This window comes from Eumetopias jubatus, unplaced genomic scaffold (assembly GCF_037043125.1).
Source record: "Eumetopias jubatus isolate StellerSeaLion01/CBP00866 unplaced genomic scaffold, mEumJub1_p1.0 scaffold_9, whole genome shotgun sequence".
NCBI lineage: Eukaryota > Metazoa > Chordata > Mammalia > Carnivora > Otariidae > Eumetopias > Eumetopias jubatus.
The window spans coordinates 97,193,247-97,264,381 of record NW_028274815.1 but is presented as its reverse complement, the minus strand read 5'-3'; the positions used below and the strand labels follow the sequence as shown (position 1 = coordinate 97,264,381).

The 71,135-nt window shown below is 42.9% G+C and overlaps 2 protein-coding genes across 7 annotated transcripts; both read left to right on the top strand.

Moving 5' to 3' along the window:
- Positions 1-32,745: 32,745 nt before the first annotated feature.
- PET117 (PET117 cytochrome c oxidase chaperone) lies at positions 32,746-36,164 on the top strand. 3 transcript variants are annotated; one of them, XR_015768982.1, is made up of 3 exons: positions 32,968-33,511; positions 34,540-34,682; positions 36,014-36,101. XR_015768982.1 is itself a non-coding variant. In XM_028112956.2 (2 exons), the coding sequence occupies exons 1-2, from the start codon at positions 32,856-32,858 to the stop codon at positions 36,161-36,163; spliced, it is 246 nt and encodes an 81-aa protein (XP_027968757.1). In that variant the 5' UTR covers positions 32,746-32,855; the 3' UTR covers position 36,164. The 3 variants fall into 3 exon arrangements, 1 of the variants encoding a protein (XP_027968757.1); XM_028112956.2 differs by lacking the exons at positions 32,968-33,511; positions 34,540-34,682 and adding an exon at positions 32,746-32,951 and having other exon boundaries at positions 36,014-36,164; XR_015768981.1 differs by lacking the exon at positions 34,540-34,682.
- A 300-nt stretch (positions 36,165-36,464) lies between these two features.
- KAT14 (lysine acetyltransferase 14) lies at positions 36,465-70,579 on the top strand. Of its 4 annotated transcripts, XM_088026695.1 has the most exons (11): positions 38,604-38,683; positions 40,232-40,415; positions 40,566-40,622; positions 42,750-42,871; positions 48,856-49,037; positions 50,950-51,366; positions 51,503-52,071; positions 63,287-63,423; positions 64,504-64,679; positions 66,226-66,416; positions 69,581-70,579. In XM_088026695.1, the coding sequence occupies exons 3-11, from the start codon at positions 40,608-40,610 to the stop codon at positions 69,752-69,754; spliced, it is 1,983 nt and encodes a 660-aa protein (XP_087882821.1). In that variant the 5' UTR covers positions 38,604-38,683; positions 40,232-40,415; positions 40,566-40,607; the 3' UTR covers positions 69,755-70,579. The 4 variants fall into 4 exon arrangements, with proteins under 4 accessions (XP_027968754.1, XP_087882821.1, XP_027968756.1 ...); XM_028112953.2 differs by lacking the exons at positions 40,232-40,415; positions 40,566-40,622 and adding an exon at positions 36,465-36,723 and having other exon boundaries at positions 38,565-38,683; XM_028112955.1 differs by lacking the exon at positions 40,566-40,622.
- The last annotated feature ends 556 nt before the right edge of the window (positions 70,580-71,135 follow it).

Here is a 71,135-nt window from a genome sequence, read left to right as displayed (position 1 = left end):
GATCCTGGGATCGAGCCCCACATCGGGCTCCTTGCTCAGCGGGGAGCCTGCTTCTCCCTCTCGCACTCCCCCTGCTTGTGTTCTCTTTCTCACTGTCTCTCTCTCTGTCAAATAAATAAATAAAATCTTTAAAAAATAATAACAATGTGTCAATATTGATTAATTATAACAAATGGACCATACATTTAAGATGGTAATAATAAGGAAAATGGGTGTGTGGTGTATGGGAAGTCTCTGTACTATCTCTGTAATTTTCATGTTAGCCAAAAATTGCTCTAAAAAATAAAGATTATTTTTGGGGCCCCTGGGTGGCTCAGTCAGTTAAGCCTCCGGCTCTTGATTTTAGTTCAGGTCCTGATCTCAAGCTGTGAGATTGAGCCTCATATCATGTTCTGAGCTTAGCAGGGAGTCTTTCTGAGATTCTCTTCTCCCTCTGCCCCTTCCCCACTCATGTGCATGCACACTCGCGCTCTCTCTCTCAAATAAATAAATCTTTAAAAATAAAGATTATTTTTTAAAAATAAGAATTAAAATTTAAGCCCCCATTTTAAAGATAAATACTGTTTGCTTCCAATTCAATTATAAACTCCTTACAAAAAGACACACCTAAAATAAAAATTTTTTAAGTTTAAAATACCTCTTAGAAATGACTTAGAGCTAAACAATTTACCAGTGAGATACTTCAAGTGTCCAAGTTATAAGGATCAACTAATTCCCATGTCATACAAATTACTGTATTAAAAAAAAGAAAGAAAAAGAAAAAGAGATGTTTTTCTAATGCCCCCCATTCCCAAAAAGATCAGAAGAGCCAGACACCATGAATGAAGTAAACAGATCATAGTAAAATATTTTTTAAAAATAGGAAAAAAAAAACCCCACCATAGTTAGTTAAGAAATCAAGATGGGGTGCCTGGGTGGCTCAGTCGTTAAGCGTCTGCCTTTGGCTCAGGTCAAGATCCCAGGGTCCTGGGATTGAGCCCCACGTCGGGCTCCCTGCTCAGCGGGAAGCCTGCTTCTCCTTCTCCCACTCCCCCTGCTTGTGTTCCCTCTCTCACAGTGTGTCTCTCTGTCAAATAAATAAATAAAATCTTTTTAAAAAATCAAGATAAGGAAGCAGAAGTCCTTTTTAAAGTCACCAAAGGAACTAATGGAAGGATTTAAAAATAAGAGAATAAAAGGAGAAGGGGGGGAAAGGAGGAAATGTAAAGATGCTCAATTGTAATATTCATGTTGGGGAAATGATAGTCGTCACCCATTTTGATACATCAACCAGTTGAAGGGTTAGGATTGTGGCCAACATCTGCAGGGGACTTCTGGGGGCCCAGCATTCATCCACTCCAGTTCCAGGAGCAACTCTGAGTTGTGTTGGGATGTCCACACTTCCCAATCCTGGTCCATGTGCTTTAGGTGGAGAGGTCTCAAACTCAGCTCCTCTGTTCCTGTCAACTGAGTCAACTATGCCATTTTGAGATCTTTAGCTTGTGGCCCAGAGCACTGTGCCTGCCTGCAAACTTTTTCTTCCTTTTACAGGGCAGTACCTGTGAAATAGGCTCTGCTTGATACTAAGGGGAGCTCTGAGTGCTCTCTTATTTCTATGGTATGGACTTGATATTCTCTTTCGTTTTTCAGAAGGAAGAATGTGTCTTGCTCAGGGGGTCCAGAGAAGGACCCAACACCTGCTTTGGGTAAGGATCCCTAGCACGGGATGGGGGAAGGTTGGAGGATATTCGTTGTCCTGGCATCCTGTGGCAGACACTGCTGGTACGTCACACACATCCCCTTGGCATTCACTGCTACACGTTGGGGGCCACTTGCTGCAAACACCTCCAAATTCTCTTGCCTGAGGACTTTTTGGGGGGGGGAGCTGGGGTGCATAGAGCAAGCTTAGCTGGTGTGCAGGGCAACCTGAAGTTCCGCAGAATTAATGGGCTAGAAGAAGCCCTATATCCATGGTAGATGAGTTGGATAACTACTCCAGTTTCCTTGCCCCTCTGTTGGGATAACGTTGAGGCAGGCTCTACACTGTATCCCAGAGTTCCTCAGTGGGATTGGACTTCAGCCGCCCACAGAAGAAACTTGCTTGATAGCACATCCTTTCTTTATTGGCTCTCTTCTCTTTCTTTTCCTGCTTCCCTACTCCCCTGGGATCATCTTCTAAACAAACTACTTGCATCTGAATACTCAGCTCAGGGTCAGATTCTGGGAGAACACAAACTAAGATGCCCCACTGTCTCAGGAATAGCACCTGGGTTTTGATTTCCTTAAAATTACCCCACCCCCTCATTTTCTCTTTCTCTCTCTCTCTCTCCCTCAGTTTCCCTAGTGGCCCCACTCCGGCTCCCGCTTAGGACAGATGGATCAGACTTAGCCAACCAACATTGATCTTTCACTAGTCACAGAGGGTAGCATGTTACCCATTCAGAACCAATGAGATGCAATGAGACTTTCATTTCACTGACTTTGAGCCTGGGAGAATTCTCAAGTTCAATTTAATGTGTCAGTTTGACTGGGTTAGGGGTGCCCAGAGGGCTGGTAAAACATTATTTCTGGGTGTGGCTGTGAGGGGGTTTCTGGAAGAGATTAGGATTTGATTCAGTAGACTGAGAAATCTGCCCTCATCACTGTGGGCAGCATCATCCAATCCATGGAGGGGTGGGCACTGAATAGAACAGAGAGAGGAGGTGCTTGCCTACCTTGGCTAGGTGGCATTAGTACCTGCATGCACAGACACATGATAGGATTGTTCTCTGCGTACATAGCAGGGAAAACTGGTACAGGCTGCTCTGGTCCCTGAGGGGCACCAGGGAGGGCAGCCTAGGGGAAGGAGGGATGCTAGTATGTTCAGCCAGAGCTCTTCCTTCCAGACTCTCTGAACCCAGAATAAAACAAGCCACCAGCAGCTCCCAATGAATACTGCAATTAAACCCAGGTAAATTAAAGGCAGCAGATTTCTACTTTCCTTCCAGGAATATCTGAGCCCAAACAGACAGATCAGGATTTACATGAAAGCAGTCTGTCCCCTGAAGGTGACCCCAGGGAAACCAAAAGACTTGCCCTACTCCAAAAACACCCATCCACTGATATTGGGACACAATACTGTCCCCCCACCACCAAATATTGTCCCACGTCAAAATGCAGATGCCCCTAGGAGAGGCCGTTCTATGAGCTGTTATCGGATTTTAATTTATTATAGAATTTCACAGATTTTGTAAGACAGCATGAAGAAAGTAAGGTGAGGAACTTGGAGGGAAGGGTGCCTAGTGTAGACTTTGGACTGACTACAGGGAAGATGGAGACTCAGGGAACATTCTCTTTCTCAAATTAAAAAAACAGGGCGCCTGGGTGGCTCAGTTGGTTAAGCAACTGCCTTTGGCTCAGGTCATGATCCTGGAGTCCCGGGATCGAGTACCGCATTGGGCTCCCTGCTCAGCAGGAAGCTTGCTTCTCCCTCTGACCCTCCCCCGTCTCATGTGCTCTCTCTCTCTCTCTCATTCTCTCTTTCAAATAAATAAATAAATCTTTAAAAAAAAAATTAAAAAACAAACCACTGCGCCCTGCGTTTACCTCATGTTCTAAGCATTTACCTGATTCTCTAAGATCCACCTTAAGTCTAATCAAGTCACGCCCACTCATTTACAGAGGCCGGCCGTGAATGCTTGGGCACTACAATGGCACGCTGAATCCTTGTGAGACTCCATGATCTGTGGAACCTAAAATATTTGCTCTCTGGCCTTTCACAGAGAAAATTTGCTGAGCCCTCCAAGCCGGTGGTTCTCAAACTCGAGTGTGTGTCAGAATCCCCTAGAGGGTTTGCCAGCAAACACACGGGCAAGCCACATGCCAGAGTCCCTGAGCCGGTCCACCTGGGGGAGGGCCCAAGAATTTGCATTTCTTTTTTTTTAAATTTCATTGTTATGTTAATCACCATACATTACATCATTAGTTTTTGAATTTGCATTTCTAACAAGCTCCCAGAGCTCCTGCTGCAGCTGGGTTCTGTGGCCCACCTTTGAGAACCAGTGCTCTTACCTCACTACCTCGACACTTAAGATAATGCCATTTCTTGCAGTGCTCCATTCTACAGTTACGGCTGCGGAGGCCTGGACTCCACGGCCGTCCTGAATGCGGCCCGCCAGGTACTCCCACAGCTGCAGCCCACTGGCCCCAAGTCCCGGCGGCTTGTGGGTCAGCGACGACAGTTGCACTAGGTATAACACCTGGGAAAGGGCGGAGGCTTAGCTGTGGTAACAAGGAGACCCGAAAATATAGAAGCTTCAATAAGAAAGAGGTCTGCTTCGACCACGTCAACATTCTAGCGGATCCAGGATGACAGGGTGATTCTGAGTCACGTGGTCGTTCAGAGACCTGCTTTCTTTCCCTTGTGTGGCCCGGCCATCCCCTAGGATGTTGTCCTTCTCTGTTTGGTCAAGGAGAGGTCCTTGCCATCTCCAAGAGATGACCAGAAGTTTGCTCATACCATCCACTTCTGCCTACCTACCACTGACCCAATACAGGAGGCTGGGCAATGCTCCCCTTGTCAGGCAGCCCTGTCTAGGGAGATGGAGGAGAGATTGGAGAGAAGGACAAGCAGGCTGCCCCAGAGCACTGCCCTATTCTCTAGTGACTTAAGAAAGCAAAGGCTTAGAGCTCGCTCATGCTCTGCATCCATGCCCAGCACCTAGAGGCATGATCCAGGTTGATGCTGTCCTCACTTCTGGATCCAGGTTGAAGAAGTGCTACATTTTTCAAATTTTGCTTTTTTAACAATAATTTTTGTTATGATTTTATTTTTAAGCAATCTTGCCACTCAACATGGGTCTCAAACTCACAACCTGGAGATCAAGAGTCTCATGCTCCACACACTGAGCCAGCTAGGCGCCCCCCCCAAAATAATATTTTGAAAAATGCACAAATCAAAAAAAAACTGTACTGAGGGCGCCTGGGTGGCTCAGACGGTAGAGCACTGAACTCTTCATTTTGGCTCAGGGTCGTGGGCTAGAGCAGAGCATAGGGCTCTGCACTCACTGGGGAATCTGCTTGGGATTCTCTTTCTTTCTCTCCCCTGCTCCTCCCCCCACTTGCACTCTCTCACTCTCTCTCTCTAAAATAAATAAATAAATCTTAAAAAAAAAAAGTGCACTGGAAGCCCCCTCATGCTCCATCAAGTTACCATCCCCCTGTCAAGAGTAACCACTGTCATGCCTAAAGCACAGATTAGTTTTTCCTGTGTTTGAACTTCATATACCAAGTGTTGCTGGAGATACGGAGAAGCCAGACCCTCATACACGGAATATCATACTGTATGGACTCTTCCATATCCAATGCCTTCACTTAACATTCTGTTTCTGAGATTTATCCAGTTATTGCATGTGGCAAACAAGCAATAGATGTTTATTGCATGGGTGTTGGGTTGGTTTGTTTGTTTGTTTTTGTACTGCTGGGTAATATTCCATCAATGAATGTCTTGTTTATCCATTCTACCATTGATGGACATTGTATTCCAGTATTTGACTATTACTAATAGTGCTCCTATGCACATTTTAATGCATGTCTCTTGGTGGACATGTATTGCATTTCTTTTGTATATTTACCTTGAATGGCATTGCTGGGTCGTAGGGACAGGGCAGGTGTATGATCAGTCTTGGTCCTCACTGCCCGAGATTTCTCCAAATGCTTGGACCACTTCACACACCCATGAGCAGTGTGTGGGAATTCTGGTTGCTCCACATCCCCACCAACACTTACAACTTCAAGCAGTGAGTCTGATCCAGTTGGACTTGGCTGGAAAGTACATAGACAGACCATCTTTCACTTTCAAAAGCCACAGGATGCTAGGAGAGACACACGTGCAATGTATGCCGAGTATGACACCTCATCCAGTGTTCTCATTCTCGGCACCAGGGAGCTCAAATTGGCAGCCCAACACACTTTACAGCCCAGGTATGAGATCTGGAGATTTCATATAAAAATATGGCTTTTTGCTTCTGGGATAAAAGTGGGAGATCCAGCAATACAAGGTCCGTGCTCCCTCATGACTGGAATTGCCTGCAGTTGAAAGCTGGTGGCTCCTGACCTAAAATTCCCACCTTTCCCTACACCTGCCATGATTGACCCATTTCATTCACTTACATTAGCTTCCCGACCACGGTATATAACTGAGTTTCAGCACATGCAGTGAACTCCCCAGCTTCCCTCTTAGCTCTGATCAAGGCATCCAACGACAGCAACCAGGGCATGCTGTACCTTTCAGAGGATATGAGGAATGTGTCAGAAATATCTTCTCTGCACCCAAATATCTCACTATTACAACTTTTACTTTGCCCTAACAATGTTCTAGGGGTGCCTGGGTGGCTCAGTGAGTTAAGTGACTGACTCCTGGTTTTGGCTCAGGGTCCTGAGATGGAGCCCTGTGTCAGGATCTGCGCTCAATGTGGAGTCTGCTTGTCTCTCTCCCTCTGCTTCTTCCCTTGCTCTCTCTCTCTCTCTCATAAATAAAGAATCTTAAAATAAAAAAGTTCTCTTCCTGCAAGCATATCTTAAATAGAATAAAAATTACTGGGAATAATGAAACTGTAAATTGTCCTTTTGATGGTGAATACTTCCGGTTTCAGGTGTCTTTTGCTGTGTAATCAACCATCCCAAAACTTAGTAGCTCAAGGGGCACCTGGGTGGTGCAGTCAGTTAAGTATCCGACTCTTGGTTTTGGCTTAGGGTCCTGAACTCAGGGTCGTGATCTCAAGGTCATGAGATCGAGCCCTGTGTCAGCCTCTGAGCAGAGCATGGAGTCTACTTGAGATTCTCTCTCTCTCTCCCTCTGCCTCTCCCGCTCATCCTCTCTCTCAAATAAATAAATAAATCTTTAAAAAAAAACCCAAAACCAAAAAAACCTTAAAGGGTCACCTGGGTGGCTCAGTCGGTTAAGTATCTGCCTTCATCTCAGGTCATGATCCCAGGGTCCTGGGATCGAGTCCCACATGGGGCTCCCTGCTCGGCAGGGAGTCTGCTTCTCCCTCTGCCTTTCCCCTTGGCTTGTGCTCTCTCTCTCGCTCTCTCTCACTCTCTCTCTCAAATAAATAAATAAAATCTTTAAAAAAAAAAAAAGGAGGGGTGCCTGGGTTGCTCAGTCGTTAAGCATGTGCCTTCGGCTCAGGTCATGATCCCAGGGTCCTGGGATCGAGCCCGGAATCGGGCTCCTTGCTCAGCCGGAAGCCTGCTTCTCCCTCTCCCAATCCCCCTGCTTGTGTTCCCTCTCTTGCTGTCTCTCTTTCTGTCAAATAAATAAATAAAATCTTTAAAAAAAAAGGGGGGGAAATACATTCCCCCCCCCAAAAAATAATAGCTCACAACAGCATTTCATTTGAACATGATTTCAGGGGTCAGTACTTGATCAGAGCACAGCAGGAACAGCTCATCTCTGTTCTGTGATATCTGGGACCTCAGCTGGAATAGTTCAAATAGCTGAGGTCTCGCTGGAACCATCCAACTGGGGTTACATGTCTAGGCTTCAGTCCTTGCTGTTGGCTGGGTTCCTCTGTTCTCCCCTGCATGTCCTCTCCAGGAGGTTATTTTGGGCTCCTTTATAGCTTGGGTAGTCTCAGGATAGTTGGACTTCTTACAGGGGGCTGGCTTCCCCTAGGGGGCAAAACAGAAGCTGACAGACCTTCTTAAAGCTTAGGTCTGAGATGGCATCATGGCTGCCATGTTCTACTGGTCAAAGCAAGTCACAAGATCAGCCCAGATTCAAGAGGAGCTGCAGAAGTAGACCCTGCCCCTCAGTGGGGAAAAATGCCAAGAATTAGTGGCCATCTTTAATCTACCACACCTCCCTTACCTGCCTCTCTTTCTCTGCCCTCCATCAGTCCTCTCTGCCACTCTGCTTTCCACACACATGTATGGGAATTCCAGTCACCATGCTAGTTATAGGAGTACAGAGATAATACATGGGCCTTGACCTCAAGAAGCTTACAATCTAATGAGAGAAACCACAAACTGATAATTACGATGGAGTGAAAAATGCAATGATATGTGTACATATATGGTCTTTATTTTTTTTTTTGGTCTTTATTTTTTTTAATTTTATTTATTTAAGTAATCTCTATACTCAACATGGGCTTTGAACTCACAACCCTGAAATCAAGAGTTGTATGCTCTCCTGACTGAGCCAGCCAGGGACCCCCGTATATAATCTTTAAAAGAGAGGCCAGTATATTATTCATATTTGTAACCCAGCTAATTAAGGAGCTTGGACCAGAACCTCTATAAACACTGATTGAACCAAAGAATTAATGAATGTCATTAACACCTGAGCAACAAACAAGTTTATTTGATCACTTTCTATGAAGAGAAATAACTAGAGGGATGTCTTGAAAAGCTTAATGAAATTAACTGCCCAGTTATTAATTTGCCAATGGATAAAAATCTCAGGATTTAAAATTTTCTATTGTTTGGCATAAAATATTAATTTATGTGTGCAGAATTGTTGAAGCACCCCAGCACCCGGAAAATTCTCAGGAGGTACTGTTTGGAAAAGACCGGAGTGAGCATTCCAAGATAACTGGGACACACTGCGGGGGAAGCAAGTAGAAAGAAGGACCGACACAGGCAGAAGGGTCCTGAAGAGCAAGTGCGATGGTCAAGGGTAATTTCGCTTAGCTCAGAGTTCTGCCTGCAAGCCTACAACTTAACTGGCACTTGTCACATTGAGGCTAACACTGCTTGAGAAAACAAACAAACGTTTGTTTGTTTAAGCTACTGCTTATTAGTTTTTTTTGGTCGGTCTTGGTCAAATGTCGAGTTTGTTTTTTGTTTTTAACTCAACATATACACAGAAAGTGGAGCCTTTGGGCGGGGAGGATAGAAACATGGATGCTGCAAAGCTGTCTTGGAGTAGGTTCCCTCGAAGGAGAGCTGAAAATGGGGGTTCTTGTCTGGGTGCTTCATCGGGGGGTGCTCACAGGAAAACCTTGTAAGGAAGTAAGGAGAACAGGACCCGGCAGGTGGAAAAGCCAAACATGGATGTAGTTTCAGGTAAAGCTGGCCTCCGCTTGATCCCACAGGGAGCTCTGAAGTATAAATGGAAACACTGTGAATCTGTCTGCCTTGAGGCAAGGGAACTGGGTTTTTGCACCCCATTAAAGCCAGCCATTGGCTGGGACCACCCTGTGTTCGGGGCTGGGGGTTTAAAATCCATGCAGCAGCTCTAATGGCCCAAGGGCAAGTGCTGGATAAAGTCGCAGGTGTGAGCCCTTAGCAACAGCACCTGCAGCAGCTATGGGATGGTAAAAGGGACCCCAGGGGATCCGAGCAAGGCACCAACAGCATCTGCTACAGAAGATGACTAATTCTTCCCGTGAATTATGACAAACCTTAAAATCTAATACATACACACCTATGAGAATGGCTAAAAGGTTACATACACGCTGACCAGAATGTTTCCCAAATGCTGGTGAAGACAGAGAACAACGGAAACTCTCTTACAGTGCTGGTTCAGTCGCTTTGGGAAAACACTTGGCCGTACTTAAACAAACAAACAAACTGTGATCAAGCAATTCTTCTCCTACAGATGTACCCAACAGAAGTGAGCACTTATGCCCATCAAAAGGCATGTAATCATGTCAACAATACAAAGGAATGTTGATGGATAGCAAAGGAATTATCCAAGTGAAAGAAGTCAGCTTCCAACAGTTACATACCATATAATTCCATCTATATGACATTCTCAAAAAGATAAAACTATAGTGATGGAGAATAGGTTGGTTGTTGTCTGGCACTAGGGATGAGGGGGAACAGGGAGTTATCTGGGGTGATGGGACTGTATCTTGATTGTTTAGCAATGGTATAAATCTTTACACATGTTAAAATTTATAAAATGTCACTCTCCCCCCAAAATAAATAAATAAATTGACTTTTTTTTTAAAAGATACATAGAAGAGTGTTCATAGCACTTTATTTATGACAGCCTAAGCTGTCCCAGGTGTCCATTCAGGGGAATAGATATGTAAATCATGCTATGTTCACATGACAAAATACTACCAAGAGCTGAAAAAGAATAAACTACTGGTACATGCAATAGTGTGGATGGATCTCCCGTAATATTAACAGACACGAAAGAGAACACATTGTATGATCCCATTTATATAATGCTCACAAACAGGCAAAATCAATCTAGGATGACGTAGGTCGGGAACGTCCCTGGAAGGAGATACATGAGAGTAGTCTAGGGTGCTAACACTATGTTCCCTCTTGACTGGGTGGTGGCTTCATGAAATTTTTCACTTGTAAAAGATCATTAAGCTGTATAGTTAAGATTTGTACTTTTACTTGTATACATGCTTTTAATTGATTAAAAGGTTTAGATTTTAATCTGATTTGTCCATGTCTAGGTGGTGTTATACAAAGTGCTAAACTTCCCTATTGGCTGTTGGTCCTTCGAGGGCAGTCAACTTTTTTTTTTTAAGATTTTATTAATTTATTTGTCAGAGAGAGTACAAGCAGGGGGAGTGGGAGAGGGAGAAGCAGGCTCCCTGCTGAGCAAGGAGCCCGATGTGGGACTCAATCCCAGGACCCTGGGATCATGACCTGAGCCGAAGGCAGACACTTAACCGACTGAGCCACCCAGGCATCCCTTTTGTTTTCTTTTTAAGTAAACTTTACACCCAACATGGGGCTTGAACTCATGACCCCAAGATCTAACAGTTACATGATCTACCTGCTGAGCCAGCCAGACACTCCTGAGAGTGGGCTTCTTATCGCCACTTAACAAACATGGACAGGCATTTTGCTAGGCTCCAGGGACACAGCAGGGTGAAAATGCTGTTGATAGCAAAGGGGAGAATGCTGATATTTGGAATCCCCCAAATTCAGGATAACATTTTGCTCCTGCTTGGTGAAAACACAACTGCATGAGAAAAACAAATGACCATTTTCCTCAAGAGGAAAAAGATTTTTTAAAAGTACCTATAATACCACAATGGGGGTGGGAGGGGATTAGACCATACTTACTGCAGACCACTTCTAAAGGAAAAACTTGCCATGGACTGTAATAAAGCATGGATCAGAATTCATACCAGAATGATCAGAGGAGCAGGGGGTTTGTGTGCCATTAACTTCTAGTAGAGCTTTCTGGAAACATATTGTTCTTTCTCTTTGTCCCCATGTTAGTTTGATTTATGCTTTCTTTGTCTTATGCCTTCATGTTCCTCATGGAAAGTTCCCAAATAAAAATGTAAGAAAAGTACTAACCCTCAATTCCTTTGTTTGAGGAGGTTATTTACATATGTTAGGTTTGAATGATGTTCTGATATAATTTTTACATGTATTTTTGCCAAGCTCCCAAATGCTTCCAAATACAGCCTAACCTTAAAATGCAAAAAATCATTCCAAACAGAAAGAACCCAGGACAACTATATTTTTTTAACTTTTTTAAAAAAGATTTTATTTATTTATTTGACAGAGAGAGAGGGACCACAAGTAGGCAGAGTGGCAGACAGAGGGAGAGGGAGAAGCAGGCTCCCCACTGAGCAGAGAGCCTGATACAGGGCTTGATCCCAGGTTAAGCAGACACTTAACCAACTGAGCCATCCAGGCGCCCGTTGACAACTATATTTTTAAATGGTTTAAAAAGCACAACATTGATGAAATCAATTACTATTAGAAAAGGATAGATGTTGCATGCATTTCCCTAATACTAATTCATTTGTTCCACAAAGATCTGTTCATCATCTTTTTAAATTTCGTTTCCTTTTCTCACCCTGTGGGAAGCACTATAATAACTGATACACTGTCAAAGACGAATAAGACCCAGCTTTTGCCTCCAGGAATTTAAAATGTGACAGCAGTGAAGAAATCTACAGGTGTGGCAAATTAAGTAGTAATAATAGTACAAGAATTATGCAAACTACACAGGAGTATATAAGAATTTTTTTAAGACACCTACAAGAACATCAAAAACAGAAGTGACACCAGTAGATATAAGATGATTAAAAGTGATTGCAATGGCTGTATTTTATTACCTTTTTGGTTAAAAGGAGGGAAAATATTTGTATTTGCTTGCATATATTTACTCTGGAAAGATACATGAAAAACTAAGACATGGGTTATCGGGTCAGGAAGAGAACTGAGCAAATGGGAAGAAAAGCTTTCACTGAGGGTCCTCTTGGGAATCTTGTGAAATGAACAAATGTGTTTTAAAATGTACACAGAATTTGGGGTTTTTTTTGGTTTTTTAATTTTATTTTTATCATTATTATTTTTTACACAGTATTTGTTTTAATCAGTTATGGTAGGACACACAGACGTGGAAATGACTTTCACAGAGGAAGAAATTTGCACTCGTAGTCCCCTAGAAACGGGAAGTACAGCATGCAGGGGAAGCACTCAGGGAAGCATCAGAGCTGGTCAAGAGGCAGAGGGAGACAAGAGGAAAAGGTGGGCAAGCATCTTTACTGTGGTTTCTAAGGAATGGGTGAGGTAGGGTGAGCAGGCTTGATATTGGCTAGTTTGATCATTTCGGTGGGCTCTGGGGCATAGGGGCTGTCCTTACTTTCCTGTTATCTGGCTGTAGTGTAAAAGCCTGACAAAAAGGTGGTTGGGGTATGGACTCCGGATTGGTGGTTTGCATGTGAAAGGCGCACTTGCTGGTAACTCTTTCACTATCTCTAGGAATGGCTAGCCCTGGGTTCAGCAAGATGTCACATCATCGGGAAATATAGATAAAAAATATGTTTCCCACAATATGTGAAATGATTAAATATTAATGTGAATGTATTTGCTCCTTCTTGTGAGAGCTTCTGATATACAGCTCCACCTTCTCTGATACCCAAGATGGCCCCCAGTCTTCAATATTACATGGTGGTGCATGGTCACGGCTGATTGGTCCAGAGTAAGCGCAAGATGGACCAATGAGATTCCTTCTTCTGAAATCTGATACTTCAAACATAGGCAGGCAAAAAAAATTCTGGAGCTGAGTTTTTTCAAGGACGGTAACAATTATTTTCCATACCTGACTGCCAATATGATAGCCACTAGCCACATGTGCCTATTAAGTACCTAAAATATACTGTAAGTGCATCAGATTTTGAAGACGTAGTACAAAAACAAAATGCAAAATATCGCATTAATACATTTTTATATTATTACATGTTCATCGCTTGTCGGCCTTTTGGCTAAGATCAAGTGTAGTATATTATTACATGTTCAAAGGATGATATTGTGGATATATTGGGTCAAATAAAATATACAAAAATTAATTTCATCTGTTTTTTTTAAATACATATAACACTAGAAAATGGAAAATGACATCTGTGTCTCATGATCTATCTCCTGGACAGCACTACTCTGGATAAAGAGAAATCTGTGAACATTCAGTGAAATTTTTCTTTTTATTTATCCAGTGAAAAATTTCTTTCATCTTTCCTTTCCCTGTCTTGGTCATTCAACTCTTCAATTATTTGAAGAACTCATATGCTTCATATATGTATGTGTATAAACTAGCTGGAGTTCATTTCTATTTCTTGCCACAAAATTAAATCATACGATGTTGTGAGTGTTCAGAAAAAGATTAACCCAATCAAAGAGGGGTGACCATAAATTAAACCAAGCAAACCCTATTAGGACACAGAGAATAGAAGTGACAACATGCAGACAAGAGATGTCAGCACAGTTTTGAAAGACGGAAAGTTGATGGAGAAGCAAGAAACATCAGAACACTGGAAAAGACCACAAATTAAAAGTACAAGAGATTGCTGAAGGCAGTGGTGTACTAGTTATCTATTACTGAGTAACAAATTATCCCTAAAGCTCAGTGGCTTAAAACAAATAGAATAATTTATTATTGGTCATGGTTCCCATGGGTCAGGAATTCACAAAGCACACTGTGAAGACAGCTGGTCTGTGCTCTAGTGTCTGGGACTCAGTCAAAAGACTCAAAGGTGGGTGCTGGAGTCACCTGAGAGTTCATTCACAGGCAGTTAATGCTGGCTGTTGGCTGGGACCTGAGCTAGTTGGGCAGAACCCACAAGTGGCCTCTCCGTGTGGCCTGGGCTTCTTCAGTCTGGGTTCCATGGCAAGCATCCCATGAAAGAAGAAAAGTCCAGGAAAAAGTCCAAGCCACAGAGCATTACTTTTGCTGCATTCTGTTGTTGGTCAAGGCAGTTACAAAGATCCATCTAGATTCAAGAGTAGGGAACATAGAGCCCCACCTCTCAATGGAGGTGTGTCAATATTGGTTTGTAAAAAGTATTTATGGAGTGGGATATATATTGGTGTGGCCATTTGGGGAAACATAATTTACCATAAGAATAAGAGATGGGACATATTACATGGATATCTATATAAGGAAGATGCAGTTAGAATCATAAGGCCTCTCCCATGTCCCATGCTATCCACCATCTTGCTTTGCCCAGCCCCAGGAATGAAGAACCTGAACCACTCGGGGACACCAGGCACATATGAGGCCTTACTGAAAACAGCAGAACTGAACAAAAGTCTACCTACTAATGGGGGATTTCTGGCATCTTTCTCCTGCTGGACTCCTAGGATGTTGACTGCCAGACCTATTATCTCCCAGTCAGGACATTAGAAGATTCTTTTTTGGAGAAATTCTCAACATAAGAGAAAAGACCTGTAGATATAAACATTCAGGGTTCCCCAATGAAATGAAGAATGAGATACCTTAAAAAAAAATGAGTCCTTGTAATTGAAAAAAAAAATGATGAAACAGAATCAACATTTCTTCTTTCTGATGTGAAATATCCCAAATCAATAAGGAGACCAAGAAACAGAAATACAAACTCATTGTCAGGAAAGTTTAGACTGCTCTGAAACCTTAAGCCAAAAGATGGGGTTAGAACAAAGTGCAGGAAAGATATGGAAAAAGGATATTTGCAACTGCAGAGATAGAAAATAATCAGCCTAGAACACTTTTCCAAAATAAGTGTTGCACCCTGAGACTCTAAAACCAACAACCTCCTGTCGCAACAGCAGGAAAGAGTTCTATAGGCTGTTGGTGGCATCTTCCCTGGACCCTTCAGGTAGAAGTCTTGAGACACACTCCTCAGGCCTTTTATTGCCATCATTGGCATCAAGAGGGAACCTAGCGTCCTCAGCTCTCCTTTCCTCCAGGGACGAGGATCAGGAGAGATCCCCAGACCCCCATTCCTATCTATGCCCAACACTCATCCTTGCTTTACAACGTGCCTTGTACATCATTATGCCATTTACTCCTGTTGGAGAAGCCCTGGAGGCGCAGCTTCCCCTCATCACCTGCACTCCCGTCCCAGAAAAGCTCTGCACATTCTTTGTTCTGTCCTTTTTCCCACCACTGCCTACTCATTAAACCTCTCTTCTACTGCGCAACAAAATCCCCTGTATCCTTAACTTCTCTCAACAGTTCCCCCCTTCCTGCTCTAGCGGAAGTCTGACTTTCCCCTGAGGACATTTTATCCCTTTTGTCCCTCTCAAGGGCGGCTGTTTTTTTCTTCCACACTGGGCAAGAGGTGAGGTAGTGTCCTCTCCTTGCTCCTCCTTGCTGCTTCCAGATCATTCTTCCTCTTTCCCCTGCAAATCTCAGCTTTAAATATCCTCTATCACCTTGTATCACCCACTACACCACTATGGCTATACCTATTTCCCTGGGGATATCCCCCACCCCTTATTTCTTGGCAATCTTAGCCCTTGGCTCAAAATCACTCTGTCTATAACTTTCAATTCTGGGTGACTTCAATATACCTGTAGGTGACTTTCCAACCTCTGGCCTTTCACTTTCCTGAACTTCTTCTACAACTTTGGCCTTCATCTTAACTCAGCCACTCATTTCCATGGTCACACAGTAGACCAGCGCTACTTAGTGTGGGATATGGGCAAGTGCTAGTGGACAAACTCTTGTTACTAGTCCTCATGAGGTAAGCACAGAAATTCTAGAGGAAGCATTTAGATACTTTCATAGCAATTTGACATTGCTGTGACATCCAACCATGTGATCAGTGCTTTTTGGGTCAGTGTATTTTTTAAAATGTCTTAAAAAAGAAAAAACTCCATTTGTTCCAGGTGTGTGTGTGTGTGTGTGTGTGTGTGTGTGTGTGTGTGTGTAGTGGGGGTTGTGATGGATTGCATGAGGGAGAAAAAAGAAAAACACATGCTCTATCACTGCAGCCGGCTAGCTGGCTTGAGATGCCCTGCCTAGACCTTGTCACTACCAATAACTACTTCTGTGATATAATCTCACTCTTTTTAAAAAATATTTTACTTATGTATTTGAGAGAGAGAGAGAGAGAGAGAGCAGGAGGAGGAGGGGCAGAGGGAGAGGGAGTGAGAGTCCCAAGCAGACATCCAGTTGAGCAGGGAGCCGGCTGCAGGGCTCGATCCTAGGACCCTGAGATCATGACCTGAGCTGAAGTCAGAGGCTTAACTGACTGAGCCAGCCAGGTGCCCATTTGTTTGTATCTTTTTAAGTGTGATGACATAATCTCTCTTCTCATGCCTTCCACTTCTGACTTCCATCCCTTAAGGTATCTCCAACAATCGTTTGACCCACCAGAACCCCTAATCCATTAATCTGGTCACTTGTTCACTACCCCTCTTGCCTTTTGTTCCATCCCCACCCAGCTTACTTTTTCCATGACCAGTAATTATCATCACACCCTCCCCTTGCTTATCCCTCTTTCACTTCAGCATACTCACTTGGCAAAACCTCAAGACTGATTAAATCCACCTCTCCACTTGTTCTGGCTTCATGCCCGTGGAGCTGAACAAGCTGGGGAAAAACGCTTTCTTTTTTTTTTTTTTTTTTGAAAAACACTTCCAATGCACATCAACAGCTTCAGCTGGATCCCTGATACTGCCCAGGATTCATATTATACTTCCCTTGTCCATTCACTCCCCTATTCTCCTAGATGGCTATTGCACAGATTCTCCTTTGTCCTCAAACAGCTGTCACCTCCTTCTCTGTCTTTACTCTCAACTGTTGGCCTTGCTTCCTATTGCAAGGATCTTAGAATCTTAGCATGTAGCTTCTACATCTCCCACTGCCCCATCTACCCACCTTTACCATTGGCACCTGCATACTCTGTCACCATAGATGTTGCAATCATTATTCATGCTCTTATCTAAAGCCAATCCCTCCCCTTGAACATTAGATCCCATCTTCTCTTGTTCATTCAAAGAAATCACTCCAGTGATTCCCCTTCCTTCCCCATACCATCAATGTTTCCCTTTCTACTGGATCATTCTCATCTGGACACAAGTATGCTGTTGTTGCTCACATCTTAAAAAATAACACAAAACAAAAAAATTATCTTAATTTTACTTTAATGATCATCTAACACTCTATGTCTTTACTTTGCAGCCAAACTCTTCCTAAGGGTTGTCTGTGTTACTATCTTTAGTTTTTTTCTGCATTCTCTCTTAAATCCTCTCCACTCTGGCTTCCATGTTCACAGAGAAAACCCCTGAAGCAGTTCTTTTCATGATCACCAGTAACCTTCACATGGAGAAATCCAGTCTTGGTCCTCCTCTTCCTTAAACCATTAGCATTTGACACAGTTGATCACTCTTCTACTTCACCGGATCTTAGGACATCTGGTCTCTTGGTTTTCTTTCTACTCACTGGCCATTCTCTCTCAGTCAATTTTGCTGGTTCTTCACCTTCAACTACCTCATGCTAGAGTGTCCAAAGACTCTTTCCCTGGTCTCCTCTATTTACATTTATTCCCTTGGTGATGTCATCCAATCATATAACCTCAAATTCCAGGTATATAAAAACCCCAAATTTATATATCCATATAGACTTCAATCTCAAATTCTAGACTTTGTGTATTCAAATGCTTACTCAACATCTCTGTTTAGATGCCTAGTACACACCTCACACTTATGCACAAACTGAACCTTTGATCTTTGCCCACAAGGTCCTGTATCCACAGCCTTTCCCATGGTGAGCTCATTCTTCCAATTGCTCAAACCAAAAACTCTGGAGTCATCCTGGGTGGTCTCCTTCTCTTAAACCCAACACCCAACCCATCAGCAAATCTGGTTGATTCCATCTTCAAAGCACATCTAGAATTTACCTACTTCTCATCATCCCCACTGTTTCCATCCAGGAGCAAGCCACCACCATTTCTTGTCAGGATTATCAAAACAGACTTATGACTGGTCTTTTGCTTCTATCCTTACCCTCTACCATCTGTTATCTACCCAGCTGCCAGAGTGATGCTTTTCAGTAGTAAATCTGATTGTGCCGATTCTCTTCTGAGAACCCTGCAATGGCACCATATAGCCAAAATCCTTCCTGTGTTGTACAGGACACTAAATGATTTGGCCCCACCATTACCTTTCTGATCCCTTCTCTTATCATTCTCAACCCTGACCATTCCACTCTAGCCCACACTGCCCTTGTTGTTATGCTGCAAACATGTTAGGAATGGCCCCTCTTCAGAGCCTCTGGACCTGCTATTCCCTCTGTCTGGAACACTCTTCTCCCAGAGGCCCACACAATTCCTGTCAGCTTCTGCCCTTCTTTGCTCAATATCACATTGTCAGTGGAGGCCAACACTGATCATCATATTTGTAATTGTAATCAGACTTCTCCTCACTGGCACTCCTAGTCTTCCCACACTGCTCGGCTTTGCTTATCACTTTCCAACATACAATTCAAGCTCTCAATGTATATTTGCATCATCTGTTTTCTCCACAAGAATTCCTTAAGGTTAGATATTTATCAGATTTGTTTATATACATATATCCCAAGTACCTAAAACAGTACCTGACAATTAGTAGTCACCAAATAAATATTTGTTGAATGAATTTAGGCTCATAGGTACAGGAAACAAATTGATGACAGGAGGGTGGGTGGGCAACAAAATAGGTGAAAGGGATTAAGAGGGACAGACTTTTAGTTATAAAATAAATGTCATGGAGATATAATGTACAGCATAGGAAATATAGTCAATAATATTGTAATAACTTTGTAAGGTGACAGATGGAAACTAGACTTATGGGGATCATTTCATAGTGTATAAAAATATCAGTATACATCTGAAAAAGGATATTGTATGTCAATTATACTTCAATAAAAAATATTTGTTGAGGGGCGCCTGGGTGGCTCAGTCATCGGGTGTCTGCCTTCGGCTCAGGTCATGATCCCGGGATCCCGGGATCAAGCCCTGCATCGGGCTCCCTGCTCTGCAGGAAGCTTGCTTCTCCTTCTCCCACTCTCCCTGCTTATGTTCCCTCTCTCGCTGTGTATCTCTCTGTCAAATAAATAAATAAAATCTTTAAAAAAATATATTTGTTGAATGAAGGAGTGAATGAATGAAGAGTGAAGCCAAGGCTGAGTAAGAAGTCACAAGAGAATTCTTATTTGCAGACTCAATCTATCAGTGAGGCTGGGGAGGATGAGGGGATGAAGAGATATTCCTGATTGTGAGCAGAATTGGTTTTGGTTGGTTGAGGAGAAGTAAAGACTAAAACAATTCACTAACCATGAACCTTATGTCATGAGTAGAATTCTTTTTTCCCCCATGAGTAGAATTCTTGATGTCTTATCTTATGTCCTGACCCTTCTTCCATACATTTCTCCTGCAAATAGCACCAGAGAGAACTCACTTCCTTCAAAGATTAAATGATGATAATAATAATTATAGAAGAAGAAGAAGAAATGTTAAAGGATATATACAGATACCCACAAGAAAACAAAGGAGAGGGGTGCCTGGGTGCCTCAGTCCATTGAGCATCTGACTCTTGCTTTCAGTTCAAGTCATGATCTCATGGGTTGTAAGATTGAGCCCTATGGCAGGCTCCTCAGCGGGAAGTCTGCTTGAAAGTTTCTCTGCCTCTGCCCCTCCCCCTGCTCATGCTTGTGCTCTGTCCCTCTCTCTCAAAATAAATAAATAAATCTTTAAAAAAAAGGAGAAAAATAACAGAAAAAAATGGTAGATGAAGAACTCTCGCCAGAAAAATGTCACCTAGGAGTAGACAAAAATTTGACCATACATATTGCCATGACTTACAACACTCAACAAAGGAAGCTCAAGAACACAAATTAGAGCTCCACAAGATTAAATAAGCTATAATGAGACAACAAAAGGAAACGAAGCGAGTGACATGGGTAAAATGGTGGACTAGAAAGCCCTACCTCAGGAATTTCGCTTCTTACTCAGGAACTCATTTACCCACAGAAACATTGAGAAAACAACAAAAAGCTGTCTGAATAAACATGGTAGGAGCTCTAGAAACCAACAAAAGGTTTTCAGCAACCAAGCAAACACTCAATCAAGAAAAAACCACTTTCTCAATGGTAAGAAAGTTTTGTGGTAAAGGTAAGTACATGAATAAACATAAAATCCATATCATATGATAATATTTCATATTTTATTATATTAAACTTCAACATTTTACACTTTTATAATTGCAATACTGTTGTTTTTTTTAAAGATTTTATTTATTTGACAGAGAGAGACACAGTGAGAAAGGGAACACAAGCAAGGGGAGTTGGAGAGGGAGAGGGAGAAGCAGGCTTCCCACCGAGCAGGGAGCCTGATGCAGGGCTCGATCCCAGGACCCCAGGATCATGACCTGAGCTGAAGGCAGATGCTTAATAACTGAGCCACCCAGGCACCCCTATTGCAATACTGTTTGTAATTCCACTTTTTAGTTGCTGCAGGATTTAAAAGACAAATGCACAAAAATAATTATGTTAGTATGTACAAAATTACATAAAGATGTAGTTTGTGACATCAAGACATAAGAACATAAAGAAGAGGGATAGAGCTTTATAGGAGTAGAATTTTTGTGTGTAATTGAGTTAAGTGGTATCAATTCAAATTAGACAGTAATAACTGTAAGAATTTATATGTAATCCCCAGGGTACCACAAAAAAAATCTATAGAATATACATCAAAGTAAATGAGAAGGATATAAAAATATGTCATTGCCAAAAAATCAGCTAAACACAAAAGAAGGTAGTAATGGAAGAAATGAAGGACAAAAAAGTTACAAGACCTACAGAAAATGAATAGCAAAATGGCAGAAGTAAGTCCTTCTTTATCAGTAATTACTTTACTTTTTTAAAAGATTTTATTTGGGGGCGCTTGGGTGGCTCAGTTGGTTGGGCGACTGCCTTCGGCTCAGATCGTGATCCTGGAGTCCCGGGATCGAGTCCCACGTCGGGCTCCCTGCTCAGCGGGGAGTCTTCTTCTCCCTCTGACCCTCCCCCCTCTCATGCTCTCTCTCTCTCTCATTCTCTCTCAAATAAATAAATAAATAAAATCTAAAAAAAGATTTTATTTTTATTAAAGATTTTATTTATTTATTTTGAGGGAGAGAATGAGAGAGAGAGAGAGCACATGAGAGGGGGGAGGGTCGGAGGGAGAAGCAGACTCCCCACCGCGCAGGGAGCCCGATGCAGGACTCGATCCTGGGACTCCAGGATCATGACCTGAGCCGAAGGCAGTCGCTTAACCAACTGAGCCACCCAGGCGTCCCAAAAGATTTTATTTTTAAGTAATCCCCACACCCAACATGAGGCTCGAGCTTACAACGCCAAGATCAAAAGTCACATGTTCTACCGACTAAGCCAGACAGGTGTCCCCTATCAGTAATTACTTTAAATGAAACAGATTAAACTCTCCAATCAAAAGGCATAGATTGGCAGAATGAATTAAAAAACATGATCAAACTATATGCTGTCTACAACAGACTCACTTTAGATTTAAAGATGCAGAATAATTTGAAAGTGAAACAATGGGAAAAAACATTCCATGCAAACAGCAACCAAAAGAGAGCAGAGGTGCCTACATTAATATCAAACAAGACAGATTTTAAGTAAAAAACTGTTATAAGAGATAAAGAAGCACAAAATATATTGATAAAAAAGGTCAATTCACCAAGAAGATGTAACAGTTATAAACATATGTACAACAAACCTTAGAACATCAAAATATAAGAAGGCAACATTGGCAGAATTGCAGGGAGAAATAGACATTTCTATAATAATAGTAGAAGACTTCCACATACTACTTCCAACAATGATAGACAATCAATAAGGAACTAGAGGACTTTAACAACACCATTAACCAGACATACACAGAACACTCCTCCCAACAGAAGTATATACATTTTTCTCAACTGATTTCCTGAACATTTTCCAGAAAGACCATATGTTAGGCTAAAAAACAAGTCTTAATGAATTTTAAAGGATTAAAATCAAATTATATTTCTGATCGTGATGGAATGAAGCAAGAAATCAATGACAGAAGGAAAACTGGAAAAGTCACAAATACGTGTAAATTAATCAGCATGCTTTTACACTAAATTCCACACCAGAAACTAATATTACATTGTATGTTAATTAACTGGAATTTAAATAAAAACTTGAAAAAAGAAAAAATAAACAGCATGCTTTTATTTTTTTTAAAGATTTTATTTATTTATTTGAGAGAAACAGAGAGCGCATGAGCAGAGGGGAGGGGCAGGAGAGGAGGGAGAAGCAGACTCCCTGCCCCCCAGGGAGCCTGATGCAGGGCTCCATCCCAGGACCCTGAGATCATGACCTGAGCCAAAGGCAGATGCTTAACTGACTGAACCACCCAAGCACCCAACAGCATGCTTTTAAATAAAAAATGGGTCAAAGGAGAAATCACAAGGGAAATTAGAAAATACCTTGAGACAAATGAAAACAAAGACACAACATACCAAAATGTATGGGATTCAGTGAAAACAGTGCTAAGAGGGAAATTTATAGCAGTAAATGCATGTGATGTATTACACTGAAAAAGAAGACATATCTCAGATCAATAACCTAACCTTACACTGAAAAGGAGAGCAAACCAAACCCAAATCCAGCAGAAAGAAAGAAATAATAGAGATTAAAGCAGAGATAGAAATGAAATAGAGGATAGAAAAAACAATAGAAAAAAAGCAACAGAAAAAAATCAATAAAACTAAAAGTTAATTCTTCAAAAAGATCAATGAAATAAGCTTTTTTTTATTTTTTAAAAGATTTTATTTTAAGTAATCTCCATACCCAACGTGGGGCTTGCACTTACAACCCTGGGATAAGAATTGCTTGCTCCACCAACTGAGCCAGGCAGGTGGCCCTAGACAAACTTTTAGTTCAATTGACTGGGGAAAAAAAGATATAAAAGACTCAAATCATCAAAATCAGAAATGAAAGTGTGGACATTATTATAAATTTTGTGGAAATAAAAATATGAAAGTTTATATGCCAATGGACAGGATAACCTAGATGAAATGGACAAATTTCTAGAAACAATCTAACAAAACTAAATCATGAAGAAATAGAAAATCCAAATATACCTACATTGTTGAGATTGAGTAAGTAACCAAAAACCTCCCAACAAAGTAATGTTCTGGGTCAGATGACTTCACTGGTGAATCCTACCAGCTATTTAAAGAATGAACACCAATCCTTCCCCAATTCTTTAAAAAACTGAAGAAGAGGGAATACTATGCTATGAGACCCTGGTACGAAAAACAGACAAATACGCTATAAGAAAAGAAATTTACACACCAATATCCCTGATGAATTTTGATGGGAAAATTCCCAATAAAATACTAGCAAACTGAGTACAAATGATAACTGGCCCTGCAAATAAAAATTTGGATTTGTTAAAAAAAATACCAGCAAACCAAATTCAGCAGCATATTAAAAAAGATTATCTGTCTTGACCAAGTAAGATTTATTCCTGGAATGCAAGCCTGGGTCAACATACAAAAATCAATCAGTGTAATACATCACATTAACAGAATGAAAGAGAAACCCACATAATCATCTTGGCTGATAAAAAGCATTTGACAAAATTCAACACCTAACTTTTTAAGAAAAAAAACTCCCCACACTTAATAAACTAGGAATGGAAGGATGCTTCTTCAATATGATAAAGGCCATATATGAAAAACCAATAGCTAACATCATCCCCAATGGTGAAAGCCTGAAAGTTTTTCCCCTAAGATCCAGGACAACGCAAGGATGCCCACTTTTACCACTTCTGCACAACATAGTACTGAAGTCCTAGCCGGGGCAACCAGGCAAGAAAAAGAAAAGGCACCTACATTGGAAAGGAAGAAGTGAAATTATCTCTATTTACAGGTAATACACTTTTATATGCAGACACCCCTGAAGAGTCTATACACAATAAAACAGAGCTAATAAATACAGTAAAGCTGTGGGATGCAAGATCAATGTACACAAATCACCTGCGTTTTTTTAAGGATTTTATTTATTTATTTATTTGTCAGAGAGAGAGAGCACAGCAGGGGGAGTGGCAGGCAGAGGGAGAAGTAGGCTCCCCACTGAGCAGGGAACCCCACGTGGGACTCGATCCCAGGACCCTGGGATCATGACCTGAGCTGAAGGCAGACGCTTAATGACTGAGCCAGCCAGGCCCCCCTCACCTGCAATTTTTTAAAGATTTATTTATTTTAAAGAGAGAGAGAAAGAAAGAGCACAAGGGAGGGAGAGGGGCAGAGGGAGAGGAAGGCACAGAATCTCAATCAGACTCCCCACTGAGCATGGACCCCCCCCCCCGGGGCTTGCTCTCAGGACCCCAAGATCATGACCTGAGCCGAAATCGAGAGTCAGGCGCTTAACGGACTGAGTCACGTCAGCACCCCCAGCTGCATTTCTATACATGAACAATGAACAGTCCCTGAAAGGAATTAAGAAAACAATTCTGTTTAAAACAACATCAAAAATAATTAAATACTTAGGAATGAATTTAACAAAGGAGGAGAAAGACTTGTACGCTGGAAACTCAAAATATTACCCCCCAAATTAAAGAAAGATATAAATAAATGGAAAAACATTTCCTGATGAATTGAAAGACTTAGCACTGGGCAATATTCCCCTAAGTGATCTACAGACCCTGTGCAATCCCTATCAAAATCCAAGTGGTATTCCTTGCAGAACTAGAAACACCAATCTTAACATTCATATGCAATCTCAAGTGACCCCAAATTGCCAAAGCAATCTTGAAAAATATCAAAGTTGGAGGACTCAGATTTGATTTCAAAACTTATTATAAACCTGCAGTAATCAAAATAGTGTTGTTCTGCCTGGCATAAGGACAGACATACAGACCAATGGGATAGAACAGAGAGCCCAGAAGTAACCCCTCACGTATATGGCCAATAATTTTTAACAAGGGTGTCAAGTTCACAGCAAATGATGCTGGACTATCTTGTAGTGCCAGAGAGTAAGCAAGTATGAGAAAAAAAAAAAAAAAGACCCATTGGTGGGGATGTGTCAAAGGGTACAGGAGCCTGCTGAAAGAGCTCTCAGTGGCCAAAACGGCCACAATTTGAGCCACAAGATAAAGAAATGCTGTGTTATAAACCAAAGTATAAAATAAGTATGTGTAAGTCCACATTGATATAAATGATTGAATACATTACTAAATGGGAGAGAAGAGACAAATCTCCTACACAGAATTCCAAGTAAATTAAATAGATCCTCCACTGAATTCACAGCGATCAGTTTCAGTGCCAGAGGAAAAACTGTGTTGGACTTACTGAAATGAAGTCTATTGATTCCAACACATCACCTTCCTCCGGGATTTTCAAGGGCAGTTTCGACTGTGATTTTTGCTTTACATGCTGAGGGCTGACTTCAGATTTAAACCTGGAGATGATGGGGCCCTGTTAAATTCCCTGCCTGTTAAAGCCCACTACAGGGCCATACACGAGGCAGAGCTCCATGTTTGCTTTTTAAGAAGTCTTAAGGGTGCTTTACAGGCTATCATGTGATGTGATGTTTCCGCACTCATTTGGTGTTGAGATTGGAACATTTACGAAAAGGTCAGATGCTGGTGCCAATGCAGCTGACACCCTCCACCTTCTTCCTAAACAAATCGGCCCCCTCGCTGCCTCCTCTTTCTATCAGAGACCTGCCCCATATAGCCTTCTCATCCACTGCCTTAGGCGCCCGCCCTCACCTGCTACATTCACGCCCACCATCTATCCCACTTTAAACCTATGCCTTCCTATTAATATCTCCTACTAGAGTACTGATGATTAATATTCCCTAAAACAGAAGTGACTTGGAAACCCAGCTTTCCCATAATAGCTGCAAAGACCTGGCCCCGATTCAAGCCCACAAAACACAAGCCAAATTACACACTGGGTGGTGAAAGCATTTTTTTTTTTTTTCCAAATCCTGCCCTTGTATGAGTTAAAGTGGAAGAAGTATTGTGTGACCACATTGTTCAAACATAGGGAGATGATTGTACTCCTCCGATTTGGTTTTCATTTCTTGGTTCTTCCCCAAGCCCCTGATTTCCACCTGTACTTCTTTTTGATGTTTCCTTTTCCTTAGAAAAGGCTGGAGGGGAGGGCAGAGGGCAGTATGGGACTTCATCCCCTAGGAGTGCAGAGCCATAGAGGTTTTTAAGAAGGTCAGATTTCTATTTTTGTCTTAGAAATTAAGCTCAGGCTGATGGCAGAGGTGGTGTCTCCCAGTGCTTTTACATAGGAAGAATGATCATGCAAGCAATCAATTTCAAAGGGACTTCAAGGGTTGAAAACAACTCAGCAAGGGTGGGGTATCCTCAAAGCCCACAGGCGTCCAGCACACCTGAGTTTGAGCAGATAGGCTTCTGAGGTTTCCTGTTTCAATGTCACCACTGGCCCCGTTTCCAATGCCCAACAGAACCGACACTGAAGGGACAGGAGTTGTGAATGGAGCACTATTGTCCCCCTATGGGGAGAGCAGTGGTTATTCTTGGCACATCTGGGTCAGTCCAAAGTTGAGAGGGGTGGGAGCTCATATGATCTCAGGATACCAGGACACTAGGAGAAAGGCAGAGACATGAGGTTCAGAAGTTCTGGCCACAAAACAAATTGTCTTTAACCAGCCATGTTTCCAAATCTTTGTCCAATCCTGATATACATAAAAAAGGGGTATTTGTATAGCTCAATGGGATCAGCTTGAGGGAGCTTGGATAATTCTAAATGGAGCTTCATGGAAGGGCACCTGGCTAGCTCTGTTTGTAGAGCATGAGACTCTTAAATGCAACCTCATGGATAATCATTATTTACATTGTCTTTATATATATTCTTAAAAAAATAAAGATAAAAACAAAAAAATCTATGATACTCTATAATTATGAGAAGAGCAACAAAAACAAAGTGTGGGGGCAGATTTAAATATTGAATCCATGTAAAATTTCCTGGTAACAACTCTGTGATTTTTTTTTAAATGAAAAACTACAGCTTGTTTCTCTGTGTCTTTTTTATACCAAGTTTTATGTTTAAATCTGCACAGAGGAGCACCTGGCTGGCTCAGTCCGAAGAAGGTATGACTCTTGATCTCAGGTTCGTGAGTTCAAGCCCCACATTGGGTATAGAGATTACTAAAAAATAAACTTAAGAAAAACAAAAATGAAAAAAATGAAAAATAAAAGGTCTGCACATAAATCCTGATCAAGACTTTTTTTTAAAGATTTTTTAAGATTTGTGATTTAAGATTTTTTACTTTATTTGAGAAAGAGAGAGCACAAGCAGGGGGAGGGGCAGAGGGAGAGGGAGAAGCAGACTCCATGCTGAGCCAGGAGCCCGATGCAGTGCTGGATCCCAGGACCCTGGGATCATGACCTGGGCCAAAGGCAGACGCTTAACCGACTGAGCCACCCAGGTGCCCCGAGCAGTCGAAATTATATTTAAAGTCTCTAATAGCTATTTTCTTCCATTAACAATGGTAATGTTGACATTTTTTTTTTCTGATAATGTGACTGGATTTTGAATCCAAAAGAACTCAGTCACACCATGTATTTGGAAACGATGAAACTCATCTATGATTTGGGCAAGCTTGGTGAGGGGCCTTATTGCTGCCCCTGCTGAGATGTCACCGGAAGGCCCACTGAGCTGCAAACAAAGAGACATTTCCAAAATATGTGAGCAAGGATTCAGGACCACTCCCAGCAGCAGTAGTGACAGGAGCCGTCCCCCTCCCCCCAGGGCCCAGGGGTTCCCATCTTAAGGCTCCCTGGCGGGGATGCTCCAACTTGCATTATCACTACCTGCCTGGCTTTGGTGCAGCCATGATACTAATTCTTTGTCTCAACCAGAAAGCCAAGGAGGTAACAGCCATATCATTGTACCCATAGTACAGAAGAGGAAGCTGAGGCCCCAAAGGTCAGGGATTATCCCCTGAGTGAAGCCAGAATCCCTGCTTCCGACCTCTTTGTTCCTGCAGAGCCTAGCTCACAGAGACTATGTTCTGAGAACAATATTCTGCTGGATGCTGCAAGGCTCTCCTATCAAAAGGAGGAATGGAAGACCCCAAACCAGAATTCCAAGGGGCCATATGAATGGGGCATATCTCTCAGAAGTCCATTTTCCAGTGAACATCCCAGGGAGGTGAATGCTATTCTCCCAGAACCTATGGAGGATTCCTGGGGGTTTTTCTGTTCTCTTCTGGTTCTCTCTCCCTCCCCTCTCCCATCAGTGCCTCGTCTTCTCCTTTCCTCTCCTCCCTCTCTTGCCTAGCTCTCTCCTCCCACTTTTTAAGTCGTGAAAATACAGGACTGGAAGATTCTAGATACACATATTCTCCTTGTATCTATTGACAGAAGATATATGTTCTCTGTTTTAAACTTTAAACCAGGCAAATTTAATCTTTTATGTCTTTGAAAACAAAATTAAAAACCAATTAGCTTGCTCTGTAACTTTCTGGCTGTGGGCTCTGGGCAAGTTTTATACTGCTCTGTGCCTCAGTTTCCTCACCTGTAAAATGGGGACATGAACAGCACCCATTTTGTAGGTTCATTGTGAAGATGAAATGAGTTGATACATATAAACAGCCTTTTTTCACCTTCTTTTAACAGCTTCAGTGAAATTATTAATATATCATAAAATTTACCCTTTAAAGTACCCAATTCAATGGGTTTTAGCAGAGTCAAGAGTTGTGCACCCATCCCCATGATCTAATTCCAGAACATTTTCGTTACTCCCCAAAAGAAACTCATTTGCCATTACTCCCCATCTCCCAAATTCCCCAGCCGTTGGCAAACAGGGATTTGCCTATTCTGGACACTTTAAATAAATGGAATCCTACAATACCTGATCTTTTGTGCTTCTTTTACTTAGCATACTGTCTTCAAGGTCTCAAGATTCATCCATGTTGTAGCATATATCATATAGCATATTCTTTTTTTTTTGGCATTCTTAAATGAACTTTTTTTTTATTAACACATAATGTATTATTTGTTTCAGGGGTACAGATCTGTGATTCAACAGTCTTGCACAATTCACAGCACTCACCATAGCACATACCCTCCCCAATGTCCATCACCCAGCCACCCCATCCCTCCCACCCCCCTCCACTCCAGCAACCCTCAGTTTGTTTCCTGGGATTAAGAGTCTCTTATGGTTTGTCTCCCTCTCTGGTTTTGTCTTGTTTCATTTTTCCCTCCTTTCCCCTGTGATCCTCTGTCTTGTTTCTCAAATTCCTCATATCAGTGAGATCATATGATAATTGTCTTTCTCTGATTGACTTATTTCGCTTAACATAATACCCTCTAGTTCCATCCACATTGTTGCAAATGGCTATATCAGTACTTCTTGTCTTTTCTTTTGATGTGTGTATATGTGTATGTATAATTTATTTTTTCTTCTTGGTGCTTTAAAATTTTTCTCACAATTTCTTTTCTTCTTAACTTTATTGAGGAATAATTTACAAATAAAAATTGTTTATATTTATGGTGTACAATGTGATGATTTGATACATCTACACATTGTGAAATAATGACTGCAATCAAACTCATTAACACATCCATCTCTTCAAATTGTTACCTTTTTGGTGTGTGGTGAGGACACTTAAGATCTACTCCATTAGCAAATTTCAAGTATACAACACAGTATGATTCACTCTAGTCACCATGCTGTACATTAGATCTCCACAACTCATTCGTCTTATAAATGAAATGGTCAACAGATAGATGAAAAGGTGCTCAACATCACTAATTGTCAGGAAAATCAGGAAGACACAAATTATAACCACAAAGAGGTATCACTTCACACCTGTTAGAGAGGCTGTCATCAGAAAGACAAGAAGTAAGAAGAGTTGGTGACGATGTGGAGTAAAGTAGTAGGAATGTAAACTGGTACAGCCACTATGAAAAACAGTATGCAGATTCCTCAAGAAATTAAAAATAGAACTACCATGTGATTCAGCAATTGCACTTCTGGGTATACATCCAAAGGAAATAAAATCAGGATTTTGAGGAGCTATCTATACTCCCATATTAGTTGCAGCATTAATAGCCAAGATACGGAAACACTGTAAGTGTCCACTGACAGATGAATGGATAAAGAATATCACACACACACACACACACACACACACACACACACACACAGGAATATTATTCTGCCATGAAAAAGAAGGAAATCCATTTGCAACAACATGGATGAACCTGGAGGGTATGATGCTAAGTGAAGTAAGCCAGACACAGAAAGACAAATACTGTATGATCTCACTTATATGTGGAACCTAAAAAAGTCAAACTCACAGAAGCGGAGGGTAGAAGAGTGGGAGCTGGGGGTGGAGGAAATAGATCCTGGTAAAGAGATAAACAGCTTTGAAATGCATGTAGCACATTAATGTGCTAAGTGCCAATATTATGAAGTGACTTTTTTTAACCCTCCCTGTGGGTGGGTGGATCTCAATTTTATGCCTTCTACCTTGTAGTAGGAGCCCTGACTGTACTTACCTCTTGGATTATTTCAGGAGCACCTCTTACCGAGCGAGATTCTCCAATGGTTAGGCAGGACTTCTCCATTTAGTTGGCATACGTGATGATTTACCATTGAGAAAAAGAGAGTGAGGAATTCAAGACCAATCAGCACCTGGCTCCTGGAGGAGAGTTGCTGGAAGGTTCTGACAGAGAAGTGGGTCTTGAATCTTCTATATTAAGTGATACTGACTCTGGAGCTGGAATCCACACCCACACTTAACTTTGGGGAACAGTTCATTGCTGCTTAGCTTGGGCTGCTATAACAAAAATACCAAAGACTGCATGGCTTAAACAACAGAGATTTGTCAGTTATGGAGGCTGGGAATTCTGAGATCAGGGTGCCAGCCTGGTTGGGTTCCAGTGAGGGCCCTTCCTGGTTTGCAGATAGCTTCTTGCTATGTCCTCACGTGGTGGATAGCAAGTTTTAGTCTCTTGCTCTTCTTATAAGGACACTAATCCCTCCTGGGGGCTCTACCCTCGTGACTTTATCGAAACCTAACTACCTCCCAAAGGCCCCATCTCCTATAACTAGGGGGTTAGGATTTCAACATAAGAGTTTTAGGAGGGGACACAAAAGCACAGTCCATAACAAATGCTACTTGTTAACCGTCTCCCTGTCTTTTTTATTGTGATTATTGGATATAGGGGTCTGTAGTCATTCTCTCATTTCAGTCATTTATGTGACAGTAATCACACAAAATACCCTGCCAAGGGTCATAAATATTTAAACAGATAATCCACTTTTTCATTTGACATTGTTAACACATAAAGGATTTTTAAAAGTAGAATAAAACTACATTTAAAGAAGACAAATTGAAAAATTAGTCACAATAGAATGAAAGGCCATCTAACTCTGACAAGTTCTAAGGCCATGTAGCTCTGCTGAAGGCTCACTGACTCAAGAGAAAAATACCTGGAGTCCACCACAAGTAAAAAGCAGTCCAATATAGTTTTTTTCCTATTAAAAAAGCACACAAATATACCTTGAATTAAAGTTCTTCTAACTCCACGGTCTGTTAAGGCAGGAATCCAGTTTTCCAATTCAGTGGTACATCCTCCTCTGGCTGAGAAAAATACTGTGGACAAAATGTGATTTGAAAAGAGTATTTAATGTTTTTTATTTTATTACGTTTCTTAAGAGCAATAATCACCTCATGCCATTTACGCTGAAATAACAGAAACTGGAATAGCAAGGCACTACAGAAATGACTGATGGAGAAGCCCTTGGGTGATCCTAACCAAGACCTGGCCCTAATCAACATTGTCCACAGTTGTTTCCAGAGGAAGAAGCTTACTCCCTGTGAATTCCAGTGGGAAAGAATGACTTAATGGGAATACTCTCTTCATTGTCTGCTCTATTAGATACTTTATAGTTTCTGGAAAGCCAAACTTCTTTCTACCATAAGGAAAAGTGAAAATGATGTCTTGCACAATGCCTGACGCATTCTATCATTCATTCATTCATTTATTCATTTTCCTAGTAATGTGGGAATCGGGAATCCTGTCTTATTGGTGCGGGAACTGAAGTTCCAAAGGTATAAAGGTGATCTCTTAAAGATTACACGGGAAACAAGTTGACCAGCGCTTTTCTTATCTGGAGGCAACGAGGGGTCGCTGCTCAGAGTTAGCATGCTCTTTAGCCAGAGGCTTTCGGTTTTAAGAAAAATCACAGCCTGACCAGGCAGCACACAGCATCAAGATGAAAACAGGTGACAGTGTCTACAACATTTAATTATATGAATCTTCAAGCAAGAACTCCATCTTCTGGTGGCACCTGCCCCTCCGAAGGGGCAATGAGGCTGCGTTTGGGGAAGCTGGTATGGAGCAAAGGACCCGGATCACCATCGCGCTCAGAGGGGACAGGTGTGGGGGGGGGGTCGGGAGGAGGGGCAGAAGCACCCTGGTCCCAGGACCGCACCCGCAGCCACGTTTTCCGCGGAGCGAGACGCCGCTCGGCTCTCGATTGCTCGAGCCTGGCGCGGCGGGCGGCGCACCCGGCGGCCGGGGCTCTGCGCTCGAGCGGTCGAGCCTGACCCGCACCCGCAGAGAATCGCTCAGCTACGGCCCCGGGCCCGGGGCGGGTAGGAGGAGGCCGCAGTGGCCGGCGCTGGGATGTCGAGGAGCTCGAAGGCGGTGCTGGGCCTCTCGGTGGTGCTGACGGCGGCCACCGTGGCCGGCGTGCATCTGAAGCAGCGGCAGGACCGGCAGGTCGGTGTCACGTGACCGCCTCTTCCGGAGCTCGCGCGGTGGCGACGGCGACCTTGGGCCTGTTGGTCTCTCTCCGCGTGGTTCTCCGCTGCTCCTCGTCTTTCCTTCTTTCGTAGGCTCCGCGGCGGCGCGGTCCGGCTCCCCCGCGCTCTCGCGACTGCGGCCTGGCAGCCGCCCGCCGGGTCCTGGGCGCCGCAGTCCCCGCGGCCGCGTGCACCGGGAGGCCCCGGGCGACCCCATCCTGGCCGGCGCCTGGGAGCTCCGGCCCTCGGCGCCGCAGCCGCCTGGCTCCCGCTAAGGCCCGCCCGCGGCGTGGTCGGCGGTCCCCTTCCCAAGTCACCGCCAACCTGCAGTGACAACGACCTTTCAGCGTCTCACCTGGGCCGCTGCAAAGTCGAAGCGGGGAAGGGGTTTGCGTGGGGTGCACTCAGCAAGTTGTCGGCCTCTCCCCAACCCCAGGCCCAGGGTTGAGGCTCAATCCTAATGTGTTTCAGTGCTAGTGAGATTTTATCCCAGGATTAAGGAGGCTTCCCCGCATCCACTTTCCGTGTTTGGCCAAGGTAATTTGATAGATGCTTTTTTTTTTTCTTTTGTCTTTTAAGGAGCAGTTTGCTATGGAAACCAGATTCCAGGAACTAGAGATACCAGCCTCCATATTTTCTTTTTTTCGGTACTTGTATTTCAGGAAATAACCGTGACTTACTGATGGGTAGACATGGCCGTCCGTTCTGTGTCTCTCAGTTCCTATTTTCTTTACTCTAGTTGGCGCATGTTTAATGACCGATCTCTGTGTGTCAGGCACCACACTAGGCACGTTGAGACACAAAGATAAGGAAGGACAGGTGTCCCTGAGTCTGTAACTGATTCACAGCAACGCTGAACTTGAGTGTGAGAACAGGCAACTAGGTCAGCGCGTGTGTTAGGGTTGAGCTTAGTTTGGTAAGGGTGGAAGTAATGAACTGGATGAACTAGTAAACAGTCTTTTCCTGCATTGGGCTGAGCAGTGTGCTTCGTATACAGAGATGAAGCAGATGAGGTCTTTGTCCTTGTTCACAGTCTGTGGAAATCAGAGAAAGGTGTGATGGTGTAAAAATTTTGGGGAGGGGTTATTGGGATGAATCATGACAAGGTGTGAAAGGTTAGAGATTTGGGAATAAAGTATGGCTTCTGAGGGGGGTAGCTTTTGGAACACAGGCAGGAGAGTTCCTCTTCTAAGAAGTGAAAGGAAACGAGGGTGATCAAAAGAAATTTGAGATGGTGTAGAGGATTTCGCTCTGAGGTCAGTGAAGGCAGGGATTTTCAGAGTATGGGGTAGGATGGGTAAGAACTTGGTTCTGAACTAGCCACACATCTCGTGTTCCTGGGAAGTTTTTTACAACCTAACCTACTCCAGACTTCTTAAATCCGAATCTCTTGGAGATGGGGGATCCGGCTTAGGTATGTTTTAAAAGCTATCCAGGGAATTCTAACATGCAGGCCGGGTTGAATATCACTCTGCTAGAGAGTGGAAGAACAGAAAGATCTAGATATTTGGAAGTTAGGTGAAGAGAAGATTGACCAGAATAACCTGTGTTTATTTTACATCCAGTCATTCACCGCGGACTTTCTTTCTCGCCTGGGAGGGAGTAAAACAAAGATTGACACTGTGGGTGTCTTGGAAGTTTCAAGGAAGCAAGAAATAAAATAATGACTGTGGTTTTCTATCATTTTTGACTGTCTACCACATACCAGGTACTGACATTCATCCTTACAGGAACCCAGCAAAAAGAGTAGTGCTATAGGGGTAATGGTTAAGAGGTCTTAGAGGTTAGGAAGATAGTTAAGTGGAAGTCACAGGCAATCAGCATATATTGAAACTTGGAGGAAGTTAGCAAATGGTGGCCAGACAGCAAGCTCCTAAGCCATATGCTGAAGTCTGAGAAAGGAAGGGTGGGATCTCAGAGGCAGGTGTGGGAAGAATGATTCCAGCCAATGGTGTGTGCTTTGGGAGGTGGGGTGGGAGTGTGGGTGGGTGTGTCATGGTTTATGGAGCACAGGACCAAACACCTGGAGAGGGAGGAGTCAAATGTCTCTGGAGATGTGGTCGAGGAGCCGTGTTCCAAAAAGTTGGTTTTCGGTTGTATTGTCTCTTCCAGAACTCTTAAAATCCCCAAACTCCTCGGTAAGAGCGAATGTCACTGTAGGTTTGGAGGAGGTCCAGCGAGGAGGTCCAGCAAGTAGGTCCTTTGTGAGTTTTAAAAATAGACCTGATAATTTAAAACAAAAAAACAACTCCAAGCCTGGGCCCCACCCCCATTAATTCTACCTCACAAGGCCGCTTTTAAAAAAAATTAGAGTATTTTGTGACCTAAAAACTGTAAAATGGTAATTATTAGTAATGACTGGATTTTTGTTTTAAAAAGTCTCACCTTAAGTGCTAGGTCCATGTTCTGGAATTTTCTGCCCATCTTTAGCGCTTGTCAAAGTACCACTGATGGGCCTTTATTTTTTCCTCTGGTAGTAGCAGAGTCTCAGTTATGTAACTGGTTAGTAATTCTGTATAATTTTTACTTCTCTTTACACACTAGAAAAAACCAAGTTCTTTCCTTTCTTGTGTCCTGACTTTAAATTTCAGTAACCTTTTTTTTTTCTTTCTTTGATGTTTTTTATTCAGCGAGGATAATTGCTAACATGAAAGTGGTTCATAGAGTTACTATAGTAAATCTCACCAAGTCTTTTAAAGCATTGAATATCAGTTAAGCTTTTAAAGTTCAACACAGGAGCAGTTTTTTTCTTTTTAAGTTAACGTTATTTCCCATTAAGTTTCCATACTGAATGTTCAGGAGTTTCTTAAAATAACGGTAAGAAATCATTTTGGTAATAACACTAGTGGAGCACACTACCAAATTAATCTGATGGTTTATTACATTTTACATTTATGCAGAAACTTGAAATAGTAATTGGGTATTTGGAGTCTGAAAGTTTTCAGTGTATTTTAGTAGCACTGTTACTTGGATTGAATGGCACGAGGATGGGAACCACCTGTTCAAGGTGTTACTGAAATCTGTTTCTTACGTTTTTAGAGGCTTCATGATGGAGTGATCAGAGACATTGAGAGACAAAATCGGAAAAAAGAAAACATTCGTCTTTTGGGAGAACAGATTATTTTGACTGAGCAACTTGAAGCAGAAAGAGAGAAGATGTTATTGGCAAAAGGATCTCAAAAAACATGACTTGAAATGGATGTCAAATATTGATGGGACAGTGTCAAGTGGGGGTGTGCGAGTGTGGATGGAGAATAGCTTAGCGAGGTCTTCAACATTTTTTTGGTCACTGTCTTTTCCAGCTTGACCAAAGAAAAGGACAGTGGACCATATATTCTAAATTACTGCTTTAAAAGTCCCTTCTGAGTCAAGAAGCAGGCAGACACTCTTCTGAAGAATTTTGTGTGGTCCTGGTAGAAGCCCCCGTAAGCTTGGTGTCTAGAGCTTAGGATAGTTAGTGAAAAGCACTTTGGAGCTGTGAGAGGAAGGGATGGATAGTAACATCCACCTGAGTAGTTTGATAAGCCGGCACGATGATGAAGCCACGAGAACATCTACCTCAGAAGGGCTGGAGGAGGGGGAGGTGGAGGGGGAGACTCTCCTGATCGTGGAATCGGAGGACCAGGCATCAGTGGACTTATCTCATGATCAGAGTGGGGATTCCCTCAACAGTGATGAAGGAGATGTGTCGTGGATGGAGGAGCAGCTGTCCTACTTCTGTGACAAGTGCCAAAAATGGATCCCGGCCAGTAAGGAGCCTCTCAATTCCTTTGATTTGTCAATTCCTGCGTGAAGGTTGTTTTTCTAACCTGTGAACCAAACATGAATGTAAAATGGACCTAAATAAAAAGATAATTATTATATTTATTATTAGTTTAGTTGGTTAATGACAGATTTATATAAAACACACATTTGTATTAATAAAAATTACTGTCAACCTCTCACGTTGTTAAATTAACGTTCTTGATGGCAACCCAATAAAAGAAAATTGGAAATTCTGCGTTATTTAAAGAATTAGCCACATTGTTCTAACAAGATCATGTTACGGATTTGGGGCCAAATAATAGGCCCAGTATAGAATTAAAGTTCAAGTCACTCTGGTAATACTTAACTCCCATGGAAAACTGCTGTAGTATGCTGAAGTAAGTCAGAATTAGCAGGTTAAAAGTATTTTGTGCTCTTTTTCTGGGACCATTCTTGTTTTCTGCTTGCTGGCCTCCTAGATCTGCTGGCAAGAGATACACACACACATGCTCCTGATACCTCACTCTTTCAACTTAACCTTTGCATCTGCCAGCTTCCTGGCTCTCAAGGAGCATGCTCTGCCAGCCATCATGAGTTTTAACCAAAACAGGATTTTCCCATTGGGCAGAGACTAGTAAAGACATATGTACCGGAGGAATTCTTTGTGTAATAGTTTGTAACTAGGTCAGAGAAATTTCTGTGTGTGTGTATGTGTATACACATACATACATGTGAAATGGGTCATTTTCTGGTATGTGGAAATGTGTTTAAGATGGATTTAACTATTCAGAATAATAGTTATTATTAATAAATTAACATTTTCATAGGAAACAATCCAGAACTTTCTATGCCTTAGCTAGTGTTTGCTTCTGAGCAGTTTCTGCTTATTGATTCACACACCTGCCTAAAAATCTCAGTGGCATTCCCCTTGTCCTCTCAGGATGTATTTTAAACTGTCTTTCACGATAGGGTCCCTGCTAACTTCAGCTTCTCTCTTCAGTGTCCTGTTGCCACACAACCAGAACTTTGCAGTTAGGGTGAGCTTTTCCTTCACAAACATTTCTTTCTTACCCCAAGGTCTTCTCACATTTTCATTTCCTCTCTGGAATACGTGTCTCTCTAGCCCCCCTGGCCTCCCTGCCAAACACAGGCACCCCTCTTCACCTGACCAATTCTAGTCATCCTTCAGGCCACCTGAAGACCCCCACTTTTTCTAGCCCTCCCATCTTCCTAATATGGGTTGGGCTTCCTTTCTCTGTGCCCTCACATTGCCCTATGGCACACACTGCATTCTATTCTAGTGGTTGTCTTGTCTCTCAGAGCATCAGCATCACCTGATTCTGGTGATTCAAGGCAGAGACCCAGACCCCACTTTCAGAGATTGATTCATTCCAGGAGGATGGAGAGCCACTGTGCTGTTGTGATGACCTAGTTCCTCATCTGTGGCCCTCAAAATTTGTAAAATGCCGAGAGCAGACCTGCCTTGGGTACTGTGTATTCCAGTTCCTATAACAGTACCTGGCCTGCAGCAGGAACTCAGATATTTCTTGAAAGAATGTGTCAAGAGACCCATAGGAGTCAGGAATGTCGACAGTTGGAAATCCAATGACAGCAATAAAAACTTGCTTTTCCAGTATCTTTCTCCTAAAAGTTAGGGAATCACAGATCTCAACAGGTATATGCTGTTAGAAAAATAAAAATCTTTTCTTCTACTTTCCCCATTCCCATCCTAATGTCATGGGTTGGCTAAAAAAGGAAAAACGTGGGAAGCATGGAAAATCTGGTTGATAAACGATAAACGCTGCTGTAGATAAACCTATGATGTGCCTTTTTGCTTTTCTCCTAGGTCAGCTGAGGGAACAGCTCAGTTACCTTAAGGGTGATAATTTTTTTAGGTTCACTTGTTCTGATTGCTCGGAAGATGGAAAGGAGCAGTATGAAAGGCTGAAGCTCACGTGGCAGCAAGTGAGTAAAAAGCTCTCCCCCTCGAATTCATGAGGTCGATCCTCCAAAGAATTTATTGGAATGAATATTCAGAGAATGAGGAGCTTACTTCTAGGCTTTTGAGCGGTTTTGAGAGTGACTTTCTATTTCACAAAATAATATTCCAACTATATGGAGAAAGGAGTTCTTTGTAAAAATATTCAACGCTAACTTAGTAAATTAGGTTTGAGACTCTTGAAAACCTCAGATACACACAGAATTTCGTTTATTATAATACCAAACTCTGATTTTAATGGAATTAAAGTGAGGTTCACATTTTTTCTGGCACCCATGTTTAGAACAATAAAACCATTTTTAAAAATGTAAAGATGGCCACATTAGAAATCGTTGAAAGGTATAATGTGGCAGAAACCAACAGAAATCCAGCTTTTCTGTATTTGAACACAGACATGCTTGAAAAATTTTTTTCAATGAATACCTATGGCCACCTTTTAACCATCTCTCATACCAGCACCCTAGTCCAAGCCAATTATAGCCTGAAGAATAGCTTTTTACTGATCTCCAGCTTGCATTAAATTTTTTTGGTTTTGTTCTTATATTAATATGTCTATAACAGGGTACCAACGATAACAGTAAGTTCTAAAAACGACTGGAGTATACATACTGAGTGCCTCGGACAAACCCGGTGCTGTCGTAGGCCTGGAGACTGCTGTGCTGAGTGAGACAGCTGGGGAGCTGGCATTCTAGGCATTTATTTTCGACAATAAGCAGACAAACAAATAAGTTAATTACCCATAGCACTTTTTTTGCTAGGAAATAAGCAGGCTAATGAGAAGGAGTTTAGACGAAATGATCTTAGCCACTGAAGGTATTCCTTATAAACTGCAGTTGCTTTAGCAGCTTAGACTGTTATTTTAATTATCAGTGCTTCCCTAGGAGATGTACTAATGAAATCTGTCGGTGAATTTAGGGAGCCTTTTTTGACTAGCCGAAAATATGCAAGTAGAAAATGAAGGGAAGTTTGTACTGAGGACATAGCCTCATAAATGTAATTGTGATGTTTTTCTCAACATGTACATGGGATATTGCATCTAGGCAAGGTCAGATTAATATTAATAGATTATTCTGATGCTGGGGCGCCTGGGTGGCTCAGTCGTTAAGCGTCTGCCTTCGGCTCAGGTCATGATTCCACGGTCCTGGGATCGAGCCCCACATCGGGCTCCCTGCTCGGCAGGAAGTCTGCTTCTCCCCCCACTCCCTCTCCCCCTACTTGTGTTCCCTCTCTCACTGTCAAATAAATAAATAAAATCTTTAAAAAAAAATAGATTATTCTGATGCATATACCCACGGCAGATTTGTGTTTGATCTGCAAGTAGCTTCTGAAAAAGCTGTAAAGTGGAAGAAATAGCAAGTATGTATAGTTTATTTGCAAGAATACAAGTTTTCTGTGGAGGTTCTTTTGAAAAGAACAACTAGCTTTTGGTTATATTGCTTAGAAGATATAATATTGGTTCAGTTTGCACTTTTAATTAGACTAACATCACTTGAAAATTATGTTTTCACTGCCAGAAGACAGATTGATGGGAGATAATACCCTGGTATGATGAAGTGGCAGATCAGACACTTGGTAGATCTGGTCTTGGTAAACTACTGACCAGTATTTCTAGTTGCACCTAAAAAACCGAGACTCTCAAGAAAGAGCTGAAAGAGAATCAGATGGTTTTGGATAGATTCTATTGATGTCACCAAATAGGTAGGTTTTCTATCCTTTTAAATCTTAAACTTTGTTGATTTTTCCAAGTAATAAGTAGAAATGCTTGTTTGATCACAAAATACCATTAGTAAAGCAGTCTGGTCTCCTGACCTTTCTTCCATGCCCTTTCTTGTGTCCTCTCCTCCTTAGTGATTTGTGAACCACAGTTGGAAATGCAGGAGAAACTCTATCATGTGTTTGGCAAGGGTAGGTACTTGTTATATTCTCATCCTGGACACTTACTCTTCCATGGCAGGTAAAGAATATACCATGATCTGTACTCATTATTTTTCTAGGTGTTTTCCAGCAGGTGTTTGTAAAGTGCCTACTGTGGCTCAGCCAGCCCTGAGCTCCTCCCTGGGAACACACTGTTACTGATGGGTTTGAGCTGCTAGTGGGAGAGCAGAAAACCCTGCTGGGATTCCTTTTCTTCCGATTACAGATTCCAGGGGAGGAGGAAAACCACATCCTTCATATATTGAGTTTGTAGTTTGTGCAATAAATATTAAGTGATTATAGAAAAAGTTATTTTCAAGTAAATATATGAATTTTTACTTTTTAAAGTCATGAAATATTTCACACATACCAAAAAAAAAAATATATATATATATATACACACACACACACACCAGAAATAAAGTAGCAGACAATGTCTCTACCACTGAGATTAACAGTGAATACATGTGTCCGAGGTACTCTAGGGGTCTGGGAGTAGGCAGAAGCAGTTCATTTCAGTTTCTCCTTAAAGTATTTCTTGAACAATAACTTTTTTAAATTGTGGTAAAATATATATAACATGAAAGTTTACCATTTCATCCATTTTTAAGCATATAATTCAGCGGCCTTAAGTACACTCACAGTGTTTTGCAACCATTGCCGCTATCCTTCTCCAGAACATTTTTATCTTCCCAAGCTGAAATTCCATATCCATTAAATAGTAAGTCCCCGTGGACAGTTTAACTGTTTTAAGGAAGATGTTTGTTGGCTGATGTGTACCTGCTGCAAAAATGCGTGGAAGAACTTGAAAACTCTGTTGATGGTGGGCTATCTGTAGATTTCACAAGTCTAAGGTGGGGAGAGCTCGGGTAATGGAAGCATTAGAGGTGTCAGCATTATTAGAAGTGTCAGCATTACCAGGCCCTTGGAGTCAGAGGTTTTCCCATGGACCGTCGGGGGTCTCAAGCTGTGAGCACAGGTGCTGGGGAGCCTGAGATGTAGTTTACTAGCCCCCTTACATTTTCAGGATGCGCTTTCTGGAAAGAAGAATCAAGTTAGATTCTTTTCAGGGATTCTCTGTCCCCTTTTCAATTTCAGTGGCCCCAAATCAATCACTGTTTCTATTAGGTTGAAAACATAGTTTTGAATAGCTGGTATCATTTTGTCCATTTACATGAAGTTACATAATTCAGAATTGCTTATAGATGGAAGAAGAAATGCCTGAAAGAATAGTCATTGAATGTGTCAGAAGTGATTGTTTCTTGATGGTAGATTTAGAGTGATTTTTACCTCCTCCCTTGCTCTTCTATTATTGAAATCTTCTACAGTGAACATGTGTTACTTATATTTCTGGAAAACACTTCCCAATTCGGGGCCATGAATTCATTACCTGTAAACAAGGAAGTTGGACCAGATGAGGAGTTTTCACGTGGAACTCCGGGGATGTCTTGGAGCCTCTGAGAGTGGGCTGAGCAGCCAGGCCTCTCGGCTCTGGGCCCCTGTCTAATGCTAATGTCATCCAAAGAAAGGTTTCCACGTATGAAAATGGCCAAACACTGAGTAGATGGTGACTACATTATTTTCAGCTTTGAAATTCTGAGAGTCTTTTGTTTCTGCTCCGTACAGAGCTTAGAAAAATATATAGGCAGGGGTGACTTTCAAAATATTTAATAAAGATCAGCCCCATCAGTCAGAAAATGTGGGCTGTAGCAGGTACCTGGAGGCCACACGGCCAGAGTTTATCACCTTATCTAGTGCCGCGTTGTGTAAGATGGAGAGATGCAGGGATGGGGTTGGGGGTGGGGGTGTACAACAGGTAGATTGCTTAGTTGCTTAGGATGGCAGTTGTTTATCATAATCAGTTCAGCCACATCTCAGCCCTGCATATGCGGCATGTAAGGAACAACTGTACATACTTAGGTGGATTAGTGCTGTTCATCTAATGAAAGCAAAACAGGAAATAAAATTCTCTACTGAGACTGTTCCAAGGTGTTATCCTTTCTTTTACCCCTCTGTTCCCCACCATTCCTGCTCAGATTATAAAACAACGAACATTTCCCCCAGGTTAACATCCCTAGTCATGCTTTTCTCCCAGCGCTTGTTGTGTTTGTGTTCCAGGTTGTCATGCTGGCAATGTACAACTTGTCTCTGGAAGGAAGTGGCCGGCAAGGTTATTTCCGGTGGAAAGAAGATATCTGTGCCTTTATTGAGAAACATTGGACCTTCTTACTAGGGAATAGGTAATGTGATTTTTTGAAAAACTTATACTTCCATGAAGAAGTAAAGAACAAGTACATGAGGTTTGAGACAGCCTAACGAAGCCCCTTAGGAATTAGTACTTGTGGCAATTACAAAGAATATTTTAATTCCAGAAGATGTTACTTTTTTAAGTTAAAAAACTTATTTACGGAAACCAAATTGGAAGTATATACCATTAAAAGTATAGGTTTCCAGGGACGCCTGGGTGGCTCAGTCGGCTAAGCGTCTGCCTTCGGCCCAGGTCATGATCCCAGGGTCCTGGGATCAAGTGCCGCATTGGGCTCCCTGCTCAGCGGGGAGTCCGCTTCTCCCTCTGCCTCTCCCTTCTGCTTGTGCTCTGTGTGTGTGTGTGTCTCTCTCTTAAATAAATAAATAATATCTTTAAAAACAAGTATAGGTTTCCAGACTTTTCTCATCCTACTTTAGAGGAAAGTCTTAGTTTCTACTGAGCATGAAGAGATTTGAAGAGATTCTTAGAAAGTTAAAAAATAGAGCATTGGATTGCATGAGGCTGTTTAATAGTTGGATGAGTAACTCTGTCACGTGAGGATATAGGATCATTATGTCCTTTTGAAATCAATATCTTAGATGGTCAGAGGAAGAAAAACAGTGGCAGTGACGGACTGTACGTATTTAAATTGCTCCTCATTAAAAGACTCTTACCGGTTCAGTATTTGTTTTTATTAACTAGCAGGTAGAACCTGTTGATACGTTTTGGTATTATAGCGCTTAGCAAAGTCTTAGGCGCGTTAATACACATACAGCTTGTTCATTCATTCTTCTCCATGATAGTGCATTGACTTTACTGCTGAGCATGCCTCCTTGGTGCTCTGCTTTGGCTCGGCAGACCTGCGTATGCCAGTGCACAGATATTGAGACCATATGTTTTAACTGAAGGTCTCTGCAGATCAACAAGATTTTTATTGCTGTTAGGGATTAGTGAGTTTGCAACTGCATTGGCAAATTGTGTGAGATGCTGATTGTTAGTTGCCGTCTGAAGTCCCGTGTGAAGTTCATAAATCTTGCCTAATTGGGTCAGTGTAGACGTGCCACAGGCTCTGATCACAATCAAAACAGGGAGTTTGTACCTGCCCTCACTCTGAAGGCACTGCAGCCTCTGTTTCCTGGGGCGCTGAGAAGTCAGCTCCGCCAGCATCGCTCGGAGCTCAGGGCGGGCCGCCGACAGGAACGGCGGCTTTCTGAAGGCTCGGCTGCGGGGAGAAAATAGAAGAGATTCAGTACAGTTGTACAAAAGGAGTTATTTTTGTTCTTGAGTTATTTAGTGCTACTAAGAAAAGAATTGACAGTATAACTGGTTCTTTTCTTAAAGAAAGGAAATCTGTTGTCTTAGTTTAATGATTTAGCACTATTTATGGAACTTAATATACCCCATTTATAAGGTGCAAGAAAGGGAAAAAAACTGATAAAATTAGATCTTGGAATGTTTTCCTGATCTCTCAGTGCCATTCTGCTTAGTAGATTGTCTTCTGGAAGAAATTGGATTTAAATTGCCTGTTTTTAAGGATTTTGCCATATTTTAACATAAGTTGTTCAGTTGTTTCATTTGTTCATTTGTATAGCATGTTCTGAGAGGAATCAGCCAAGGCTTTTTTTCTTTTTACTACTTTACTGAAAGGCATTAATTACTCTCCAGTTTCTGTGTAGTTTAACCATTAAACTAGTGGGTTTTGGCCGTGTTAGTGTATCACTTGAATTACCATTTACTTATTTAAATCCAGTCACTTTTTTTTAAATAAGTACATTCATTTTAAAAAGAAACTTCAAACCACCATGATAAATAGAAAACCCGTATCATTTGCCATACATAGAATGACACTATAAAAATAGGTGTGCTAAAAATAAAACAGTGCTATTAAATTATAGCTGGATCCCAAGGCCTGTAAAGGCAATCAGGGCCCTCTGTCTTGATTAAAAAGCGTAGTAGCATGTGTTGGGGAGAACTTAAAGCAATGAACTTTCTCCTTGATCTCACCAGAAGGAATGAAAGATCATTAAAATTACTCTGTGTGGGGCGCCTGGATGGTTCAGTTGGTTAAGCTTCTGACTCTTGGTTTTGGCTCAGGTCATGATCTCAGTGTCGTGAGATTGAGCCCTGCCTGCTCCGTGCTGGGGGTGGATTCTCTCTCTGCTCCTCCCCTGCCTGCTTGCACCTGCGAGCTCACATGTGCGCTCTCTCTCTCTCTCTAAAAAAAATTACTCTGTGATTCCTTGTCACTCAGTTTCCTGCCTCAGTGCTGTCCTTTGCTTTGGGAACTCTGCTGTCAGTATCTGTGATTGGAAAAGCCACCTACCTGAAACCCTTCTCCAGAGGCAGTCACCACATACTGACATATCTCTGTGTCTGAACATACACAGAATCACTATGCCTCAGGGAAGCGGCCTGCAGAGGACATGCACATTTAGAGTTTTTTCATAGCTACTGAAGATTTTAATTCTGTTCTATCCATAGAACATTCTTTAAATTCTTAATGATAAGCATTTCTCATTTGCCGTAGAATCTAAGAGTATAGTATACTGTGGAATGAAGTATAAGATTTGAATACATTTTCTTTCAGATGTTTACAGGCTTTGCTTTTATGCCTTTAATGTTTTACTAAAGTTGAAATACGTAAAGGTTTATTCAAGTGACTTTATGTACCTATTGTGAAAACAAGTTTAAACGTATACAAAAGCCTTAATTAATTGCTGCAGCTTAATTGCCTTTGTATGTGTGATCATTTAATCTGCTTTTATAATCCTGGCCTTGAATTTTTCTAGGAGCTGTAACTTTTTTTTTAATTCCAGTGTAGTTTAACATAGAGTGTTCTATTAATTTCAGTATATAGGAGGTGTATCTTTGATTAGTGAAGAATACTTTTTTTTGTTTGTTTTTTAAAGATTTTATTTATTTATTTAGACAGAGGGACAGCCAAAGAGGGAACACAAGCAGGGGGAGTGGGAGAGGGAGAAGCAGGCTTCCTGCGGAGCAGGGAGCCAGCCTGATGTGGGGCTCGATCCCAGGACCCTGGGATCACACCCGAGCTGAAGGCAGACGCCCAACGACTGAGCCACCCAGGCGCCCCAGTGAAGAATACTTTGAATACTTTTCTCTGTTACCATATTTCATTGATTTTTACGACGCACACATTTTTAAATTTTCACATCTCTGATAACTGGATACAAGCTGGATATAATCTTATAAGGGATAGTGTGTCATAACTGATGGCTAGTTTTCTTTTTTTGTTGTACATAAAATAGTATATCTTAAAGTCAGTGAATCTTACATTTGATGAAATATGATAAAACACATTCATAGTATTTATTATATGACAAGGATTCTAGGGGGAGGGCAGAGTAGGAAGCACCAGAAGTCTTTCCCTACCTAGAAAACAGTTGAAATGGCAGAATCTGTCTGATGTAACTATTTTGGATCACTGGGTCTATATTGAAGGCTTGCAACTTCCAGGGGGAGGCTTGGAAGGTAAATTGCATTGATTTTGGTGGATTTCAGCTCTTAGCACAGTGACATTTCCCCATTCCACACCTTTCAGCCCTGTGGCAGCCAGCAATGCACTTGTTCCCAAAGCAGCTCATACACAGCTTATGGGAGTCAGGGTAGACAAAAATTTTGGACCCTGTCCTCCAAATATCAGGAATCTGCTCTGATCACTGATTGCTGCTTCTGATCACAGAAATGAATATGAAGAGGTGGGTTACACCTGCCCTGAATTGTTGTAAACCTTTTTCCCTCTGGCTGCAGTGACTTTAAGGGGACTTAAAAGGCCGGCACTTTCCTCCCCGCCTTCATTTTTCTCTTTGTCCCCTTTTTGGAGCCAGACCTTGAAAACTGAGACAATCAAAAGTAACCACATACACAGAGAAAATTAGAAAGTCACCGTGTATGCCCAGGGGAATGGCCAGAGAAGAACTTAAATTTATACCTCAGGCTGATCTTTGATACAGAGACACCCTACAACAATCAGAAAAACAAAAACCCTTAAACCTCAGGGAAGGAAAATAATCTGATTTCCAGAGTTACTACATTTTTAAATTCAAATACCTAGTTTTCAACAAAAAATTACAAGGAATACAAAGAAACAGGAGAGTATGGCCCATTCAAAGGAAAGCACAATAAACCAACAGAAACTGTCCCTGAAAACGACCTACCAGTAGATCTACCAAAGACATTTATTTGTTTGTTTGTTTGTTTATATTTTTTAAATGTATTTATGTTTAAGATTTTACTGATAAATTTGACGAGAGAGAGAGAGAGAGAGAGAGAGAGAGCACAAGCAGGGGGAGCAGCAGGCAGGGGGAGAGGGAGAAGCAGGCTTCCCGCTGCTCAGGGATCAGCCCCGAGCCTGACACGGGGCTCGATCCCAGGACCCCGGAATCATGACTCCAGTGGAAGGCAGATGTTTAACTGACTGAGCCACCCAGGCACCCCCAGACAAAGACTTTTAAGCAACTGTGTTAAAGATGCCCAAAGAAGTGATGTGGAGAAAGTCAAGAAAATGAAGTCTAAACAAAACAGAAATATCAGCAGAGAGATGAAAAACCTAAAAAGAAACCAGAAAAGTTTTGGAGCTGAAAAGTACAGTAGCTGAAATGAAAAATTCCCTGCAGGGATTCAGAAGCAGGTTTGAGCAGGCTGAAGAAAGAGTAAGCGAATCTGAGAGTAGGAGAGTGGGAGTTATACTGTGAGCAGAGCCTGAGGGACCTGGGGAAGGGGCACCAGCAGCTGGACCAACATACCTGCTGTGTGAGAAAGCAAGTGGAACGTGTCTCCCCACCCCACCAAATCCTTTGGGCAAGAGTGGGGTTTGGAAAGGTTAGGAAAAGGTGTGAATGTGGGAGAGGTGCTCTGGGACCAAAACACTGGGGCAGAAGCTAAGGTGTCATTGTCCTCTCTCAGAGAGTGCTCATGCCTATTAAAGTTTATATTTGTGGTTTTTGTTTTCTAGCACATCTTTGTCCATAAGAATGCTTTTTTCTTTTTGCCTCCCTAGCAATATTTTCCAACTGTTAAGGCTGGTCTTCTTATGAGAGACTGTGTTTCAGGATTTCTGGTAATTATGTTTTCAAGGTGGAAATACAACAGTTGCCTTTAAAAGCATTTTCAACAGGAATCTGAATAGTTGATGTTTTACGTATCATTTAAAGTTTTTGTTATATACTTCTTTTTTTTTTTTCCAAAGCTGGTTATTCCCCCAGAGTTCAACTCTATTTGTGGAACATACTGTATAGTTTTATTCCACTCTACTATGTACAGGCAAATAGGAGCAGACTGAGAAGTGCATCCGACTCCTGGGGTAAAATGAACTGTTTACCAGGGCTAGTGATTCTCTTGCTTGGTTTCCTGTTTAATTCACATATAAAAGCAACTCAAGTTCACTTCAATTAGCCTGTGAAACTCCATAACATGATGATGATTGTGATAAGTGTTTTATTATGAGCTTTGTTTGAATTATTTCATTTAATCCCCATAGCAACCTTATGAGCTAAGTTCTGTTATCCTGATTTTAAAGAAGAAACTGAGGCAGCCAGAAGGTGGTAGAGCCAGACAGGCTCCAGAGCCTCTCCTTTTTTTTTTAAGAGAGAGAGAACACACGTTCTATTTATTTATTTTGAGAGAGAGAGAACACACGTGAGCAGGGAGAGGGGCAGAGGAAGAGGGAGAAAGAGAATCTCAAGCAGACTCCCTGCTGAGCACAGAGCCCACGTGGGGTACAATCTCATGACCCCGAGATCATGACCTGAGCCGAAACCAAGAGTCAGAGGCTCAACTGACTGAGCCACCCAGGTGCCCCCAGAGCCTCTCTCTTGACTATTAGGCTCTGTTCCTTCAAAGATTGGAGGTTCCCTAGCGTATCATAGGCTTTGAGTCCTAGAGTATACAGAGTGTATTTTCTACATAATGAGAGAATTGAAAAGCCAATAATTTTTAAATTCTTGGACTGTCCAGGAAAAAGACTTCGACTTGGTGGAGCACAGTAGCAGGTTGCCTCAGCGTGGGAAGCCCGATGTTCTTCCGTTCGGGTGCTCAGGAGTTCGGAGAACCAGGATGGTGGAAGCTTGTTCACAACAAGCCCCCAACAATGAAGCCTGAAGGAGAGAAGCTGTCTGCCTCGACTCTGAAAGTAAAAGGTACTCTTGTGAGAGAGGTACAGGACATGATGACCAGCCTGAAGCCAAGCAAGTGTGAGCTTACGAGACATTCTGCTTGTACCAGGCATAGCCCATCTGCCTCTCTGGAGTGACTCTTTTTGGCAATTTCATTATGACACATTTTGTGTGTGCTATAAATAAACACCATACAAAAAATATTTGATCATTTCCTAATCAAGTGGCCAGTTGTATATGTGCTCCCAAGGTGAGCATTCAAGTTATGAGTTCTGTAAATTTCCTTTGGTATCTGAAAGGTTCTCTAGTTCCAATCTCATTTAGTTTTACACCTTTTTAGTATGGAAATTTTTTAAACATACACCAATATGAATAGAGTAATGTAATGAATCCCTATGTACCTTTCATCTCGCTTTAGCAGTTAACTGCTAGCAGTCTCATTTTATTTAGACCCCTGGATACTTTCCCCCAACCCTCCACCCATCCCACCCCTTGGATTATTTAGAAGGAAATCTCAGGCATTAACATTTAATTCTTAAACATCTTAGTATGCTGGGCACCTGGGTGGCTCAGTCAGTTAAGCGTCTGCCTTTGGCTCAGGTCATGATCCCAGGGTCCTGGGATTGAGTCCTGCATCGGGCTCCCTGCTCAGCTGGGGGAGCCTGCTTCTCCCTCTGCCCCACCCCCCACTCGTGGGCTCTCTTGTGAGCTCTCTCTCTCATAAACAAATAAATAAAATCTTAAACAAAAAACATCTCAGTATGTTAATTTTAGGAGATAAGAACTCTTTTGTAGCCTAACTGTGATGCCATTCTCACGCTGAAAAAAAAAAATTAACTCCTTACAGTCACACATTGATCTGATTTTTTTTAATCTAAAAAGTTTTAGGGGCGCCTGGGTGGCTCAGTCGTTAAGCATCTGCCTTCGGCTCAGATCATGATCCCAGGGTCCTGGGATCGAGCCCTACATCGGGCTCTCTGCTCTGCAGGAAGCCTGCTTCTCCCTCTCCCTCTCCTTCTCCCTCTCCCTCTGCTTGTGTTCCTTCTCTCGCTGTGTCTCTCTCTGTCAAATAAATAAAATCTTTAAAAATAAATAAATAAAAATAAAAAGTTTTAGTGAGCTTTAAAATTTTTAAAATATAATTGAGAAAAAAATCAAATAGTATTGAAAAGTAGAAAGCCTGACAGTGTCCCTCTCCCCCACACCTACACCTGTGCTTTTTCACTCCCCACAGTAACCACTGCTATCTCTTGTGAATACTTTTGGAAGTTATTTCTGCATATTTAAGCATTTTTATTGAAAAAATAAAGTCATACTATAATACCTGTTCTCTATTCCCTCTTCCCCTTACGAGGATACCTTAGACATCTTTCCATAGCAGTACATGTAGATCTACCTTCTTTTCTTTTTTTCATTGTATCCCATTGAGTGGCCTTAATATGGTGATATATAATAGGCCATTCCCCTGTTGATGGATGTTTTGGTTACTTCTACCTCGTTGTTGTTATTTTAAACAATACTACAGTTGTACACATTTGTGTGTAAATTATTTGTGAAAAATTCCTGGAAACAGATTGCTGTATTGAAGGGCATTATTTATTCAGAATTTTAATTGGTGTTGCCAAATTACCCTCCAAAAAGTTGTAATAAAATGTATGCCTTACTAGAAAGGCATGAAAATACCCATTCCCCATATTCTTGCTGAGCATTACCAAACTTTTAATGTTTACCAGTTTCGATAAGGAAAAGATAATACTTAATCATTTAAATTTGTGTTATAATCCCTTTTTTAAGAAAGCTCTAAGTCTTAGTTTAGGGCATTCATTGAACATTTCTCTATTTTGAACATGGTAGCAAGTTCACAATAATAAATTAGCAAAAGAAGCGAAAGCTGAGGTATTTATTTAAAATTTAGGTATTTATTCTTTCCTGGCAGCCTCAAAACCAACTTTAGATCCCATCATTACTGTTGAGGGCCTTCGAAAACGGGCCAGTCGGAATCCTGTGGAATCTGCCATGGAATTAAAAGAGAAAAGGTCTCGTACTCAGGAAGCAAAGGACATTAGGAGAGCCCAGAAGGAAGCGGCTGGTTTTCTTGACAGGAGTACTTCTTCGACTCCAGTGAAGTTCATAAGCCGTGGCCGCAGGCCAGACGTGATTCTAGAAAAAGGAGAAGTGATCGACTTCTCATCCTTGAGCTCCTCTGACCGGACCCCTCTGACCAGCCCATCTCCTTCTCCATCTCTGGATTTCTCCGCCCCTGGGACCCCCGCCTCTCACTCGGCCACACCCAGCTTGCTTTCAGAAGCAGATCTGATTCCAGATGTGATGCCACCACAAGCCTTGTTTCATGGTAAGACTTGCCTTTCTTGCATCTTTGGTTTCATGTGTGGGCCATGATATAATGCATGTGTTTTCACCTCGTGGGCAGTGTGCCCTACATTTCTTCTTTCCTCAGTCCTGATCACACTGTCTTGTGCTCTGCACAGATGATGATGAGATGGAAGGTGATGGGGTCATAGACCCAGGGATGGAGTACGTTCCACCCCCCGCTGGGGCAGCAGCGTCCGGGGCAGTAGTCGGGGGCAGAAAGAAGGTCAGAGCGCCGGAGCAGATAAAGCAGGAGGTAGAGAGTGAGGAGGAGAAGCCCGACAGGATGGACATTGACAGTGAAGACACAGATTCCAACACATCTTTGCAAACCAGGGCTCGAGAGAAGAGGAAGCCTCAGCTGGAGAAGGACAGGAAGCCTAAAGGGCCCAAGTACACCCCTGTGAGCATCTACGAGGAGAAGCTGCTCCTGAAGCGGCTGGAAGCTTGCCCCAGTGCGGTAGCCATGACGCCGGAAGCTCGCAGACTGAAGCGGAAATTGATTGTCAGGCAAGCGAAAAGGGATAGAGGATTACCACTTTTTGACTTGGATCAAGTTGTTAATGCCGCTCTTCTGTTAGTTGATGGGATTTATGGAGCCAAAGAAGGAGGAGTTTCTAGGCTTCCAGCTGGACAAGCCACATACAGAACGACCTGTCAGGACTTCAGAATTCTTGACCGATACCAGGTGAGATTCTGGGACCAGTAGTGGAGGTGGGGCAGGGAGCACCACGGAGTGGGCACAGCTGTGCTGGGGCTTAAACTCCTGAGTGATTCTGGGAGAGAGAGAAAACAGTAAGGGAGAAAGATACAAAAATTGCCGGGCTTTATGTTTTGAAACTATTCATTATGAATACCCCTTAATACATCTGGGTTTGTTTGTTGCCTATTGGGTGTTCAGGACAGAGCCTTGACATTTTCTTTGTCTCTCCTAGTCCCTGGCGGGTACTGAGTTTGCACATGGTTTGTGTCATAGCTCTGAGTGACACTTTTGTGGAGGGCATAGGATATGCCAGACCATGTGCTGAGCAGGCTCTGAGGACACGTAAACATCCGTGTAGGTAGGAGACCACACATAAGAGTAGATGAGTGCATGTCATCGCTGCTCAAGAATATCCAGAGGAATCCAGGTCTGTGAGTGCTCCCAGGAATAATTAATTCCACTCAGAACTTCAAGAATACACCTTTCCACAGCAGGAATGAGAGGTCTTATTTTCCTGAATCTTTGCTAGCTCTTGGTCCTAAGTAGCCTTAAGTACTTTTGCTAATATGATGGCTGTGAAGTGAAATCTTATTTTTTATTTATATGTCTTTGTTTACAGGTGAGTTTAAAACATTTTTCATGTTTCCTAATTGTTTCTCTGTTGGTGAATTGCCTATTTGGATTATTTGCACATTTTTCTGTCTTCTTTGGAAACTAGTGGGCTGATACTGCCAGTGTTCTGTTCTTATTCTGTAATGTACCATGTGTGGGGCTTTTTCTTCCATTGTGTTGGCCATGTGGTGTGTGGGCCCTTTCAGTTTGACACTCTCCTGGAATTCTGGAACATCTTCTTCATTTCCTGTCTTCTATTTTCTCTCTTCTGTCTTTTTAGAACACACCTATTATCTGGATATTGTACTGTCTAGACCAAGGGTCGTCGGGCTTTCTGTAAAGGGGCATACAGTAGATGGTTCTGGCTTTGCAGCCACACAGTCTTAAGTTGCAGCTACTCTACTCTGCTGTTGTGTGAGAGCAAGATATAATGGATGGGCGTGGCTGTGTCCCAGTGACACATCATTTACTACAACAGGCCCGGTCTGGCCTGTGGGGTATAGTTTGCCAACAACCCCTACTCTAGATGGATCCCTTAATTTTTTTTTTCCTCCTATTTTCTATCTGTCCTGGGAGGTAGTAACTTGCCGGCCTGCACCCTAGGGGTGAGTAGGGAGGGCCGGGAGCCTATCATTCAGCTGGCAAACTTCCCTGAGGCTCCCTGTTTTCAGTCCCACCCTTGGCTGTGCCACGAGGTCCAATAGTCCAGAATCTCTGCCGAGCTTCTCCGGACAGTCTAGCCTTCTGCTCATGGAGGGAAAGACTGTTTTTGGATGTGGGCAGTGGAGGTGTAATTGGAGGCTTTAACCTCTTAAGAGACTCTCAGTCCATAGTCCTCTTGCCCACTCTAAGTATTAGCAGGACCCATTGCTTTGCTGTCTTTTCCGAGGCTCTGCCTGTAAATCATGCTGCTCCTGGCCTGTCTTCACTGCTGCCTTAGGCTCTGGCTCTCTGGTCTCAGCCGTTTGTCACTTACTCATCCACTTTCATCACAGTCATCTCTCCTCACCTTTTCTTTGTTCTTTTGGGTTTGTCTTTTTAATCCCTATACTTAACTTTTTAAATTGTGAAATGTGCCCTATAACTATAGAAGAATACGTAGAACATGTCAGTATAGTTTATAGATTAATAAAATAAATGCTTCTATATCTGTCTCTTAGGTTAAGAGGCAGGGAGCCTACTTCTCCCTCTCCCTCTGCCTGCCTCTCCCCCTGCTTGTGCTCTCTGTCTCTCTGTGTGTCAAGTAAATAAATAAAATCTTTTAAAAAAGAAAGAAAGAAACAGAACATTACAAGCACAATGGAAATTCTGTATACTGCTTCCTACCCCCACCACTCCCCCCCCCCACCAAAGGGAGCCACTCTGAGTTTTTTTATGTCACTTTTAGTTTTAAAAAAGCTAAGTAGGAGGCACCCGTCTAGCTCTGTAAGGACTTTGCCACTATTCGAGGGAGGCTTCCAGGAGAGGGTAAGCTGAGCAGTCTCTCTGGGTCATTGTTGTAGAGTGAATTGTGCCCCCCCAAAGAATGTATTGATGTTTTCGCCCCTGGTACCTGTGAGTGTGACCTTGTTTGGAAATAGGGCCTTTGCAAATGTAATTAGTTAGGATGAGGTCACACTGGAGCAGGGTGGGCACTTAATCCAATATGACTGGTGTCCTTATAAGAAGAGGAGAAGAGACACAGACAGACCCAGGGAGACTACCATGTGATGGCTGGAGCAGAGCAATGTGTCTATAAGCTAAGGAACACCAAGGATTGCTGGCACCACCAAGAGGTAAGAGAAAACATGGAGTAGATTCTTCTTTAGAATATTCAGAGAGAGCATGGCCTTGCTTGACCCCTTGATTTCTGACTTCTGGCCTCTAGAACTGTGGAAGAATAAGTTTGTTATTTAAGCCACCAGGTTTGTGGGCCATAGATATGGCAGCCCCAGGAAACTCACACAGTCATGTTCTGGCTGCAGCTTCTATGACCCCTTTCTAGAGAAGTCAGTGTTCAAGGTCATTAGGCAGTCCTGGGAAACATAAGGCTTACCACAGTCTGAGCATCAGGCAGGGCTGCAGTGTATATTACACAGAGTGGCAGAAATCTGGGCAGGGGCAGCGGGGCCCTCTATTTCCTGCCTCCCAACTGATGTGCTTCATTGTCCTCTGCTGATCCAGGGAGTGGGCGTGGAGGGAGTAGAGGAGTCTGAGAGTACATGGTGATACCCAACTGAGCACTGATGAGATTCTGGGCTACAACTCCCTGGGTTTAATAGATGGTCCAGTATTTACCCAAAAAATACAAATATATGAACTCAGAGGGATATATGTACCCCTGTGTTTATTGCAGCATTACTTACAATAGCCAAACTACAGAAGATGGGTTTTATATATATATATATATATATATATGTATATACATATACATATATATGTATATAAATACACATACACCACGGAATATTACTCAGCCGTAAAAAAGAATGACATCTTGCCATTTGCAACAACATGGATGGAGCTAGAGAGTATAATCCTAAGCAGAATAAGTCAGAGAAAGACAAATACCATATGATTTCACTCACATGGAATTTAAGAAACAAATGAAGGGGAAAAAAAGATAAATCAAGAAACAGACTCTTAATTATAGAGAACAAACTGCTGGTTGCCAGAGGGGAAGGCGGTGGAGGGAAGGGGGAAACAGGGGATGGGAATTAAGGAGGGCACTTCCGATGAAAAAAATAAAATGACAAAACTAAATAAAAGATGATGTGCTGCAGCAGGGACTTAAGATGATGGCCTCGGTGTGCCTGCCCCTCGAGTGACACTTGTCACTCAGTAGTGGTCCAGGGACCTCCCTTCACTAGAGACTTACTCGCCCTTCCTCTGTATTTAATCTTTAGTTTCCTGTGCCTCTCAGCTTCACCTTTTTGTAGGTTTACCCCCTTGCTTTCATGGAGCGCATTCTTAGTGGCTTCTGGAGGAAAACTGCCTGGGAACTTCAGCCAAAATCCCACGCCAGCATTGGGTAAAGCTGAGAGACACCTGAGCAGTACTGGAGTGGTGCTTTCCCATTCTGAGGGAAAACGAGGCTCAACCTGGATATCTGTCTCCAGACCCATTATCTGGGAGCATCCTTTGATGTGGACCCCCACTGTCTCTTCCTTGGGGTCTTTCCCCTGGGCCAGTCTTCCAGTCTTGGAACCCTGGTTACCTCCTAGGGTCAGGGTGACCCTAGCCTTCAACTTATGGGACTCATACCTCCACGCCATGGGAGCTGCCCTTCCCAGAGAGCCAGTTATACCTTCTCTAGAGATGGGACATCCAGACATCTGTGGGGAGGCAGCCACCTGGCAGCAGGGGGATGAGGGTCTGGGGATCGAACTGCAGTGCACACAGCTTTTACCCGCTCCTTATTCTACTGCCTCATTTTTTCCTAGCTCCAGAGGAGTCTGGTGCTGCCCCTAGGTTTTAGGAGGATGCTGCAGTACAGATTGGCCTGGTTCTCATCTTACCCAAAGCCAGCTTGGAATTTTGGCTTTAAAGCAGTTAGTATTTGTCCATCTGCTTCCCAGATGTTTCTTCCCCTGATCTTTCTATTTTTGTATGCTTCTCTTTTTTATTTTTTTTTTAGGCTGATTCTATAGTTTTAGTGGGTTTGGGAGGGGATAAAATTGTGTGATTAATCCCCCATCCTAACCTGGAATTTTAGTATCACTTTAATGCAGTTACACAGGGGAGCAGCTGTCAGTGCACTTGTTCCATCCATACTCCTTCCTGTTTTCTGATAAATACAGTCATAGCCATAAATGTCCCTATAATACTGCTTTAGCTATGACTTAGGACCTTTGAAATGATGTGAGCTTATTATCAATCAGTACTTAGCAGTTTGTAATTTTTCTCATTATTTCCTCTGTAATCCGACTGACTTAGTGCTTTTTGCTTTTTTTTTTTTTTTTTGGTTTTTAGATATGTAGGAACTTTTAATGTCTCTTTTAGTAATTGATTTAATTTCTAATCAGATTATGTTGTGGTCAGAAAATAGTGTATATGAAGTTGATTCTTTGCTATAAAGAAAGTTACATGCTCTATTTTTATTCTTTTTGTAGGTCCTAACTTATGACATATATTTCTTTTTCTCTGTTAATTTTTTATTATATGTGCTGCCGAAGTGAGCACTGTTAATTTTTTAGTATTATCATGTGGTCTTTCTTCCAAATAGAATATTTTTGCATGCTCTTATCTGTCTTTTTTCTTTTGTACTGTTTATTTAGATAACAGTAAACCTCACTAAATTGTTTACTCTTATTTCCCATCATTTCTTCCTAGATTAATTTTTTATCAGACTACTTCCTTTAACAGTTTTTTATTTTTATTTATTTTTTAAGATTTTATTTATTTATTTGGCAGAGCAAGAGACACAGTGAGAGAGGGAACACAAGCAGGGGGAGAGGGAGAGGGAGAAGCAGGCTTCCCGCTGAGCAGGGAGCCCAATGCCGGGCTCAATCCCAGGACCCTGGGATCATGACCTGAGCTGAAGGCAGACGCTTACTGACTGAGCCACCCAGGCACCCCAACAGTTTTTTAAAATATGGTCTTTTTGAGATTAATTTTCAATACCTGTATGCCTAAGATTATCTTCATTTCACTCTTGCATTTAAATGATAGCATAGATGGATATAAAATTGTAATTTTATTTTTTCCTTCAACATTTTGAAATTATTTCTCCATTATCATCTTGCATATAGTGTTGCTGCTGAGAGCCTCACTGTTGGTCTTATTCTTGTTTCTTTGTAGGTAGTCTCCTGTTTTATTCTCCCACACCCTGGAAGCTTTCAGAATTTTGTCTTCATTTCCAATCTTTAATTTTATTTGTGCATTTAAAAGTTTTTTTTTTATCTCATTTATCTTGTTTGACAGAGCTTCTCCTTCAGTCACAGGTGTCTTATATGCTGATTTGTTGTCAAAAACCACTAACCTCTGTGCTTCAGAGCCAAGTACAGCACAAAGACAGAGTTTGGGATAAAAAGGAACAATAGCTTATTGCTTTGCCAGGCAGAGGAGGCTGCTGCAGGCTAAGGCCTTCAAAACTGCAAGCCGGTCCCAAGGAGGGGGCTGGGAGTTTTATAGGGAAATACAGGATCTAGCTGGTTTTGACAGGTATTGTGTATGTGCTGCCAACCTCATTGGACATGTCTTCAGGATAGTATCGGGTTCCTGAAACAAAAGGCTAGGAAGGGAAGGGGAATGGTTGTGCAAGAGAGGAACAAGGTGACTTTAAAAATCGAGCTTCAGGGTGCCTGGGTGGCTCAGTCGTTAAGCGTCTGCCTTGGGCTCAGGTCATGATCCCAGGGTCCTGGGATCGAGCCCCGCATCAGGGTCCCTGCTCAGCAGGAAGCCTGCTTCTCCCTCTCCCACTCCCCCTGCTTATGTTCCCTCTCTCGCTGTCTCTCTCTCTCTCTGTCAAATAAATAAATAAAAATCTTTTAAAAATAAAATAAAATTGAGCTTCACTGAAGCATTAGTGCAACCATTTTGATTTTTGTTCAACTTTATGCTTTTAAGCGGTTTCATCTTGACATTTATTCTGCCTTTGTTCTCTGAGCTTCCCGTATTTGTGGTTTTGGTGTGGTGTCTGATTAATTTGGCAGAATTCTCAGTCATTACTGCTTCAAATATTTCTTCTGTTCCTTTCTTTCTTCTCGTTCTGGTATCCCTGTTATGTGTATTTTACACCTTTTGTAGTTGTAACACAGTTTTGGATATTCTGTTCCATTCTGGTTTTTTTAGTCTTTTTTTTCTCTTTGCTTTTCAATTTTGGAAGTTCCTCTTGTCAGGTCAGAGGTTCTTTCTTCAGCCCTACCCAGTCTACTAATGAGCCCACCAAAGGTGGTTCTTCATTTCTGTTACACTGTTTTTGATCCCTAGCATTTCTTCTTGATTCTTGCTTAGCATTTCCATCTCACTGCTTAAATTGCCCATCTGTTCTTGGGTGTTGTCTAAGAGAGCCCTTAACATATTAACCATAGTTGTCTTAAATTCCCAGTCTAATAATTCCGACATCTCTGCCATGTCTGAGTCTGGTTCTGATGCTTGCTCTGTTTCTTCAGACGGTGTCTTTTGCCTTTTAGTATGCCTTGTAATTTGTTTTCGAAAGCCAAGTATGATATCCTAGGTAAAAGGAACTGTGGAAAATAGACCTTTAGTGGTATAGTGGTGAGATGTAGGGTGAGAAGCGTTCTGTGGACCTTTGATTAGTTCTCAGTCTTTTAGTGAACATGTGTCCATGGGCTGGTGACTATCACAGTGCTTCTCAGATTTGCCTACCCAGTTAGGTGGTGTGGAATAGCTGGCGGGAGCTGGAGGTGGCTAGTTCCTTTTCCACAAGTTGGTTAGGTTCTGATAAAACCTAATACGTTAGGTTCTGGTATAATAGTTTCTCTTGACGGCAGACCTTGTTAAGAAGAACAATGGACTCTTGAGGTATTTTCAAAACAGCTACCTTTTCCCAGCTGGAAGCCTGAAGACATTTTTCTTTGATCCTTACCGTGAGAACCTGGTAGAGCTCCTGGAGGTAAAAGTCACAAAAATGTGCCCCCCCCCCCACACCCCCTGGAGTTTTTGTCTCCCCTTTGTCCACACTGTGCCTCCATCAATTTGTCAGTTTGTTCCTGGAGGTTTCTACTCTGCGAAGTAATGCTTCTCTGTATCCACCTGTTTGTCTTTACAGTTTGGGGGGAGGAGTAGTTTGCTCTGTGATCACAATTCTCTGATGGATCTACAAAGAGTTGCTGATTTTCAGTTTGTTCAACAATTTACTTGTTAGGGTACAGCGACAGCTTACATTCTCCTTATATGCTGGACGGGAAACTGGAAGTCCTCTCACTTGCTCTTTAATCTGGGAAATTCTTCATCATTGCTTCTTTAAATATATTCCTCTTTTATTTTTTCCCCTCTTTTATGGACTTCTAATATGGGTGTTGACACCATTCATTCTTTCCTTTATCTCTTCCTTTGCCTGTTTGAAGAGATCCTCAATCTGTCCCTAACTCATTCACTGAGTGCTTTATTTCAGTGATTATGTATTTAATATCTAGTAATGAATAAGAGATTCTTCATAACTACACTCATTTCTGTTTCCAAGTTCCTTTATTACCTTGGAACCTATTTATTATGCTTTTTTTTTTAAACAGTCTTATTGAGATACAATTCACATACCATACAATTCCCCCATTTAAAGTGTACGATTTGATGGTTTTACTGTTTTCACAGAGTTGTATAACCGTAATCAATTTTAGAACATTTTCGTCACCCTAAATGGTTTAGTTGTTACTGGCCAACCCCCCACAGCCAGCCCACGTTAATCTACATTCTGCCTCTATGGATTTACCTATTTTGTTGGACATTTCACATAAATAGAATCATATAATATGTGGTCTTTTCTGACTGCATTCTTTCACTTAGCATGTTTTCACCAAGATTCATCCATGTTGTAATATATATTAGCACTTTCATTCCTTTTTATGGCTACATAGTACCCCATTGTATGGATGCATTTTGTTTATCCATACATCAGTTGATGGACATTTGGGTTGTTTCCACTTTTTGACTCTTGTGAATAATGCTGCTTGAACATTGGTGTAGATGTCTCTGTGTGGACATAGGTTTTTATTTCTCTTGAGTATATACCTTGGAGTGGGATTGCTCAGTTAAATGGTAACGTGTTTAACATTTTGAAGAACTGCCAAACTTCTCCACATTAGCTGCACAATCTTAACATTTGCACCAGCACTTTATGAAAACCTGACTTTTCCACACATCCTTACCAATATTTGTTGTTATGTCTTTTTGATTATAGCATCTTAGTGGGTGTCAAGTGGTATCTCATTGTCGTTTTGGTTTGCATTTCCCTGATGACTGTTTATTTGCTTTTTTAAAAATGCTTGACTGTCTGGTAAATTAATTCTGCCTTTTCCAGTACAGTTTGTTTACTTTGTTTTATTTTATACTCTTTGTTGACATATCTTGAGTTTTTTTCCTTGTGAATGAATATTCTCTTGGTGTAACCAGGTGCCTTTGCTGGTGTATACACCTGAGGGAGGGGCAAAAGTCTGGTTCCTAGCTTGTCCTCTTGGCAAATTGAAGTCTCCAGCACTCCAGGTGTCCTGCTGTGACCCCTCCAGCCGATGCTTGCAGGCAGAGTTGATTGGCAGAGATCCACTAGAGCAGAGCTTGCAAGAGGAAGTGTACTGACTAGGAAGTGCCCCCATCCCCATCCATGGTAGAAAGCCTTTCTCTGCCCTAGGCTGCCCTTTGCTGCCTCCCCTGTACCTCGCCACCTTGGATCTCTCCCGAGGTTTCTCATAGCCTTTGTGTTCCATCTTCCCTCTCACTTTTGTGGTGTCTTTCAGAATGGGTTTGGGAAAGGGACCCAGCAGCCCACCTAGTGCTCCATTTTGTTTAGAACTAGAAGTTAGAAGAAACTCATTTAATATTTTCCAAACTTACTCGACTTTGGGATGCTACCCTCCCCCTGCCACCATTTTGTCATTCAGCAGACCTAAGTTGAGTACTTCGTGTGTGCCAAGCACCCCTCTAGTTGGGGATGCTGCAGTGAAGTAGGGCAGAAGGTGCCCGCCTGATGGAGCAGTGCGGTAACAGGACTAACTTACTAAACAGGATCATTTCCTGCAGGGTGGGTGCTGTAGTGGGTGGGAGAGCAGAAGGCAGCAGTACCACTTGGAACAGTGTCCCCCGAGGTAGCACTCGACCCCATCCATCCTCTCCACAAGGAGGAGCCGGGCTGAAGAAGGTTCAGGGCAAAAGGCCCAGGGGCAGGCCCCAAGGCAGCACAGTTTGGTGTGTGAGGCTGGAGCATAGTGGTGGTGGAAGAAGTGGGTGGGAGATGAGGCCCCAGAGATAACAGGTAGATCCTGCAGTCACAGGTAAGGACTTTGAATTGTAAGGGAAGCCACATAGGAGTTTTGACCAAGGGAAGTGAATGTATTTGTTTTTAAAAGAAGCATCTGGCTCTGTGTGGAGAATGGGTGGCAGTGATCCAGGCAGACGTTGCGGGTGGGCTAGGTGGAAAGAAGTTAGGGTACTGGATGACATCTGTGGAGTTCCACACAACTCACCTCGAGACATGAACCAGATCGTCCATCATGGGCCAGTGGTTCAGTGATCTGTTGCTGCATTGCAAACCACTCCAAAACTTAGAGGCTTAAAGCAGTGTTTAATCTTCGGGATTCTGTGGGTTGACTAGGCTCAACTGGGTGGTGGTTCTACCCCATGTGCTGAAGGCTGAGGTCATGCCCGTGGCTGCCTTTAGCAGGGAGCTCAGTCAGGATCAGAATGATCAGGATGGCTTCTCTTCCTCCAGAGCCCATCTCCATGTGACCTCTAGACATTCTGGGGTCTAGCCTAGACACCATGGCAGCTGGACTGGAAGAGAGAGAGAGTGGGAGCTGCTGGTCCTCTTAAGAACTGGGCTCAAGGTCCCAGAATGTTACTTCTGACACTTTGTCATTGGTCAAGGCCTGTCCCAAGGCCCACCCAGATTCAAGGGGAGGGAATAGACTCTGCCGCTTGACAGGAGGAGCCACACGTCCCCACGGGCGCGGGAGGAAGTGTTGAGGCTATGTTTGGAAACTATATGCCATTGCTCTGAATTTCCCTCTGAAACCTATTTGAAAATCCTGGAAGAATTTCAAAGTCATCCTTTGAAAGTTTTGGTGTCCAGTTGGGGAAAGTAATGAGAGCAAATTATAAAAGAAGGAATTCTTGCTCTTCTTCCAACAAAGTTATTTTCTAGGCTAAAGAGCAAACGGACTCTCCAAAAACAACTCAGGTTTCTAAACTTCATCCAGCCCTTGGCAAACCACTTTATAAATGTGCCTTTTAATCTTCCATCTGGGCTCTTTGCTGTAAAACCCTAATTGCACATGTTCTGTTCCTACACGACTGAGGGCCCTGGAGCAGCACTCCCGGAAACAGACATCTCTGTTCGGGCTCCCAGGGTGAAACCTACCTGTTCTGTTTGGACACCCACCTGCAGAACCCAGAGCACCTCCTCGGTCGACCCCTGGGAGGGCCTCTCCGCTCTCGTGATTTGTCATAGGGACAACTGTCTACATCAGTCCTGCTCCTGTCAAATATACCCAGTGGAATAGAGGCCTGTTTTACTAAACCCATACGCAGGGGCAGCAGTAGTCAGCCCCTCCCGCTGTGTGGATAACAGACTCCTGCGGCGTGACCCACGTGTTGAGAGGTGTTACTAGGCAGAATGCAACCTACAGAAGCTGTAAATCCGGTGCTCAGTCCTGCATTCCACTCACTTAAAGGACTTAAAATTTTTAAGTAACTTTAAAATGTTTTAAATTATTTCAGTTTTATAAACTGTTAGAACCAGCATTGGTTTTTCGTATCTGATTTTATGAGAGGTACCTATGAGGTTTGTATGGAAATTTGAGCGTTCCAAGTAGGTAATACAAAAAGACCTACTTTCCGACACATAAAAATGTCCTACGTACTAATTATCCCTGTGAAATTAAACCAATCCTTTGAGTGACTTAATTCCTACATAACCAGCATTTCTTTCTCCTAGACTGCCTTGCCATCCAGGAAGGGGTTTCGGCACCAGACCACTAGGTTTCTGTATCGTTTGGTGGGATCGGAAGATCTGGCCGTGGACCAGAGTATTGTCAGCCCTTACACTTCTCGGATCCTGAAGCCTTACATCAGGTACACGGAGAAGAGCTGTGATGTTGAGTGTGTTGTGAGGAAGGGCATTGGTGGCTTCTGCACCATGGTCCCCCACTGGAGTGAGTCCAGACCCTCCCCTGGGAGCAGGCATCAACATGGACTGAGTCTGTGCTCCGTGTCCAGTCTTATCCTTGGCTTGTTTCGACTGTAGTTTTTGGGGTTTTTTTGCAGAAAGGACAGTCCTTTGAAAGAGGCAAGAATAAGTTAACTCTGTTAGATTTCATTATGAGTATTATACTCATTGTGTTTCTTTTAAGTTTTTTTAATATTTTATTTATTTATTTGAGAAAGAGTGAGCAAGAGAGAGATAGAAAGAGAAAGAAAGCATCAGCGAGGGGAGGGGCAGAGAAGCAGACTCCTCACTGATCAGGGAGCCCGATGCGGGACTCCATCCCAGGACTCTGGGATCATGACCTGAGCTGAAGGCAGACGCTCAACCGACTGAGCCACTCAGGCTCCCTCTTTTAAGTTTTAAAGTTGTATATATTTAGTAATCTGCAAAATGAAAAAAATTGGAGAGACGTCTCAGTTGGGCTTACATCTGGGGATGATGAGTCTTGTTGTCTCGGCAGTGCTGTGGAAGCTGAGCTGACTAGAGAGGCCCCCCGGTGCTGTCTTGAGAAAGTGTGTTGTCTTCTTGACGGTACTTGCTGCAGAGTCACGTGATCCTCCTTGCCCAGCACTGCCATCCACCAGGACTGTGAGAGGCAGTGTGCGGGCCTGCCCCCGAGGCCCTGGCAGAGCTGCACCCTCCCTCCCTGGGCTCTGTCCTGGGCCAGAGCACGCAGGCTTGAATCAGGCTGCTGTTTGGTCCCTCACTCTGTTCATGAAGGCTCGCCACCAGCACAAGTAGGGTTCCTGGCAGGTGCAGAGGGCAGATTTTAAATTTCATACCAGAAAAGTAGCAGGCTTTCAAGTTGTCAAGCTATCTGCCATAGAAAGTAGCACAAGTTAGCTTAAAATTTCAAGCAGAGTAAAGAGTTTATGTGAATCACTTGGCTAGGAATGATATGGAGTATTTTTCTTGACTTGAGTTTGTTTTTTTCTGCGATCCTGGAGGCGTGATTATGAAACAAAGCCACCCAAACTGCAGCTCCTGTCACAGATTCGTTCCCACCTGCACAGGAGTGACCCTCACTGGACGCCGGAAGCCGAGGCACCTCTTGATTACTGCTATGTCCGGCCAAATCACATCCCAACGATCAACTCCATGTGTCAGGAGTTTTTCTGGCCTGGTATGTTCCCCTCCCAGACTAGGCAGATCAGTTTTCTGTGTAGTTCGCTTTAGTGATATTTTTAAATTAGTGTATGTCATGTGACTCTAAAATCTTTACTCATGATTTCATTTAGTCTGTCTCTGCTAACATAGAAATAGTAAGATATGAACACATCTTTCTTCCTAAGATCAAGAAGCCAGCAATTAAAGTAATAAACAGTATTTTTGTATGTTTCTCTTCCCTGTCTGTCTCTGCTTCCAGAATAAAAGATTCATCCTGTTTTGCCTCTACATATGTTTAGGTACCAGGTAGTGTCTACCAGTGATACACTGAGTGGTAGCTTGGGCATGTTGGGACACTTTTGGTTTTTTGCTTAATAATTCTGTAATTCTGTTTTTTTAGCTATTCTTTGGGGAGAGTGTAAATAAAGCCAAAAGGCATTTTTGAAAAGCCAACTACCCCAATTTGAACTTTTTTTTTTTTTTTAAAGATTTTATTTATCTATTTGACAGAGACAGCAAGAGAGGGAACACAAGCAGGGGGAGTGGGAGAGGGAGAAGCAGGCTCCCCGCCGAGCAGGGAGCCCAATGCGGGGCTCAATCCCAGCACCCTGGGATCACGACCCGAGCCGAAGGCAGACGCCTAATGACTGAGCCACCCAGGCGCCCCCAAATGCCCCAATTTGAAAATACGAGTAAACCCGATATGATTTGTCTTTTTATCAGCCTCAATATATTTCTCTCTGTAGACCAAAGCCACCAAGTAAAGAATGAATGCATTTTCATCGCTAAATATAAACACGTTCTTTGTGGATCTGTCTTACTGTGCTGCTTTGAAATGTAAAGGAAATATTACATGTCTTCCAGATGTTAGATAAGATTTCACTGGGAGTAGAGCTGTGTCATCTTTGTTGTCTGATAATCATGGAGTAGTGCACGTGTGGTGGCAGAGTTGTGCTCATCTTTTAGGAGTGGTATGGGGGCCAAAAGGAGCATTCTGGGAGCATCTACTACTTCCTGACTTTACTCTGGGTGCCTCCATACCTTATGCATGCAATCATTGTTCGCTTATTCCCTTTACTGTAAAATGTAGCCTTTGTACAAAAGACCTTGTAAACTACACGTATGAGGTGAAGAAGACAACAGTATGGGCTCTTGGGGTCTTTGCTCCCACCCTGTGAGGTCTGGGTGTGCAGACGCTGAGGCCCACATCTAGAGGGGTGTCGGCTGACACACATTGTAGAGAAGGCTGAGTTCAAAGCCAGGTATGTCCAGTTCTAGACCTGTGCGCCCTTTGCTACCAGCCCTATCCTGCTTCTCTTTTAACGTGTGTATTTAGAAAAGACGGTGTCAGTTTTGATATTTTCTAAAATTCACTTTATTTGTATGATCTGAATGTATGATGTCTATGCTAATATCTTTGTCTTCAGTTTTGTTTTTGGTTTTTTGGGTTTTTTTTTTTTTTTTAGCATGCAGGTGTAGTTGTAAGTCCAGACTGAACAGCTTGGTGTTCGTTAATTCCAGAAGGCACAGAGTTTGAATCTCCAATTATCTCTTTTCCTTAGGCATTGACCTGTCTGAGTGCCTGCAGTATCCAGACTTCAGTGTTGTTGTCCTTTATAAAAAAGTCATCATTGCCTTTGGCTTCATGGTTCCCGACGTAAAGTACAATGAAGCTTACATTTCATTTCTGTTTGTCCATCCTGAATGGAGAAGAGCAGGGATTGCAACATTCATGATTTATCATCTGATTCAGGTAAGCTGTCTGTGCTTCCAGCTTGCCTCTGGGCTCCCCTGGAAGACATGGAGGAGGCATGGAGGGATGATGCTGGGCTGAACCTTCCCCGCACGGCCCAACAGAATGGGTGGTCTCGGAAACCCAGTGAGAAAACACTAGTCACTATCCCTCCTGAGGCTCTTAACACACAGAAATCTTCGCCCCTCTGAAATAAGATCACCGTTCAGGCCCAGGCTTCAAAGAAACCAGTTTGTAAACACGTATAGTAAACAAAATGAGAAAATACCAGAAGTGAGAGCCCAGAGCACTCAGAGGACCGATCCCTATTAGTAACTCCTGCTGCTCTTAGCCTGCTGGCATGACTCTGAGGAGCGGAAGCAGAACTGTGGTCTTTGGGGGCTTTTCCGTACTGGCGTATAACTGACATAGTGAGTCTAGTGACCATCCGTCACCACACATAGACATCGCTACAAACATTTATTTTCTTGGGATGAGAACTTTTAAGATCTCCTCTCTCAGCAGCTTTCAGATATGCAGTACAGTGTTGTGAGCTCTAGTCTCCATGCTGTAGGGGACAGCCCCCGGACTGACTTGTTTTATAACCTACAAGTCTGTTTCTTTGGACGCCCCTGCAGCCAGTTCACCGCCCACCCCCAGCCCTGCCACTGGCAACCGCCAATCTGTTGTCTGTATCTGGGAGTTCAGCTTTCACTGTGTGTTTCTCAGATTCCACATATAAATGAGATCATACAGTACCTGTCTTTGTCTGACTTCTTTCACTGAGTGTAATGCCACCTATGCTGTTGCAAAAGTTTTTAAGTATTTTTAAAACATTTTAGCCAAACTGTATCAACCAGGACTACATATTCTATTATCGCTGATTATTCTTCACTTTATTATTACTGTATGAGTCGTATAAGCTTTTGAGACTTGATTTTAATATTGAATTATAATTCATCCTTTGATATATCTGTACCACTGTTAAAGAAAATATACCGTATATTTATAAACTAACATCAGAAAAACATGTAAGGAATTTCCCCCCAGAATCCTTTTTTTTTTTTTAAGATTTTATTTATTTATTTGACAGAGAGAGACACAGCGAGAGAGAGAACACAGCAGGGGGAGTGGGAGGGGGAGAAGCAGCCTTCCCGCAGAGCAGGGAGCCCGATGCGGGGCTCGATCCCAGGACCCTGGGATCATGACCTGAGCCGAAGGCAGACGCTTAACGACTGAGCCACCCAGGCGCCCCTCCCCCCAGAGTCTTTCTGGTAAACTTTTATCTCAAAACCATTTGGCTGGGGGTCCCTGGGAGGCTCAGTGTGTTAAGTGTCTGCCTTCAGCTCAGGTCATGGTCCCAGAATCCTGGGATCGAGGACTGCATCGGGCTCCCTGCTCAGTGGGGAGCCTGCTTCTCCCTCTCCCTCTGTGTGCTCGCTTGCTCCCTCTCTCTCTCTCTCTCTCGCTCTCTCTCAAATAAATAAATAAATAAATAAATCTTTAAAAAAAAAAAAGAAAAGAAGCCATTTGGCATGGAGGATTGTGTGTTACACGGGCAAGATTCCTTTTAAATAGAGGAAGGAGAAGATAAAGTGTCATTTTTCCAATTTTAAAGATTTTATTTGAGAGAGAGAGCGGGAACAAGAGAGGGCACAAGTAGGGGAGAAGGGTAGAGGGAGAGACAGAAGCAGGCTCCCTACCGAGCAGGGAGCCCGACGCAGGGCTCCATCCCAGGACCCTGGGATCATGACCTGAACCGAAGGCAGACGCTTAACCTACTGAGCCACCCAGGTGCCCCATTTTTCCAGTTTTTAATGAAACGTGCTCAATACTTCTATTCCAGGAATCTGGAATTGTTTTCTAGAAATTGCTTTCTTCCCTCCCCACTCGGCACTTAACACGAGCTCCCTGGTGTTGTGTTGAGACTCTGAGTTCTTTGTACCACACCCCATCCCCCACCACTCACAGCCATGACCTTACACCCACCCCCACCCCATCATCCTGCCAGGAGCACTGCTGCCTTTCCCTTCAGCGGCACGGCCCACGGGCAGTGCAGGGCCAACACTCCTGTGTGCGCCTCAGAGAAGGCCTGGTGCAGGGTCAGTCCTTACTGAGTGCTCAGCAGGTAGGTGCGGGAGTGTTTATCCTTGTGCATAGGGCCCGGCCCTCAGCCAGACTGTAAGCCCTAGGCCCAGACAGTACTGCTCAGCCGGGCAGTAGTACTCAAAGGTGCCGTGGTTGGACCATGCACAGAACACTAGCATTACTCCACGAAATTCATTTCATACACTCACAGTAGTGCTGTTGGGCCCAGAACGTGAGTGAAGCAGAGAAAAGAGGAGAGCTGTCTACCTGAGAGGCCTCTTTAATCTAGGCCTGGTGGGGACCCAGGGGTTATAAAATCTCAAGGACCCTGTCAACCTCAGTATTTCGGTGCCTTCCTCATTAGAAAACAAGGTCTTAGTTTATATGACTTTTGGTTTTTTTCATTTGTAGCTAATTAAAGAATCTTAAGAACTTGCCTCGTATTAACGGAATGAAGATTACCTACCCCCCCCCAACCCACCCCCTAGGATTAGGGCAGTGCTGAATACAGAAACCACAAGCTAGTTCTGCCAGTTTGGGAGGGATGGCAGGGGGCCTGTGGGATTCCGAAGGTCTGTACCAGGTCTTTAGGTTTCATAACTAAACGAAAGTCCTAATACCTTGTATCCAGCTTCATAACAGCATCTTTTCTAGTAGGTGTAGGAAGGGCATTTTTACAAGTTTGAGTACAAGATAACATCTAGTTTTAAAAAGCAGAACTTCTCATCTTGTTCTCAACTTCTTCAAGATTGTCAGAGTGCCAGGTACTGATATGTGTGATATTTGGAAGTGTAATTGAATTATAAGTAAAATAATCCAGTTGACAATAGACTATCCCCCTGGGCCCTTTGCTTCAGAGAGCAAAAACAACCAGCACGCCATCCCTTTCCTCAGTCTCGAACGTTTCCGTGAGCGTGTGGCTCGGCCGCAGAGTGACTGGGGCTCCCAGCTGTTGCTGGGTGTTGGGCGTCCCAGCTGCCAGCTCTGCTGTCCTCGGTTGCCATAACTACCTACCTACACTTCACAGACTTCCCTCACCTACTCATTTCCCTCAGGCTCTTTGATTCTCATCTGGTACTTTTCCACCCTTTTGGCAGACCTGCATGGGCAAGGATGTGACCCTTCACGTCTCAGCAAGCAACCCCGCTATGCTGCTCTACCAGAAGTTTGGATTCAAGACTGAAGAATACGTCTTAGATTTCTATGATAAGTATTACCCCCTGGAGAGTACAGAGTGTAAACACGCATTCTTCCTGAGGCTCCGGCGCTGAGGTGAATGCAGCGCTCCACAGAGACGCGTGAGCTGTTCGATGTGGGTCCTCACGTAGGCCCACGGGCAGGTGCTCCTGTCTCCGTGGGCCTAACCTCAGACCTCTCCCCGGAGGCTAGACAGGCAGTGGGCGGTGGCACTGAGGAGTGAGCAGCCCCTCAGCAAAAGCACTGTCCTGTCCCATCTGCTGAGGCCTCGGCCTCCACCTGGGGACTCCGCTAGACCTGCACCATGCCACTGCCCTCCCCTCGGCAGCCTGCAGGAGTAAAGGAGTAGCTAAACCGACGTGCTCCGCAGAGAGACTCCGGCCTAATGTAAAGGCTGAGGCAGTGCGGTAGCCACGGCGATGGAGGTCGTGCCCGCAGGGCTATAGCCCTTCACGAATGGGCGGGAGGTTCAGCACACACGGAGGCCAGCACTCTCCTGCCTGGCACTGAGCCGTCATTGAACCCTTGAACCCAGGAGGACTTCTAGGGCACTGAGCTTCTGCCATCTCTCCCTGACTTTGGCCACAGTCGAAATAAACAGTGTTTGTGTGCACAAGCGTGTCACCTGCTCTGCTGTTAGCATCTCTCCCGCCGGCGGACCCCCCCCCCCACCGTGGCCGTGCACCTGGTTTGGGGTCGCAGGGTCTGCGCGGCTGGCTGGGGCTGTGGGCGGCGGAAGCAGAACCAGCGGGGGACAGAGCCCGTGGTGCCTACAGGACCAGGCTGGTAGGTTTGGGGGGCGTGTTGGAGAGGGACTGTCAGGCGGGGTGATTTGGATCCAGCAGGAACTTCTCCAAAAGTATCAGATGTTCTCAAATAAAAATCTTTCCTTGTGACAATCTATGGCCAGAGCTTCAATCTAACCAAGTTGCTTTCAAACTCTCTTTAATGAAGAGCAGTGGTTCTTAACTTTGTGGGACATGGATCCCTGTGAGATCCAAAGAAAGCTGAATACTCTCTAGAAAACTGTGCGTGCACATTTAAAATCTTGATTCCGAGACCTGTGGTCCTCAGTCAGGAGCCTCTGTTCCAGGCCCGCAGGTAGAGCTAGCCCCGCATCCCTTTGTTCACGGGGAGTGGCACGTCTGCCTGAGGGCCAACCTGGTTCTGTCCTCAGGGAGCAGCCCGGGCTCCGGTCTGCCGCGTTGAGGGCCGGGAGCAGCATTTCCTAGCCCTCCTCCTGCCCTTCTTCCTGAGGGTTCTCTACTTTTTAAAGATTTGGGGATTATGACCCCAACAAGTAAAATGGAAGAAGTGACATTTTCCAAACTTGGAAACCAGCTTGTGATTGTTGTACGTGAACATTTGCTGTGGAACGTGGCAGAAGCAGCTATCTCCATAACTTCAAAGAGCTGAGGAATTCTGTGATTGCCTTAATTGACTCTTTGTTTTATA

Excerpts from the sequence above, each read along its gene's own strand:
- PET117 (XM_028112956.2), top strand. The coding sequence starts at position 32,856 with ATGTCGAGGAGCTCGAAGGCGGTGCTGGGCCTCTCGGTGGTGCTGACG. Across the intron at positions 32,952-36,013 it reads AGCAGCGGCAGGACCGGCAG|AGGCTTCATGATGGAGTGAT; the intron begins GTCGGTGTCACG and ends TTACGTTTTTAG.
- KAT14 (XM_028112953.2), top strand. The coding sequence starts at position 36,465 with ATGGATAGTAACATCCACCTGAGTAGTTTGATAAGCCGGCACGATGAT. Across the intron at positions 63,424-64,503 it reads ATCCTGAAGCCTTACATCAG|GCGTGATTATGAAACAAAGC; the intron begins GTACACGGAGAA and ends GCGATCCTGGAG. Across the intron at positions 66,417-69,580 it reads TGATTTATCATCTGATTCAG|ACCTGCATGGGCAAGGATGT; the intron begins GTAAGCTGTCTG and ends CCCTTTTGGCAG.